The sequence below is a fragment of the Protomyctophum parallelum genome (genome assembly GCF_964188405.1).
Source record: "Protomyctophum parallelum genome assembly, chromosome: 16".
Lineage (NCBI taxonomy): Eukaryota > Metazoa > Chordata > Actinopteri > Myctophiformes > Myctophidae > Protomyctophum > Protomyctophum parallelum.
Genome location: NC_139711.1, coordinates 2,140,681 through 2,212,769, shown reverse-complemented (window position 1 = coordinate 2,212,769; position 72,089 = coordinate 2,140,681). Strand labels below are relative to the sequence as shown.

General features: G+C 43.0%; 2 protein-coding genes across 2 annotated transcripts; both read left to right on the top strand.

Moving 5' to 3' along the window:
- Positions 1-21,995: 21,995 nt before the first annotated feature.
- LOC310873964 (butyrophilin subfamily 1 member A1-like) lies at positions 21,996-41,396 on the top strand (the record flags this gene model as incomplete). Its single annotated transcript, XM_083786583.1, has 3 exons — positions 21,996-22,140; positions 40,548-40,886; positions 40,990-41,396. The coding sequence occupies exons 1-3, from the start codon at positions 22,011-22,013 to the stop codon at positions 41,394-41,396; spliced, it is 876 nt and encodes a 291-aa protein (XP_083642709.1). The 5' UTR covers positions 21,996-22,010.
- Positions 41,397-56,981: 15,585 nt separating this feature from the next.
- LOC310872993 (tripartite motif-containing protein 16-like) lies at positions 56,982-62,451 on the top strand. The gene is made up of 3 exons (XM_083785221.1): positions 56,982-57,128; positions 58,862-58,911; positions 61,798-62,451. The coding sequence occupies exons 1-3, from the start codon at positions 57,073-57,075 to the stop codon at positions 62,382-62,384; spliced, it is 693 nt and encodes a 230-aa protein (XP_083641347.1). The 5' UTR covers positions 56,982-57,072; the 3' UTR covers positions 62,385-62,451.
- The last annotated feature ends 9,638 nt before the right edge of the window (positions 62,452-72,089 follow it).

Genomic DNA, 72,089 nt, shown 5'->3' with positions numbered 1-72,089 from the left:
AATGGCTCTAGAGAGACTGTGTACCAATTTGCGTGATGTTTGGACAAAATCTGTAGGTGTACTGTGCAAAAACTTGTTTTGCACAAAGCGGCCTCCTGGTGGCGCTATAACAGGCCGTTCTGGAAAGTTTGGGGCAGAGGTTCATCGTTGGCATCCAGGGAGTGTGTGTGCAAAATTTGGCATCGAGCGGGTTAACGGTGGCCGAGATTAGCTGCTCACGGACACACGGACGGACGGACGGACACACGGACGGACACACACACGGACGGACACACGGACGGACGGAGTGCAAAACATACTCTCCCCACATGCCTTCGGCCTGGTGGAGACAATGAATGGCCTTTGTGGTACCCTATAATTTAAAAAGGTTAATTTAATTAGCAAATATATGTTCTCTGTGGACATAATGCTGGAGATGATGGTGGTGAAAATCAGGTACAATAGTAGTAGTAATAATATTAATATCTGGGGGGGGGGAATCTGGGAGGGCGGGGGAATCTGGGAGGGGGAGCGAGCCCCGCAAAAGTGTCCTCCTTTCTGAGGTCTTGCAGGTGGCCACCCTACCCATAGCTCCATTCAATTCCCATTCAATTCAATGCAATTCATTGAGGGCTTATGGTAGGGGAAATAGCCAATAAGGAGCTTTTGAACAAAATAACACCTGGACCTCTTTGGTGGGGACGTAACGACTACAAAGAAAGGTAAGAAAGATAAAAAAGCCTTCTAGCATGGAATTCTCCTTTAATCAGACCAGTGTGTGTGCAGTGGAAACCTCGTATGAATCTGATCTCAGGTCAGAATGGGTTAATCAGACCAGTGTGTGTCCAGTGGAAACCTTGTATGAATCTGATCTCAGGTCAGAATGGGTTAAGACTCAGTGCATGCAGCTCAGCTCATCATGGGTCGACGCCCTGTTAGGGCAACCACACTATATATTTTAGATTGATTTGTATTTTATTTGTATTATCTTATTAACCTTATTCAGAATAATTTAATTAATAAACCCCCATTTGGTGTTTTAAGCATTACGTTATACTTTAGCTTTTGAAAAATAGCAGATCTACAAGCTCGTAGCGCGGCACAAAGATTGTGTCTCAAATCTTTGAATATATATATATATATATATATATATAGTCTTTCAGAGCGAAAGTTTTTAACTCAAATCTTTGCTTCTGTGGGGTCCCTGGAACAACATATTTTCAGATGGGGGTCGGCGGCCAATTACATATTATAATTGTTGGGGTCCTTGACATGAAAAAGCTTGAGAACCGCTGACACATAGAAACAGGATTGTCTGAAAACTGTCAGGATTTAGAAAACATCTGTAGAATCGTCCTCAGGTCTAAATGGGTTAATACTGTACAGTATGTAATTATAAAGAATAAGTGGTGTTAGCTGGCTTTCTTCCTGATGCGTGGCCGTCACATGCGATGGTCCAATTGTCGTCCATCTCCCATCTCTCCTGCATCAGCTCCTGCTGGGAGAGGTTTTTTCATTTAAAATTAAGCATTCCAAAACGTCCTCACATGTTACGTAGACACCACTAGATGTTTTCATAGCACTTTATAGTATATGTATAGTATACTATAGTATGTATAGTTTCATTATATAGATATTCCACTTTTACGTTCTTAGCTTACGCATGTTTCTTGAATACTACTTTTTATGTATAGTGATGTATTGCCATGGTTTTTGTTCTTGCCTAATGTAAGTCGTTCTGGATTCAGAGCGTCTGATAAATGCCTAAATTGTAACCTGACTGCCATGCGTTTCTCTCCACAGCCCATGAGGTGACGTACCTCCCACCACGAGGCAGAGGCATCCGCGTGGAACTGCTTCCAGACCACGGCTCTGTTCCTGAAGCCCTCAGCAGCATCCTGTGGAAGCACGGAGGCGACTTGGTAGCCGAGTGGTTTCTGGTTGATGGTCTGGATTACTACGGGACGTTCAGAGACCGCTCCACACTGGACCAAGACACCGGACGGTTGGTCATCGACAACATGACCGTAGAAGACATCGGGTGGTATTCTGTGGAGATCAACGGCAGACTTCACGGCAAGCCTTACCTGCTTACAGAGATGAGTAAGTATGACTCACAGACTCATTCTGTCTCCTCAACAGAGAGAGTCCCAGATCCAGACCTGACCATCGTGGCACCATGTGACTCATTCTGTGTCCTCAACAGAGAGAGTCCCAGGTCCAGACCTGACCAGCGTGGCACCATGTGACTCATTCTGTCTCCTCAACAGAGAGAGTCCCACATCCAGACCTGACCATCGTGGCACCATGTGACTCATTCTGTCTCCTCAACAGAGAGAGTCCCACATCCAGACCTGACCATCGTGGCACCATGTGACTCATTCTGTCTCCTCAACAGAGAGAGTCCCACATCCAGACCTGACCATCGTGGCACCATGTGACTCCAACTCCAGTAACTGCACGCTGCACTGCCTCGGAGACGTCACAGAGTCGGGCGTGGTCACCTATCGATGGAGGTTCCACGGTGAGAAATGGACTCGACCCAAACCCAACCAGACCAGGATCTATAACGATGAGGAATGGAGCGGACCCGACTCCCGGACGGTGACGATCAGCAACGACGAGGAAGGGAGAAAAGCTAAAAGAATATCCTGTGCGATAAAGAACCGGTTCAGTGTGGAGCAGAGCGACGCTGTAGACAACCCGCTTTACAGAGGTACGTATAGTTTAGTGTGTGTGTGTGTGTGTGTGTGTGTGTGTGTGTGTGTGTGTGTGTGTGTGTGTGTGTGTGTGTGTGTGTGTGTGTGTGTGTGTGTGTGTGTGTGTGTGTGTGTGTGTGTGTGCAGATGTTTGGACTTAAAATGAACCCTGGATAATAAGACAAAGCATTCCATACGTTCCATAGGGCTAGACATATGACATCATCAGACAGGAGTTCCCCCTATTGAGTGAAAGATTATCAATTTATGAAATGAAAAAAATATTTTAGGTGTTTTAAATGTTAGATTTTAGTTATAGAGGGCAATTATAATGTAGTAACACACTTTGGGCGGGAACCCCTTTTGGTGTTAGCATTATGTTATGCTTTAGCTATTGAAAAATAGCAGATCTACAAGCTCGTAGCGCGCCACCGAGTGGCGCGCTACGAGCTTGTAGGTCTGACTGACGACTGACATAGAAACACAGCTTTTTCAGAAAACTGTCAGGATGTAGAAGACATTTGTAGAATCTGATCTCAGGTCAGAATGGGGTTAAAGCTGTAGGACATACTGGTCATTAATATAGTGGTTGTTGTCCATCCATCTTCAACCGCTTATCCATATTCGGGTCACGGGGGCAACATCTCCACCAGACATTCCTCTCCAGAGCAACATTAGTGACTTCCTCCTGGGGGATCCCGAGACGTTCCGAGGCCAGTGAGTCCATGTGTTTCCTCCATCTGGTCCTTGGGCCAGAGCTCTGCAACATAATAATAATAAATTAATCTGTGTCATTTTACCGCTTCCGAAAACATTTCTAAAGAGGAAAACTAAACAGGAAACGTAGTCTTTCTTAGTCACAGACTGTAACTTAACGGCAATTTACAATTTACAATTTAGGCATTTAGCAGACGCTCTTAATCCCAGGTGGAGCGAAATGCCTTCACGACTGACGACCTATGTCGCGACGTATATTTTTCCGTCGCAACGTATATTCGAGTACGTCCTGGCGTAAATATCAATTCGTCCCGGCAGAACGGACTCGTCGCGGCTATATCTACCCGTTTGCGACCTAGTAGTTTGACTATTCTTTTACGTCGCGACAGAACGGGACACGTCACGGCTATATCTACCCTTCTCGACGTAAAAGGTAATTCGTTGTGGCGTGTGTGGACTCGTCGCAACAGAACGGAACTCGTCGCGGCTATATCTACCCTTCTCGACGTAAAAGGTAATTCGTTGTGGCGTGTGTGGACTCGTCGCAACAGAACGGAACCCGTTGTGGCGTGAGCTGGCCTCGTCGCGACAGAACGTGACTCGTCGCGGCTATATCTACCCGTTTGCGACGTAATGGTTGACTTTGTTATATGCCCGGTGCGCGGTGCCCTGCGCGGTGCCCTGCGCTGCCCTACGCCCACCGCGTGCACCTTGCCGGTCCGCCCTGCGCCCTGTGGCCTGGCACGTGTGCACGTGTGCCAGGCCACCGCGTGCACCATGCCGGTCCGTGGAGCCCTTCGCCGTCCCCAGGCGACCCTGCGTTCCAGAGCTGTCACATGCCCACCGAAAATAGCAGATCTACCAGCTCCTCTCCTACATACGGGATGGCCCGACCCGCGTCTGTGGACCCCTGGGGGGGTGTGTGTGTGAGCGTCTGAGCTCCTATCTGTGTGCCTCCCCCCCCCCCCCCCCCACCCCATGTGGACCCTTGCAGGGGGGGGGTCGGGGGGTCCCCCTATGCACTTTGTGTAGATGCTGCGTATCGCCTCATACTGAAAAAATTACTATTTTACGCACAGCGCAAGGCAATATGTGATTACGATCGTCCTTCTGGGGGGGGCTGGCCTACACAATAGATAACCTACCCTGGCCAACACAATAGATAACCTACAAGGACATATGAATTTAATTTATATACACGGCTATATTAATTTAGCCGATCATCAAAGCTCACCGCGCTCGTATAGCGCATTGACTGTCTGTCTGTCTGTCTGTCTGTCTGTCTGTCTGTCTGTCTGTCTGTCTGTCTGTCTGTCTGTCTGTCTGTCTGTCTGTGTCTCAATGACTTGCCTTAGGCGGATAATATAGACTACAAGTACTTTATTAAAGTAAAGTAATAGAGTGAGTTCTCATTGCGTTCTCTGCGTCGTAGCGCATGCAGATAGGCAGATAGGGGGGGGGGGGCAGTTCTATAGGCAAGGGCAGAAGGTTCCTATAACGACAGTGGGTGCGTGCCCACCTTAGAGTAGCCTATATATTTTAAGGCACCCGCCCCGCAACTTATTATTATTGGCTTATTATTTTGCCACCAGCGGAGTTGACGGTTGACGCCGTTGTCTAGTATAGACTATAGGCCTGTGCCAGGATGATTTTAAATAAATATGTCTCTGTCTCTGCGTCTCTAGAGCTATAACATATATACTGTAGCACACATCATGTGTGACACATGTGCACACACACACACACACACACACACACACACACACACACACACACACACACACACACACACACACACACACACACACACACACACACACACACACACACACACACACACCGAGTACTAAGTATAAGTAGCATATAGGGTACGGCTCTAAAAACATTAAATACTGCGGGAGCATTACACTAAACAAAGTTGGATTTGTACATTGCAGAAACGTAACATAACGTAAGTGTTCTTATTATTGTCCGTCTGGGTTTTATAATGCAGTGTGAGTCCGCTCCGCGATAGCCGATCTGCAAGCTCACAACGCGTTGCGCTGATTGACAGTGCACGTGCAGCAGCTACTGTATAAAATTATATTTAAGTAGGCTACTTTTTTGTGTGACGTCTGTGTGTTATTGACTTCTTGTTCCTTAATGTGCAGGTTTATCAGAGCGATATAGTGCAGCTGTGAGTGAGTAGGCCTATAGCTGCTGCTGCTGCGTCCGTGCACCAATAGAGCGACCGCGGCAGCGGCACGTATGAAATATTAAATAAAAATATGTTGGGCTTCCGGGCGTCCGTTTCTGGACTGTACCAACGGGCTTAGGGCCGGACGGTCCCTTAACTCCACGGGCCCCTATATTTTAGGCCCGTGCAGGGCTCTAGTGTGTGTGTGTGTGTGTGTGTGTGTGTGTGTGTGTGTGTGTGTGTGTGTGTGTGTGTGTGTGTGTGTGTGTGTCGCATGCGTGCGTAAAGTTAGTAGGCTATCAGAAGCAGCAACCATGCAGAGCTATACCAATCAGATTAAATAGGCTATATGCCTTAAACGTTTGACAAGCAATATTAAAAATACAAATCCACAAGCTCGAAAACCACCTGACGGGCCGCCCAAACGGGTCCGGGGACCCCCGGGCGGTACGGGTCACCGTGGACCCTTGGGGATCAAGGGGGGCCACGGGTGTCCACGTTTGCGGAGACGCTGCCTTCATATTAGCCTACTTAAATAACAAGCAGCTGATCTACAATTGACAATTTGACATGTCATTGCGTCGTATTCTGTCTTTCTTTCACGCACGCACGCACGCAGACATGTCACAGACCACCACATAACCATATTTGTATGGCCATATCGTTTATAGGCCTTATAGCTGAATAGCGCCGGCCGTCGGGGGTTCATTTGGTTCCAACCGTCCCATTATGGTCAACACTTATGATATGCTATTGCATTCTTCCAACTAAAGATTTAAATATTAATCTGAAAAAATTACATGGCACGGACTGGCTCAGAAAATCTCCCTGCATCATTATATCAAAACCAGGCCTATACTGAATGTAGGCAATTGAATTCCATGACTTTTGTTTCAATCAACTGAACTAGACCAATAAAATAGTAGGCTAGTATTTATGTTTTTCGTTAATAATAATGCATGCTAATTATTATTGAACGGTAAGTACGCTGGTATGTATACGCTATGGTATACACTATAAGCTTGTAGATCTGTTTATTTTAAGCATGCCGCCGCATTCTGTCAGAATCTCGTGTGTGTTATTATTGAACCATTTCATTTCATGTCTGTCTGTCTGTCTGTCTGTCTGTCTGTCTGTCTGTCTGTCTGTCTGTCTGTCTGTCTGTCTGTCTGTCTGTCTGTCTGTCTGTCTGTCTGTCTGTCGGCATCTGATCTACAAGCTCACGCATCGCAGCGGACAGCGGTTGATTATCGCTGGGCCGCAGCGGGTCTATATCGCCTAATGTATCATACAGCGAATGAAAGCAAACGTGTGTGTGTGTGTGTGTGTGTGTGTGTGTGTGTGTGTGTGTGTGTGTGTGTGTGTGTGTGTGTGTGTGTGTGTGTGTGTGTGTGTGTGTGTGTGTGTGTGTGTGTGTGTGTGTGTGTGTGTGTGTGTGTGTGTGTGTGTGTGTGTGTGTGTCGCGTGTGCGTGTGCGTGCGAACTTCATGACAGTGGTGCAGCATTACATTGTATTTTGATTTGAAATAAATAATGATGAATAGATGTCTATACTGTTGCTTGTGTGTGTGTTATGCTATAGGGTTAGCTGGAACACACGCCCTGTATGATCTGTGGTGCGCATCTACAAGCTCCAAGTGTTGCGTCCACATGCAGCGCGTTGTGAGCTTGCAGATCGTCGGTGCCCCACTATAGAGAGATGGTAGGGTAGTGCCCAAGCCTATTCCTATATGATCTGTGGCTATATTAAAGGCCTTTTATGTGATCTCACATAATGTGCGAGTCAGAGCTAACGTTACTCAATGATCATTTGCGTCTGATTGATATCACAGCACAGCGTGTGCTGAGAGAGAGAGAGAGAGAGAGGGGGGGGTGGGGGGGGGGGGGGGGGGTATGCTCCGTTCATTGGCTCTATATGCCGTGCGAGACAGGATGATTTTAAATAAATATGTCTCTGTCTCTGCGTCTCTAGAGCTATAACATATATACTGTAGCACACATCATGTGTGACACATGTGCACACACACACACACACACACACACACACACACACACACACACACACACATACACACACGAGATTCTGACTAAAATAAACAGATCTACAAGCTTATAGTGTACCTTAGCGTACATACCAGCGTACTTACCGTTCAATAATAATTAGCATGTATTATTATTAACGAAAAACATAAATACTAGCCTACTATTTTATTGGTCTATAGTTGTTTGAAACAAAATGGTTGCTGCTTCTGATTAGTTACTAACTTTATTAGACCAATTTAAAATAGTATTAGATGTTTTTCGTTAATAATAACTTATGCTAATATTACTGAACCATTTTAGATGTTTATATTTCACCAACAGGCATGATAATGCATTTATACTGCATGGCAGAATAGGCCAGTGGCCACCGGCCGCGCAGTACGGCACAATCACAGCTCAGTCCATTTTAATATCATAGCGCAATTCCATGTTTATATACATCTGCTGGTGGGGGGTGCTGCTATATGTTGATTGCCCATTTGTATAACACATTATATAATATAGGTGCTTGTATGGTGCGTGTATATAATAGGCCTACATTTAAATGACCACATTTAACACACACACACACACACACACACACACACACACACACACACACACACACACACACACACACACTAGAGCCCTGCACGGGCCTAAAATATAGGGGCCCGTGGAGTTAAGGGACCGTCCGGCCCTAAGCCCGTTGGTACAGTCCAGAAACGGACGCCCGGAAGCCCAACATATTTTTATTTAATATTTCATACGTGCCGCTGCCGCGGTCGCTCTATTGGTGCACGGACGCAGCAGCAGCAGCTATAGGCCTACTCACTCACAGCTGCACTATATCGCTCTGATAAACCTGCACATTAAGGAACAAGAAGTCAATAACACACAGACGTCACACAAAAAAGTAGCCTACTTAAATATAATTTTATACAGTAGCTGCTGCACGTGCACTGTCAATCAGCGCAACGCGTTGTGAGCTTGCAGATCGGCTATCGCGGAGCGGACTCACACTGCATTATAAAACCCAGACGGACAATAATAAGAACACTTACGTTATGTTACGTTTCTGCAATGTACAAATCCAACTTTGTTTAGTGTAATGCTCCCGCAGTATTTAATGTTTTTAGAGCCGTACCCTATATGCTACTTATACTTAGTACTCGTGTGTGTGTGTGTGTGTGTGTGTGTGTGTGTGTGTGTGTGTGTGTGTGTGTGTGTGTGTGTGTGTGTGTGTGTGTGTGTGTGTGTGTGTGTGTGCACATGTGTCACACATGATGTGTGCTACAGTATATATGTTATAGCTCTAGAGACGCAGAGACAGAGACATATTTATTTAAAATCATCCTGGCACAGGCCTATAGTCTATACTAGACAACGGCGTCAACCGTCAACTCCGCTGGTGGCAAAATAATAAGCCAATAATAATAAGTTGCGGGGCGGGTGCCTTAAAATATATAGGCTACTCTAAGGTGGGCACGCACCCACTGTCGTTATAGGAACCTTCTGCCCTTGCCTATAGAACTGCCCCCCCCCCTATCTGCCTATCTGCATGCGCTACGACGCAGAGAACGCAATGAGAACTCACTCTATTACTTTACTTTAATAAAGTACTTGTAGTCTATATTATCCGCCTAAGGCAAGTCATTGAGACACAGACAGACAGACAGACAGACAGACAGACAGACAGACAGACAGACAGACAGACAGACAGTCAATGCGCTATACGAGCGCGGTGAGCTTTGATGATCGGCTAAATTAATATAGCCGTGTATATAAATTAAATTCATATGTCCTTGTAGGTTATCTATTGTGTTGGCCAGGGTAGGTTATCTATTGTGTAGGCCAGCCCCCCCCCCCCCCCCCCCCCCCCAGAAGGACGATCGTAATCACATATTGCCTTGCGCTGTGCGTAAAATAGTAATTTTTTCAGTATGAGGCGATACGCAGCATCTACACAAAGTGCATAGGGGGACCCCCCGACCCCCCCCCCTGCAAGGGTCCACATGGGGTGGGGGGGGGGGGGGGGGAGGCACACAGATAGGAGCTCAGACGCTCACAACACACACCCCCCCAGGGGTCCACAGACGCGGGTCGGGCCATCCCGTATGTAGGAGAGGAGCTGGTAGATCTGCTATTTTCGGTGGGCATGTGACAGCTCTGGAACGCAGGGTCGCCTGGGGACGGCGAAGGGCTCCACGGACCGGCATGGTGCACGCGGTGGCCTGGCACACGTGCACACGTGCCAGGCCACAGGGCGCAGGGCGGACCGGCAAGGTGCACGCGGTGGGCGTAGGGCAGCGCAGGGCACCGCGCAGGGCACCGCACACCGGGCATATAACAAAGTCAACCATTACGTCGCAAACGGGTAGATATAGCCGCGACGAGTTCCGTTCTGTTGCGACGAGTCCACACACGCCACAACGAATTACCTTTTACGTCGAGAAGGGTAGATATAGCCGTGACGTGTCCCGTTCTGTCGCGACGTAAAAGAATAGTCAAACTACTAGGTCGCAAACGGGTAGATATAGCCGCGACGAGTCCGTTCTGCCGGGACGAATTGATATTTACGCCAGGACGTACTCGAATATACGTTGCGACGGAAAAATATACGTCGCGACATAGGTCGTCAGTCGTGAAGGCATTTCGCTGTCTCTCCTTAATCCAGAGTCCATGTCGAAGTGTCCTTGGGCAAAGACACTGAACCCCAAATTGCTCCCGATGTGCTAGTTGGTACCTTTCCATGGCTTCCGCCGCCATCGGTGTATGAATGTGTGTGTGAATGGGTGAATGTAATGCATGTAATGCACAATCTATGTAAAGCGCCTTGGATAAAGGCGCTAAATAAATGCACCTTTTACCATTTAGAGTGACTTACATTAAGCAAGAACAAAACAGCATCATACATCACATAAAATCACATAAAAAGCATTTATCATGAAACATGCGTAAGCTAAGAACGTAACAGTGGAATATCTATATAATGAAACTACACATATAAACTATACATATAAACTACTATGCTATACTGTCTACATAACATGCATAACGGCGTGTGTCTATGGTCGAGAGAGAGAGAGAGAGATAGACAGAGAGAAATAGACAGGTGGGCTGATGATGTATACAGTATAAGAAGCACAGTGACAATCTGTCAATCAAACCTTGATGTGCTAAAGACCCCAAGATAGGGTTTGACCTCCGACCCTCCACATTGATAGGGTTTGACCCCTGACCTCCAGATTGATAGGGTTTGACCTCCGACCTCCAGATTGATAGGGTTTGACCTCTGACCTCCAGATTGATAGGGTTTGACCCCTGACCTCCAGCTGAACATATTTTGTTCCAGGAATCTCCAAATTGTACAGAAGTAGAATTGTTGCGCGCGCTCCAGTCCAGGGGAAACAAATATATATCCTTTAATAAATGCACCACGTCTGTGTGTTTGCACGTGTGTACGCACGTCTACGTCTCTGTGTGTGCACGTGTGTACGCACATCTGTAATCCACGTAACTCGAGAACTCTTCGCCCCACTGACTTCTAGTGGTGACACAGGGAGTGCAGTGTCCGGCCTTGAGTCGGTTCGGACACACGGTTGTCCAGAACCGCCACAAAAGGCCTCTAGTCTAATGGACCTGATGGACCTAATGAGCCTCACCGTACCGTTCTCTGCCTCAGCCAATTGGCAACCCCACACCTGCCATTTGATTACTTCCACTTTTCACAGTCAGTTTGCACTCTCCAGACAGATACAATGCCTCAGGCTTTACCCACGTCTCATTGGACAGCGTTACAATGCCTCAGGCTTTACCCACGTCTCATTGGACAGCGTTACAATGCCTCAGGCTTTACCCACGTCTCATTGGATGCCGTTACAATGCCTCAGGCTTTACCCACGTCTCATTGGACAGCGTTACAATGTCTCAGGCTTTACCCAAGTCTCATTGGACACCGTTACAATGCCTCAGGCTTTACCCACGTCTCATTGGACAGCGTTACAATGTCTCAGGCTTTACCCACGTCTCATTGGACGCCGTTACAATGTCTCAGGCTTTACCCACGTCTCATTGGATACCGTTACAATGCCTCAGGCTTTCATCACGGGAGGATCCATTAGCCGTTTGCTGACCTCCTGGTGACGACCCGGGGTAATTTTCACCTTTAAAACAAAGACTTTGGCTAGGAGAGAGCAGGTGGCAGTGAAATAGTTTTAACTGATATAATGCACAGCGTACACCTGCTGCTACTTCATGTCTGATCTCAGGTTCATGAATATATAGATTTATACCTCATTAATGTACGAACATGTAGATGTATACCTCATTGATGTATGAATATGGAGATTTATACCTCAATGTATATGAATATGGAGATGTATACCCACCTCATTGACGTATGAATATGTAGATTTATACATCCGTGTATGAATATGGAGATTTATACCTCAATGTATATGAATATGAAGATTTCTACCTCATCTCAGGTTAATGTATGAATATGTAGATTTCTACCTCATCTCAGGTTAATGTATGAATATGTAGATTTATACCTCATCTCAGGTTAATGTATGAATATGTAGATTTATACCTCATCTCAGGTTAATGTATGAATATGTAGATTTATACCTCATCTCAGGTTAATGTATGAATATGTAGATTTATACCTCGTCTCAGGTTTATTTGTGAATTTTAAGATTTTTTTGGTCTTTGTTTTTCTTCATCTCCTTCAAATGTGTTTCAAAATAGCAGATCAACAAACTCACAACCGTCTCAACCAATCTAGTAGCATGCAGCCTGCCTGGTTACTGCTCCTAGTTATCACTAGTTATCACTAGTTAACACTAGTTAACTAGACCCTCTGTGTTTGAACCAGTCATCACCACAGGGAGCTTTACAGATTACATTAGGTTAGGTTAGAGTAGATCAGATCTCCACACATTTACGTTTCATGAATGACTTTCCTTCAAGACTGATGATGGTGTTTTTTGTTTTGTTTTACTGATATTTGATTCTTGTATTCGATTTTTTTCATGTTCTCTTTTTGATGACATGTGTAACAGATGTTCCGGTTACAGGCTGGCCCAATGGTGGATTTTATTGTATGGCGTATTTTATTTCATGGTGTATTTTATTGTTGTATGGTGTATTTTATTTTAAAGTCACTGTACCAACTTTGTGGTGTTCTGAAAACATGTTACTGTAAATGGCTCAGTGCCCAAATGATAAAACATGTTACTGTAAATGGCTCAGTGCCTAAATGATAAAACATGTTACTGTAAAAGGCTCTGTGGATAAATTGCTAAGTGCCTAAATGATAAACTGTAATTGTTTTAATTTAATAAACTTATTGTTGAAAAGTCTGTTGTGGTTCTGTTGTCGTGTATTAATTATTCATAGTGTTTTAGCCTGACAGTTTGGCCACAGCTCATTGGTCAGGGTTTGACATTAGGATGTAAAACTATGAAATGACGAAACAAGCTGTGAGACTTAAAGGTTCCCGAGAAATTCCATCACATAAACAAGGGAGAAAGAGCCTTCTCTGTCTGAACACCCTTCATAAACAAGTGAGAAAGAGCCTTCTCTGTCTGAACACCCTTCATAAACAAGGGAGAAAGAGCCTTCTCTGTCCGAACACCCTTCATAAACAAGGGAGAAGGAGCCTTCTCTGTCCGAACACCCTTCATAAACAAGGGAGAAGGAGCCTTCTCTGTCTGAACACCCTTCATAAACAAGGGAGAAAGAGCCTTCTCTGTCTGAACACCCTTCATAAACAAGGGAGAAAGAGCCTTCTCTGTCCGAACACCCTTCATAAACAAGGGAGAAAGAGCCTTCTCTGTCCGACCACCCTTCATAAACAAGGGAGAAAGAGCCTTCTCTGTCTGAACACCCTTCATAAACAAGGGAGAAGGAGCCTTCTCTGTCTGAACACCCTTCATAAACAAGGGAGAAAGAGCCTTCTCTGTCTGAACACCCTTCATAAACAAGGGAGAAAGAGCCTTCTCTGTCCGAACACCCTTCATAAACAAGGGAGAAAGAGCCTTCTCTGTCTGAACACCCTTCATAAACAAGGGAGAAGGAGCCTTCTCTGTCTGAACACCCTTCATAAACAAGGGAGAAAGAGCCTTCTCTGTCTGAACACCCTTCATAAACAAGGGAGAAAGAGCCTTCTCTGTCCGAACACCCTTCATAAACAAGGGAGAAAGAGCCTTCTCTGTCCCAAAACCATCCGACAAGCAGATACCGTTGCATCCTTTAAATCTCTTCTCAAAACCTACTTGTTCAGAGAAGCATCCCCCCCCCCAGCCCCGTTGAATGTTTGTTCACTGAACTCTGTCGGTATTTTTTATCTATTACATTGTTGTTATTTTTATATTGGATCCTTAAATATGCTTTCTACTGTTGGCCAGCTGGCTGTAAGTTGTTGATTTGCTATGCCGCATCTATTTAAGCACTTTGTGACTTTGTCCAGAAAAGTGCTATATAAATAAAGTTATTATTATTAAATATCGCAGCCCAGATTTGGCTCAAACAACAAGGGGTTGAGTTCGTTCTCCCATGCCACGGAAATTCACATTCCTTTACGACTGTTGGTGGGGCGCTACCAACAGTTGTTAAAGAAATGTGAATCCCTAGACTCCTTCAAAGCCGCTCTCAAAGAGCCCTTACAGGTGGCTGCAGTTCGAAACTGGCCCGGTAAAAAAGTCAATTTAGCTGGGGACCCCCTGGAACTGCCTCAAGGACCCCTGGGGGTCCCCGGACCCCACTTTGTGAACCATGTTTATAGAAGGCTGATTCTGTGTTTCAGACACTATTTGGGTTCATTTACAGGCTAAACACGGTGTTTCTCTGCATGGTAAACACAGACATTATATTTGAACACATAATAGAAGAAACCTTGACATGAACACACAGAGATAATATGTATTTATAGACCAAGTGTAACCATATATGGAACGGAGAAATAGCAGTAATTTAATCAGATTGATGGAATACTTTATTAACACTTTGTAGAGAAAAGAAAAGCACAGTAAAGTCCAGTTCAATACAAGGTCTGTAGTCTGTTAAGAGGATTTATAAATAAGGCACTATGGCTTGTTTACATTGTGGTACATCATTATACTATTCAATTCAACAGAACATTTTAATGCCATACAAATGTACAGTGCTAGTATTTGGATGCACTTCTCGTTGTGTCCAGCAGATGGAGTCAGTGAGTTGGGAACATAGTTATAATATTGTCCCGTGGTTCAGGAGGCTTCATTAGACCAAACATCTGAACTACAACAATATCAATTAAACGTTATTTTCGTTGACTACTACAAGACTAAATACTAAAAGACTATAAAGGTTTTTGACAATTTAGTCGTCTCAGACTAGACTAAGGTCACATTCATAGTACAGAGAGCTTTGCTGCGATTAAAACGAATTCTGCTGCGCATTTTCAGAAAGTGCACTTCGTTTGGCAGGTGTGAAGGCTCATTCGAATCGTAATGCGTATCAAAGAACCGCATTATACTCCGAGCAAAAACGGGGGTTTCGCTTCGCTTCCATGCATGTGTATGAATGCATGCATGTGAATGCAATCCGCAGTAAATAAAGGAAATGAAGCAAACAATGTGGCGGGTGAGGAGCTGAACACAGTTGGAGACGGAGAAGGCATATTTTACGCAGCGCAAAGATGTCCCGTTACCGTGGATATAGACGTGGTCGAATGAGGAGACTGAAGCCCTGATCGAAATGAGGACGAGTACATTAATCAATTGCTTAAGAAAACACATTTAAACACTGCAGTGCAGTGTAATAGTATTATAGCCTACAGAATACTCTGTGCGTGCCGTAAACATGGAGTGCTGTCACTGTGTGGGGACTAGTGGGGAGTAGGAACTTTCATCTCAATAAACGTGTAAACATTTTGCGCTGCTGTCTGTTATATCAGTGCGCTCAGCGCGGTGCCTCCATGCCCAAAAGAACAGTGTGTGGCTGCGTGCGTATAGTGAGTGAGAGAGAGAGAATTGGCGGTGGCTCAGGGGTAGAGTGCCTGGATGGTAACCGTAAGGTTGCCAGTTCGAACCCGGGCTCCCCAGAGTTACTGTCGAAGTGTCCTTGAGCAAGACACTGAACCCCTAATTGCTCCCGATGTGCTAGTTGGTGCCTTGCATGGTTTCTGCTGCCATCGGTGTATGAATGTGTGTGTGAATGGGTGAATGTAATGCACAATCTCTGTAAAGCGCCTTGGATAAAGGCGCTATATAAATGCACCATTTACCATTTACCATGTGCTAGAAGCTATTATAGAATGTCTCATTAAAGGACTGAGGGAAAGACCATGGGCTAGAAGCTATTATAGAATGTCTCATTAAAGGACTGAGGGAAAGGCCATGGGCTAGAAGCTATTATAGAATGTCTCATTAAAGGACTGAGGGAAAGACCATGGGCTAGAAGCTATTATAGAATGTCTCATTAAAGGACAGAGGGAAAGGCCATGGGCTAGAAGCTATTATAGAATGTCTCATTAAAGGACTGAGGGAAAGACCATGGGCTAGAAGCTATTATAGAATGTCTCATTAAAGGACTGAGGGAAAGACCATGGGCTAGAAGCTATTATAGAATGTCTCATTAAAGGACTGAGGGAAAGGCCATGGGCTAGAAGCTATTATAGAATGTCTCATTAAAGGACTGAGGGAAAGGCCATGGGCTAGAAGCTATTATAGAATGTCTCATTAAAGGACTGAGGGAAAGACCATGGGCTAGAAGCTATTATAGAATGTCTCATTAAAGGCCATGGGCTAGAAGCTATTATAGAATGTCTCATTAAAGGACTGAGGGAAAGACCATGGGCTAGAAGCTATTATAGAATGTCTCATTAAAGGACTGAGGGAAAGGCCATGGGCTAGAAGCTATTATAGAATGTCTCATTAAAGGACTGAGGGAAAGGCCATGGGCTAGAAGCTATTATAGAATGTCTCATTAAAGGACTGAGGGAAAGGCCATGGGCTAGAAGCTATTATAGAATGTCTCATTAAAGGACTGAGGGAAAGGCCATGGGCTAGAAGCTATTATAGAATGTCTCATTAAAGGACAGAGCGAAAGGCCATGGGCTAGAAGCTATTATAGAATGTCTCATTAAAGGACTGAGGGAAAGGCCATGGGCTAGAAGCTATTATAGAATGTCTCATTAAAGGACTGAGGGAAAGACCATGGGCTAGAAGCTATTATATAATGTCTCATTAAAGGACAGAGGGAAAGGCCATGGGCTAGAAGCTATTATAGAATGTCTCATTAAAGGACTGAGGGAAAGGCCATGGGCTAGAAGCTATTATAGAATGTCTCATTAAAGGACTGAGGGAAAGACCATGGGCTAGAAGCTATTATAGAATGTCTCATTAAAGGACTGAGGGAAAGGCCATGGGCTAGAAGCTATTATAGAATGTCTCATTAAAGGACAGAGGGAAAGACCATGGGCTAGAAGCTATTATAGAATGTCTCATTAAAGGACTGAGGGAAAGACCATGGGCTAGAAGCTATTATAGAATGTCTCATTTCATTTTCTTGATTCAGACCTTTTGGAGACATGGTTTTGTAGTGTATGCATATATAAAAACTTTCACGTCTAAAGTATAGGTTGTCTACATTGCCCCCCCCCCCCCCCCTTTGTGGAGTCTTGACATGTTCTATTCCAATATGCCTCAGGGAGGAGACATCGTGATGTGCTTCTGTAAAGTTGTTTTTGGCAGCAAATTTAGATTTTAGTTTTAGTCATAGTCTTTTGAATAGTTTTAATTTAGTTTTAGTCACCTGGAATGTGTTAGTGTTAAGTCTAGTTTTAGTCGACTAAATCTACGGTTGATTTAGTCGACTAAAATGTATTTTGGCGGGACTTGATGCCGTCGTAATGACATATTTCACACTTTTACACTTGGTTTCATGCTGAAAATAGCCGATCTACAAGCTCACAACGTGTCGCAGCGCGACGCGTTGTGAGCTTGTAGATCAGCTATTTTCAGCATGACAGGCTGCTATCTGTCCCTATAGAGGTCCTGACAGGCTGCTATCTGTCCCTATAGAGGTCCTGACAGGCTGCTATTTGTCTCTATAGAGGTCCTGACAGGCTGCTATCTGTCCCTATAGAGGTCCTGACAGGCTGCTATCTGTCCCCATAGAGGTCCTGACAGGCTGCTATCTGTCCCCATAGAGGTCCTGACAGGCTGCTATCTAGAGGTCCTGACAGGCTGCTATCTAGAGGTCCTGACAGGCTGCTATCCAGAGGTCCTGACAGGCTGCTATCCAGAGGTCCAGACAGGCTGCTATCCAGAGGTCCTGACAGGCTGCTATCTGTCCCATGTCGCAGCGAGCTGTGAGGTTTATGTCAAAGAGCTCATCGTTGACCAGGCCTTCTGAAAACACAAAAGACATCGGTAATATTGGCGACGCCATCTTGAAAAGCGTGTGTGATCACGTGAGAGAATCGTGTCTGTTGTTAAAATGTTTCACAATAATTACATATGCTTTAAAAAAAACATATTCTAAACTAGCCGACGAATAAAATAGGGTTAAAGTGGTTAAACTTATTTTGATGCTGTATTATTATGGTGGTCCGCGGGCTGATAAGTGTTCATTTGGGGGTCCCTGGCACATCTTTTATAATGGGGGTCCCTGACACATCTTTTATAATGGGGGTCCCTGACACATCTTTTATAATGGGGGTCCGCGGGCTGATAGGTGTTCATTTGGGGGTCCACGGGGCTGATACGTGTACATGTGGGGGTCCACAGGGCTGATAGGTGTACATGTGGGGGTCCACAGGGCTGATACGTGTACATGTGGGGGTCCACAGGGCTGATAAGTGTACATGTGGGGGTCCACAGGGCTGATAAGTGTACATGTGGGGGTCCACAGGGCTGATAGGTGTACATGTGGGGGTCCACAGGGCTGATAAGTGTACATGTGGGGGTCCACAGGGCTGATACGTGTACATGTGGGGGTCCACAGGGCTGATAAGTGTACATGTGGGGGTCCACAGGGCTGATAGGTGTACATGTGGGGGTCCACAGGGCTGATAGGTGTACATGTGGGGGTCCACAGGGCTGATAGGTGTACATGTGGGGGTCCACGGGGCTGATACGTGTACATGTGGGGGTCCACAGGGCTGATACGTGTACATGTGGGGGTCCACAGGGCTGATACGTGTACATGTGGGGGTCCACAGGGCTGATAAGTGTACATGTGGGCGTCCACAGGGCTGATACGTTTACATGTGGGGGTCCACAGGGCTGATAAGTGTACATGTGGGGGTCCACAGGGCTGATACGTTTACATGTGGGGGTCCACAGGGCTGATAAGTGTACATGTGGGGGTCCACGGGGCTGATACGTGTACATGTGGGGGTCCCTGGCATGACAACGGAATGGCGCACGGCGGAACGCATGCGCGCTAGAACGCGTCCCAAGATTCAAGAGACCTAAATCTGAACTCTAACCTCGGGTGTGTGTGTGTGTGTGTGTGTGTGTGTGTGTGTGTGTGTGTGTGTGTGTGTGTACGGCGGCAGTGCTCGATACTTAAACCTGCTCGACCGTCGCCGCCCTTTCTACTAGGGCAGAAACTCACTTAAGGTCACATTCTCACCAAATACTTCAACAAGTACGTTTATAAACAGTAAACACTGGTGGTTCTTCTCAGTGCTGGAAGTACTCTACAAGTAAAAGTCCAGAATTAAAAATGTACTAGTAAAAATACAAAAGTATTCACTGGTCATATAAACTTTATGACTTATACAGTCATTTTGTCAGTGTGGTTGTGCTGTATGTGGTTGCAGCTGTTTATATATTGTGTGTGTGTGTGTGTGTGTGTGTGTGTGTGTGTGTGTGTGTGTGTGTGTGTGTGTGTGTGTGTGTGTGTGTGTGTGTGCGTGTGCGTGTGCGTGTGCGTGTGCGTGTGTGTGTGTGTGTGTGTGTGACTTGCACTATGTATCTTTTCCCTTTTAGCTTCCTTTATGATGAATTCCTGTTCTGTTCTTTAACTTATAGAAGTGTCTATTTGTACGTCTCTAAATGTCATGATGAATTGAACATGGTGGACCCTGTTGACAGTGTGACTGTCAATCTATATGGAACTAGAAAAAGTGCCCTTCCGGGCACAGGTCTCCACCAGGTTATCCACAGATCCGTGCAGTTAGAGGTAAAAACACTTTTGGGCCAGTTATAGCGCCACCTTGAGGCTGAGTTGAAATTGTTCATGTGGCATTTTGTCCTCGGCCTAGTGGGAATGTGGGTGCACAATTTCACGGAAATCACGCGATGTGTTCATGATTTGCAGCATTTTGTTTGAAACTGAGCACTCCTGTGAACTTTGGAAGCCAATCTTAACCAATCAGGATGGAGTCTGATAAATCTGAAAGACCCGTTTCGTTGAATGGCTCTAGAGAGACTGTGTACCAATTTGCGTGATGTTTGGACAAAATCTGTAGGTGTACTGTGCAAAAACTTGTTTTGCACAAAGCGGCCTCCTGGTGGCGCTATAACAGGCCGTTCTGGAAAGTTTGGGGCAGAGGTTCATCGTTGGCATCCAGGGAGTGTGTGTGCAAAATTTGGCATCGAAAAACTTGTTTTGCACAAAGCGGCCTCCTGGTGGCGCTATAACAGGCCGTTCTGGAAAGTTTGGGGCAGAGGTTCATGGTTGGCATCCAGGGAGTGTGTGTGCAAAATTTGGCATCGACCGGGTTAACGGTGGCTGAGATTAGCTGTTCACGGACACACGGACGGACGGACGGAGTGCAAAACATACTCTCCCCATGCCTTCGGCTGGTGGAGACAATAACAAGCTTTGGTGATTACTTAGCCCGTATGTGTGTTCAGTTCACGTGCACGTGCACATGGTTGGTTGAGTGTATGCGTGCAGCCAGGGCGTCACACTCATTCAAACTTCCTCACTCTCACAGATCCGTGATTTCATACCCCAACCTTTGTCTGACTGTTTTCTTTTGTAGTACATTGTGTGTCTTATGTTAATGGAGGGAAGAAGTTAATCATATAAATAACATCAGATCATGGTACATTTCTCATGTGAAGTAGCTGTAAAGGCCCCCAAAATGTCCCCCAAGGGCCCCCAAACTTTCGGCGCACGCAGCCTACTAAATGCGTAGGCCTATGGGCGGAGAATGTGGGATTCTTGCATATTTAATTTGCTGTGGTTTGCCTTCACACTGTCATTCGCAGAAACGCAGCAGGCCTTTATCCCATTCATAAACTATAGCCTACACAGTGAAATCGTGGTGATGCTTTTACACTCATAACGTGCATGTGTCGTTCCGTTTGGGACTGGACCCCCCTCTCTCTCTCTCTACGCACGCAGCCGCCCACGCACTGTTCTTTTGGGCATGGACTCATGGAGGCACAGCGCTGAGCGCACTGATAGCCTATAACTCCCCAGTCCCCACACAGTGACAGCACTGCAGTACACTGCTACACTGCAGTGTTTTTATGTGTTTCCTTAAGCAATTGATTAATGTACTCTTCCTCATTTCGATCAGGGCTTCTGTCTCCTCATTCAACCACGTCTATCCCGGTAACTAAACGGGACATCTTTGCGCTGCGTAAAATATGCCTTCTCCGTCTCCAACTGTGTTCAGCTCCTCACCCGCCACATTGTTTGCTTAATTTCCTTTATTTACTGCGGATTGCATTCACACCTGCACCGAATCGTAATCAAGTGCGATTGGAAGCGAAGCGAAACCCCCGTTTTTGCTCGGAGTATAATGCGGTTCTTTGATACGCATTACGATTCGAATGAGCCTAATTCACACCTGCCAAACGAAGTGCACTTTCTGACAATGCGCAGCAGCAGGATTCGTTTTAATTGCAGCAAAGCTTAGCTTTCTGGTGTGAATGTCACCTTCCACGTATAGTGTCTACAACGCCATGTCATAACCATGTTTATTGAAATGATACATTTACACCGATTGCTCCATCGCCTCTCTTATGCTGTGTGTAATGTGTTGGCATGCTCTGAATGAAGAAATAACACTAATGCCACATGTCATATTAACCATGTTTATTAGAATAATATATATTTTATATATAATTTTTTTTAGAATAATAACACATGTTGCTCCAGTAGGCTCTTTCCACTGATGATCATGTCCAGTGCATGTAAGCAATATCGGCAAGTTAGCTTTTATTAATATTAATAATAATAATGTGTTTGACACATGCTGCATGGACGCGTCACCATGGCAAACTAATGTCGCCGTCGCCGGAGGCTGTTTGCTTAACGATGTTGTTTAACTTGTTTTGACAGCTACGGCGTGGGTGTCAGACTGCAGCCGCAGCACTTCCTCGTAGTGGACTTGGTAGTGGAGCGTCCTTAAGTCCATTATTATTCCTTCCTTGGTTCTCTGGGGCGTCGGGAGTGTAACGATGGCGTCTGTCTCTCTCTCGGTCACACTAGAGACGGGTTGTTGCTGTTGGACTATGAGGATGTATTTCTACATGTTGGTGATGATGCTGGGGAGCAGACCCAGCGGTTACTACACATCACCTGTGAGAGGTATTAAACGATATACTGTATACAACTGTATATTTACACTCGACTCACTGCGTTGTTGTTGTTGTAGTCCTGACCTGGGCGTGTGCTACTATCGCTAACGGTAGCCTAAGATTTAGATTGTTTTTTTGTTTTTGTTTTATCGTAGATGAAGTTGATGGATTTTGAGATGTTTTGCTTGTAGCCTACAATGTATAAATATTAGTCCGTAGTTTTCAATAAAGAAATCCAGTCTGTGGCTGATTTCTGTCGGAACTTCCTAGTGAGGGAGCTATAAGGGAGCGCATCCGGGTACACTTGTTTACAAGAAGAGGGTCCACCGTGTTCAATTCATCAAAACATTTAGAGACGTACAAATAGACACTTCTATGTAGTTAAAGAACAGAACAGGAATTCATCATAAAGGAGGTAAAAATGGAAAAGAAACATATATACAGTGAGTGAGGAGAAAAGGGGGGATTCAGATTTTACGGGGGCCAGTTTTGAATTGCAGCCGTCCGTAAGTGACATTATAAACCACGAATTTATTGAAAACTACGGACTAACACATTGCACAAGCACCCCGTATGCCTCGCTGACATTATAAACCACTTATTTATTGAAAACTACGGACTAACACATTGCACAAGCACCCCGTATGCCTCGCTGACATTATAAACCACTTATTTATTGAAAACTACGGACTAACACATTGCACAAGCACCCCGTATGCCTCGCTGACATTATAAACCACTTATGTATTGAAACTATACGGACTAACACATTGCACAAGCACCCCGTATGCCTCGCTGACATTATAAACCACTTATTTATTGAAAACTACGGACTAACACATTGCACAAGCACCCCGTATGCCTCGCTGACATTATAAACCACTTATGTATTGAAAACTACGGACTAACACAGTGCACAAGCACCCCGTAGGCCACAGTCGGACCATCGGTGTAAACTCAAAGCATCTTTATATTTAGCGTTCGTAGATGTTGGGAGTTGTAGCAGGGCTCAGCTGCAGTCAGTGTGCACGGCCGGGGGAAGTGGGCTATAGCCCTGGCCCAGTGCATACAGTCGAGTCGCTTTTTGTTTATTTTCGGGAAACTGTAAAGCCTCGCACGCAGTGGGAAAAGCTGCTGTTAAGATACGGTAAAAAATACTGAATGTGTACTCGTTTTCAGTTCTTTTTTATGAATGTGTATTGATTTGATTTGATTTATTGATTAACAGCTTGCAGAATAATTACAGTAGCCTACATTTCAAGTAGCCTACAACTCAATACAAAGACTGTTAACTGTGAGTGGACGACAGCATAAAGCATTACACTTGTTTACAACAGGGCCAGTGAGTGCCCCCCCCCCCCCCCAGCGGGGGAAAAAAGAGTTTTTTTCTTTTTCGTTTGGTACTTTATTTACAGTTTGCTAATGAAGAGTATACTCTGAATATATTCGTTCAAATGAGGTTTGGCCGTATATCAAACATACATGCTCAGTTTTTCTGGGTGCCTGCCATGCAATGGCAGAAACACAGGTTGAAATCCGCAACACATACTTAACTAGAAACAAAATTTCAAGAAATTTTACTGGGTGCCTGAAGCTCGCCAAGTCTGTGCAGCATTTGAGCCACGGACCACCATTTGATGACATTTAGCCTCTCAGAAGGGTCCATTTGGTTACATGTGAGCCAGGTCTCCCCATTGACTTTCAATGGGGTATTTTGTCTTAGTTTATTGCGCATTACGTTGCCACCAACATTCTAATGCTAACATGCTAACATGCTAACATGCTAATGCTAACATGCTAATGTTAACATGCTAATGCTATCATGCTAACATGCTAACATGCTAATGCTAACATGCTAATGCTAACATGCTAACATGCTAATGCTATCATGCTAACATGCTAATGCTAACATGCTAATGCTATCATGCTAACATGCTAATGCTAACATGCTAACATGCTAATGCTAACATGATATCATGCTAACGCTAACATGCTAATGCTATCATGCTAACATGCTAAGGCTAACATGCTAATGATATCATGCCAACATGCTAATGCTAACATGCTAACATGCTAATGCTATCATGCTAACATGCTAATGCTAACATGCTAATGATATCATGCTAACATGCTAATGCTAACATGCTATCATGCTAACATGCTAATGCTAACATGCTAATGCTAACATGCTAATGCTATCATGCTAACATGCTAATGCTAACATGCTAATGTTAACATGCTAACATGCTAATGCTAACATGCTAACATGCTAATGCTATCATGCTAACATGCTAATGCTAACATGCTAATGCTATCATGCTAACATGCTAATGCTAACATGCTAATGATATCATGCTAACATGCTAATGCTAACATGCTATCATGCTAACATGCTAATGCTAACATGCTAATGCTAACATGCTAATGCTATCATGCTAACATGCTAATGCTAACATGCTAATGTTAACATGCTAACATGCTAATGCTAACATGCTAACATGCTAATGCTATCATGCTAACATGCTAATGCTATCAAGCTAACATGCTAATGCTAATATGCTAACATGCTAATGATATCATGCTAACATGCTAATGCTAACATGCTAATGCTATCATGCTAACATGCTAATGCTAACATGCTAATGATATCATGCTAACATGCTAATGCTAACATGCTATCATGCTAACATGCTAATGCTAACATGCTAATGCTAACATGCTAATGCTATCATGCTAACATGCTAATGCTAACATGCTAATGTTAACATGCTAACATGTTAATGCTAACATGCTAACATGCTAATGCTATCATGCTAACATGCTAATGCTATCAAGCTAACATGCTAATGCTATCAAGCTAACATGCTAATGCTAATATGCTAACATGCTAATGATATAATGCTAACATGCTAATGCTAACATGCTAATGCTAACATGCTAACATGCTAATGTTAACATGCTAATGATATAATGCTAACATGCTAATGCTAACATGCTGCTAACATGCTAACATGCTAATGCTAACATGCTAATGCTAACATGCTAATGCTAACATGCTAATGTTATCATGCTAACATGCTAATGCTAACATGCTAATGCTAACATGCTAATGCTAACATGCTAATGCTAACATGCTAATGCTATCATGCTAACATGCTAATGCTAACATGCTAATGATATCATGCTAACATGCTAATGCTAACATGCTATCATGCTAACATGCTAACATGCTAATGCTATCATGCTAACATGCTAATGCTATCATGCTAACATGCTGCTAACATGCTAATGCTAACATGCTAACATGCTGCTAACATGCTAATGCTAACATGCTAATGATATCATGCTAACATGCTAATGCTATCATGCTAATGCTATCATGCTAACATGCTAATGTTAACATGCTAATGCTAACATGCTAATGCTAACATGCTAACATGCTAATGATAACATGCTAATGATAACATGCTAATGCTATAATGCTAACATGCTAACATGCTAATGCTATCATGCTAACATGCTAATGCTAACATGCTAATGCTATCATGCTAACATGCTAATGCTAACATGCTAATATGCTAACATGCTAATGCTAACATGCTAATGATATAATGCTAACATGCTAATGCTAACATGCTAACATGCTGCTAACATGCTAACATGCTAATGCTAACATGCTAATGCTAACATGCTAATGCTAACATGCTAATGCTAACATGCTAAGATGTCTGAGCTGTAAGGGTCCATTTGGTTTCGTTCAGGGGGGCGGCCCGGTTCTGGCGAGCCGCCCTGCTTCTGAAACGGTCGAGAAATGACAGTTACGTGTTTCCCCGATTTTCTCCATTGACTTTCAATGTGTGTGCGTGCACATGTGTGCATGTGCGCGCGAGTGGTGGTCAACTTGGTCTAAGTGCATGGAGCAAGTTTCAAGACTGTAGCATGTTGCAAACACAAGTTATAGCTGTGTAAAGGCCAGCCAATAGGAATACAGAGGGGCGGGGCTTAAGCAATTAAGCCATTACAGCTTGTTCCTCTTGATGGTCTACGTCCATGTACCAAAGTTTGAGGCTGTAGCATGTTGTAAGCAATATTTGGAGCTGTGTAAAGGCCAGCCAATAGGAAGACAGGGTTTGTGTGTGTGCGTGCGCGTGCGTGTGTGTGTGTGCGCTCAGGGGGGCAACCCGGTTCTGGTGAGCCACCCCGCGTCTGAAACGGTTGAGAAATGACAGAGTTACGCGTTTCCCCAATTGTCTCCATTGACTTTCAATGTGTGTGTGTGTGTGCGTGCACATGTGTGCATGTGCGTGCGTGTGCGTTCGTGTGTGAGAGGTGGTCAACTTCACCTTGAATCATTAACAATGTATCATTTTCAGCTGGGATACGCTATGCAAATGCACCCACTATTGAAAGTAAAAAACACACTGACTCAATGAGAGAATTTGTTCAGACATACGGTCCGAACAAATTGCTCTAGCGCAAAAAGTAAAAGTCGAATGTGATTTTTGTTTTCGCCGTGAGTGACCCGAGACATTGAGGTACGCCGTGTGCGATCGTGGTATTGGTACGATAAAACACGTGGTCATAAGAGCGAGTTAAGAAATTGTGTTTGTGATGAAAAAATTGCTGACTCATTCAAGCAGTTAACATGAAGTTCTATGACACATTATGATGGTACACCTGTCGCTTTCAGGGCTGTAGTTCACGTACCGTATGAATCTGGGCTGTGGTTGTGACATTGGGTGAAAGAGGACGAGTGTGGCTACAAAATTACCAAAACCCATGCGTGTAAAGTTAATATTTTGGCCGTGAGGACGATTTGTTCGGAGAATTTCGCTACAGTTTTCACATTGGCTTCTCCCTCTGACCCGCTCTCTCTCTGGCCGTGCGACACAGAGTCGAGAGTTTTGCTCAGACCACACACACTTTGAACTGAGATAGCGGGCAAACCGTGCAACGCATTCGAATTCCGTCTGAACCACAACAAAGTCGATGGCCTCGTGTGCTGTTTGAGGTTTAAATCGTGTTTCTACGTAACAGTATGCCAGAGCAATGTGGCTCCAAAGTAACGTGTCGTTTTCTGTTTTTACCCGCGTTTCCCCATTGACTTTGCATGGGGCATTTTTCGCGTCGTTTATTGCGAATTACGTCGGCACGGTAACCCGAAACGGAAAGAAAAGCACAAGCACACCATTCCCGGCCGAGCCGCACGTTTCGATGTATATATTGTGGGGCTTTGGTAAACCGTGCGGCCGGCCGTAGACGTCAAAGTTTCGTGTCTTGATGATTACGATTAAGTATGTGTTGCGGATTTCAACCTGTGTTTCTGCCATTGCATGGCAGGCACCCAGAATAGACGTCAAAGTTTCGTGTCTTGATGATTACGATTAAGTATGTGTTGCGGATTTCAACCTGTGTTTCTGCCATTGCATGGCAGGCACCCAGAATAATTATCGTAATATATGTTCCGAAACTTTGACCTCTATGGCCGGCCGCACGGTTTACCAAAGCCCCACAATATATACATCGAAACGTGCGGCTCGGCCGGGAATGGTGTGCTTGTGCTTTTCTTTCCGTTTCGGGTTACCGTGCCGACGTAATTCGCAATAAACGACGCGAAAAATGCCCCATGCAAAGTCAATGGGGAAACGCGGGTAAAAACAGAAAACGACACGTTACTTTGGAGCCACATTGCTCTGGCATAATGTTACGTAGAAACACGAGTTAAACCTCAAACAGCACACGAGGCCATCGACTTTGTTGTGGTTCAGACGGAATTCGAATACGTTGCACGGTTTGCCCGCTATCGCAGTCCAAAGTGTGTGTGGTCTGAGCAAAAATCTCGACTCTCAGTGTCGCACGGCCAGAGAGAGAGTGGGTCAGAGGGAGAAGCCAATCTGAAGACTGTAGCGAAATTCTCCGAACAAATCGTCCTCACGGCCAAAATATTAACTTTACACGCATGGGTTTCGGTCATTTTGTAGCCACACTCGTCCTCTTTCACCCAATGTCACAACCACAGCCCAAATTCATACGGTACATGAACTACAGCCCTGAAAGCGACAGGTGTACCATCATAATGTGTCATACAACTCCATGTGAAATGCATGAATGAGTCAGCAGTTTTTTCATCACAAACACAATTTCTTAACTCGCTCTCATAACCACGTTTTTTATCGTACCAATACCACGATCGCACACGGCGTACCTCAATGTCTCGGGTCACTCACGGCGAAAACAAAAATCGCATTTGACGTTTACTTTTTGCGATAGAGCAATTTGTTCGGACATACGTTCTCTCACTGAATCAGTGTGGTTTTAACTTTCAATAGTGTTTGCATTCGCATAGACTAGCCCTAGCCCAGGTGAAATTGATACTTTGTTAATGATTCAAGGTCAAGTTGACCACCTCTCAAACACGCGCACACACAAACGCACATGCACGCATGTGCACGCACACACACACATTGAAAGTCAATGGAGAAAATCGGGGAAACACGTAACTCTGTCATTTCTCGACCGTTTCAGAAGCAGGGCGGCTCGCCGGAACCGGGCCGCCCCCCCCCCAAACGAAACCAAATGGACCCTAACAGCTCAGACATCTTAGCATTAGCATGTTAGCATGATAGCATTAGCATGTTAGCATTAGCATGTTAGCATTAGCATGTTAGCATGATAGCATTAGCATGTTAGCATTAGCATGTTAGCATGTTAGCATTAGCATGTTAGCATTAGCATGTTAGCATGTTAACATTAGCATGTTAACATTAGCATGTTAGCATGATAGTATTAGCATGTTAGCATTAGCATGTTAGCATGTTAGCATTAGCATGTTAGCATGTTAGCATTAACATGTTAGCATGTTAGCATTAGCATGTTAGCATGATAGCATTAGCATGTTAGCATTAGCATGTTAGCATGATATCATTAGCATGTTAGCATTAGCATGTTAGCATGATATCATTAGCATGTTAGCATTAGCATGTTAACATGATATCATTAGCATGTTAGCATTAGCATGTTAGCATGATAGCATTAGCATGTTAGCATTAGCATGTTAGCATTAGCATGTTAGCATTAGCATGTTAGCATTAGCATGTTAGCATGTTAGCATTAGCATGTTAACATATTAGCATTAGCATGTTAGCATTAGCATGTTAGCATTAACATTAGCATGTTAGCATTAGCATGTTAGCATGATATCATTAGCATGTTAGCATTAGCATGTTAGCATGATAGCATTAGCATGTTAGCATTAGCATGTTAGCATTAACATGTTAGCATTAGCATGTTAGCATGATAGCATTAGCATGTTAGCATTAGCATGTTAGCATTATAGCATTAGCATGTTAGCATGTTAGCATTAGCATGTTAGCATGATATCATTAGCATGTTAGCATTAGCATGTTAACATGATATCATTAGCATGTTAGCATTAGCATGTTAGCATGATAGCATTAGCATGTTAGCATTAGCATGTTAGCATTAGCATGTTAGCATTAGCATGTTAGCATTAGCATGTTAGCATGTTAGCATTAGCATGTTAGCATTAGCATGTTAGCATGTTAGCATTAGCATGTTAACATATTAGCATTAGCATGTTAGCATTAGCATGTTAGCATTAACATTAGCATGTTAGCATTAGCATGTTAGCATGATATCATTAGCATGTTAGCATTAGCATGTTAGCATGATAGCATTAGCATGTTAGCATTAGCATGTTAGCATTAACATGTTAGCATTAGCATGTTAGCATGATAGCATTAGCATGTTAGCATTAGCATGTTAGCATGTTAGCATTAGCATATTAACATATTAGCATTAGCATGTTAGCATTAGCATGTTAGCATTAACATTAGCATGTTAGCATTAGCATGTTAGCATGATATCATTAGCATGTTAGCATTAGCATGTTAGCATGATAGCATTAGCATGTTAGCATTAGCATGTTAGCATTAACATGTTAGCATTAGCATGTTAGCATGATAGCATTAGCATGTTAGCATTAGCATGTTAGCATTATAGCATTAGCATGTTAGCATGTTAGCATTAGCATGTTAACATATTAGCATTAGCATGTTAGCATTAGCATGTTAGCATGATATCATTAGCATGTTAGCATTAGCATGTTAGCATTAACATGTTAGCATTAGCATGTTAGCATGATAGCATTAGCATGTTAGCATTAGCATGTTAGCATTATAGCATTAGCATGTTAGCATGTTAGCATTAGCATGTTAGCATGATATCATTAGCATGTTAGCATTAGCATGTTAACATGATATCATTAGCATGTTAGCATTAGCATGTTAGCATGATAGCATTAGCATGTTAGCATTAGCATGTTAGCATTAGCATGTTAGCATTAGCATGTTAGCATTAGCATGTTAGCATGTTAGCATTAGCATGTTAGCATTAGCATGTTAGCATGTTAGCATTAGCATGTTAACATATTAGCATTAGCATGTTAGCATTAGCATGTTAGCATTAACATTAGCATGTTAGCATTAGCATGTTAGCATGATATCATTAGCATGTTAGCATTAGCATGTTAGCATGATAGCATTAGCATGTTAGCATTAGCATGTTAGCATTAACATGTTAGCATTAGCATGTTAGCATGATAGCATTAGCATGTTAGCATTAGCATGTTAGCATTATAGCATTAGCATGTTAGCATGTTAGCATTAGCATGTTAACATATTAGCATTAGCATGTTAGCATTAGCATGTTAGCATGATATCATTAGCATGTTAGCATTAGCATGTTAGCATGATATCATTAGCATGTTAGCATTAGCATGTTAGCATGATAGCATTAGCATGTTAGCATTAGCATGTTATAGCATTAGCATGTTAGCATATTAGCATGATAGCATTAGCATGTTAGCATTAGCATGTTATAGCATTAGCATGTTAGCATTAGCATGTTAGCATATTAGCATGTTAGCATATTAGCATGTTAGCATGATAGCATTAGCATGTTAGCATTAGCATGTTAGCATTAGCATGATATCATGCTAGCATTAGCATGCTAGCATGTTAGCATTATCATGTTAGTATGTTAACATTAACATGTTAGCATTAGCATGTTAGCATTAAAATGTTAGCATGCTAGCATGTTAGTATTAGCATGTTAGCATTAGAATGTTGGTGGCAACATAATGCGCAATAAACGTAGACAAAATACCCCATTGAAAGTAAATGGGGAGACCTGGCTCACAGTGTGCTTTTAACTTTCAATAGTGGTTGCATTCGCATAGACTAGCCCTAGCCCAGGTGAAATTGATACTTTGTTAATGATTCAAGGTCAAGTTGACCACCTCTCACACACGTGCACACAAGAACGCACATGCATGCACATGCACAAATGTGCACGCACCCACACACATTGAAAGTCAATGGAGAAAATCGGGGAAACACGTAACTCTGTCATTTCTCGACCGTTTCAGAAGCAAGGCGGCTCGCCGGAACCGGGCCGCCCCCCTGAACGAAACCAAATGGACCCTTACAGCTCAGACATCTTAGCATTAGCATGTTAGCATATTAGCATTAGCATGTTAGCATGTTAACATGTTAGCATTAGCATGTTAGCATGTTAGCATGTTAGCATTAGCATGTTAGCATGATAGCATTAGCATGTTAGCATTAGCATGTTAGCATGATATCATTAGCATGTTAGCATTAGCATGTTAGCATGATAGCATTAGCATGTTAGCATTAGCATGTTAGCATTAGCATGTTAGCATTAGCATGTTAGCATGTTAGCATTAGCATGTTAGCATTAGCATGTTAGCATGTTAGCATTAGCATGTTAACATATTAGCATTAGCATGTTAGCATTAGCATGTTAGCATTAACATTAGCATGTTAGCATTAGCATGTTAGCATGATATCATTAGCATGTTAGCATTAGCATGTTAGCATGATAGCATTAGCATGTTAGCATTAGCATGTTAGCATTAACATGTTAGCATTAGCATGTTAGCATGATAGCATTAGCATGTTAGCATTAGCATGTTAGCATTATAGCATTAGCATGTTAGCATGTTAGCATTAGCATGTTAACATATTAGCATTAGCATGTTAGCATTAGCATGTTAGCATGATATCATTAGCATGTTAGCATTAGCATGTTAGCATGATATCATTAGCATGTTAGCATTAGCATGTTAGCATGATAGCATTAGCATGTTAGCATTAGCATGTTATAGCATTAGCATGTTAGCATATTAGCATGATAGCATTAGCATGTTAGCATTAGCATGTTATAGCATTAGCATGTTAGCATTAGCATGTTAGCATATTAGCATGTTAGCATATTAGCATGTTAGCATGATAGCATTAGCATGTTAGCATTAGCATGTTAGCATTAGCATGATATCATGCTAGCATTAGCATGCTAGCATGTTAGCATTATCATGTTAGTATGTTAACATTAACATGTTAGCATTAGCATGTTAGCATTAAAATGTTAGCATGCTAGCATGTTAGTATTAGCATGTTAGCATTAGAATGTTGGTGGCAACATAATGCGCAATAAACGTAGACAAAATACCCCATTGAAAGTAAATGGGGAGACCTGGCTCACAGTGTGCTTTTAACTTTCAATAGTGGTTGCATTCGCATAGACTAGCCCTAGCCCAGGTGAAATTGATACTTTGTTAATGATTCAAGGTCAAGTTGACCACCTCTCACACACGTGCACACAAGAACGCACATGCATGCACATGCACAAATGTGCACGCACCCACACACATTGAAAGTCAATGGAGAAAATCGGGGAAACACGTAACTCTGTCATTTCTCGACCGTTTCAGAAGCAAGGCGGCTCGCCGGAACCGGGCCGCCCCCCTGAACGAAACCAAATGGACCCTTACAGCTCAGACATCTTAGCATTAGCATGTTAGCATATTAGCATTAGCATGTTAGCATGTTAACATGTTAGCATTAGCATGTTAGCATGTTAGCATGTTAGCATTAGCATGTTAGCATGATAGCATTAGCATGTTAGCATTAGCATGTTAGCATGATATCATTAGCATGTTAGCATTAGCATGTTAGCATGATAGCATTAGCATGTTAGCGTTAGCATGATATCATGTTAGCATTAGCATGTTAGCATGTTAGCATTAGCATGTTAGCATGATAGCATTAGCATGTTAGCATTAGCATGTTAGCATGATAGCATTAGCATGTTAGCATGATAGCATTAGCATGTTAGCATTAGCATGTTAACATTAGCATGTTAGCATGATAGCATTAGCATGTTAGCGTTAGCATGATATCATGTTACCATTAGCATGTTAGCATGTTAGCATTAGCATGTTAGCATGATAGCATTAGCATGTTAGCATTAGCATGTTAGCATGATAGCATTAGCATGTTAGCATGATAGCATTAGCATGTTAGCATTAGCATGTTAACATTAGCATGTTAGCATGATAGCATTAGCATGTTAGCGTTAGCATGATATCATGTTAGCATTAGCATGTTAGCATGTTAGCATTAGCATGTTAGCATGATAGCATTAGCATGTTAGCATTAGCATGTTAGCATTAGCATGTTAGCATTAGCATGTTAGCATGATAGCATTAGCATGATAGCATTAGCATGTTAGCATTAGCATGTTAGCATGTTAGCATTAGAATGTTGGTGGCAACTTAATGCGCAATAAATAAATTGAAAGTCAATGGGGAGACCTGGCTCACATGTAACCATATGGACCCTTCTGAGAGGCTAAATGTCATCAAATGGTGGTCCGTTGCTCAAATGCTGCACAGTCTTGGCGAGCTTCAGGCACCCAGTAAAATTTCTTGAAATTTTGTTTCTAGTTTAATTAATACATTTGCAACTATATGAATAAAGGTTGTACACATCAGTGAAATTAACCACTGGGAAAATCCCTACTTGAGAGAGTGCAAGCCGTATTACAGGGCCCACCATTTTCAATTCATCAAAACATTTAGAGACGTACGAATATATACACGACTATAAAGTCAAAACAGGAAATCATCATAGAGGAGGTAAAAATGTCAAAATGCTGAAAAGGTCAGATTATTGACAAACTGCTAGACTACACCTTTCCTATTGGCCGATCCCCTTCGCCCTGTCCCTCAGTTCCTAAAACACAAAGTTAAATACACTAGGCCATTTTGTGGTGGTTCCACTTAAAAATAGGCCATTCATTATTTCCCCCCATGAGATTTTCAAAAAATATTTACCGTATATAAATTATTTTAAGCGTAGAATCAAGTCATCCTGGATCGGTGAATCGTGACTATACATTTTATGTTATTTTATGCTATACTACATTTAATACACACTCTTTGTCTATCCGTTTTAAATTACTCTCCCCCACATCACTTGTTTAGCCCCCAAAAGTGACACTAATTGAGCACCAATTGAAAAGCTATGCCAGGGACCCCCATAAGAGAAGATTAAAGCTATGCCAGGGACCCCCATAAGAGAAGATTAAAGCTATGCCAGGGACCCCCATAAGAGAAGATTAAAGCTATGCCAGGGACCCCCATAAGAGAAGATTAAAGCTATGCCAGGGACCCCCATAAGAGAAGATTAAAGCTATGCCAGGGACCCCCATAAGAGAAGATTAAAGCTATGCCAGGGACCCCCATGAGAGAAGATTAAAGCTATGCCAGGGACCCCCATAAGATAAGATTAAAGCTATGCCAGGGACCCCCATAAGATAAGATTAAAGCTATGCCAGGGACCCCCATAAGAGAAGATTAAAGCTATGCCAGGGACCCCCATAAGATAAGATTAAAGCTATGCCAGGGACCCCCATAAGATAAGATTAAAGCTATGCCAGGGACCCCCATAAGAGAAGACTTTTAGGGCTCTATAGCAGTGGTCCTCAAACCGTTTAATTTCAACGACCCTCCGTTTGACATGCATTAGTCTACGGACCCCCATTTAAAGGAGAATGCCATACTAAAAGGCTTTCTTACCTTTCTTTGTAGTCGTTACGTCCCCATCAAAGACGTCCAGGTGTTATTTGTAGTCGTTACGTCCCGATCAAAGAGGTCCAGGTGTTATTTTGTGCAAAAGCTCCTTATTGGCTATTTCCCCTACCATAAGCCCTAAATGAAATTGAATTGAATGGGATGTATGGGGTGTTGTGCTAATTTGCTTATTTCCATCGCTCAAAATTTAAAAAAAAATGTATATATCCTCTCTTCATAATGTAAATAATATCCCAAGCGGCACACTTTACTACTTATTTCGATGGAAATAAGCAAATTAGCACAACACCTCATACATCCCATTCAATTCAATGCAATTCATTTAGGTCTTATGGTAGGGGAAATAGCCAATAAGGAGCTTTTGCACAAAATAACACCTGGACCTCTTTGATGGGGACGTAACAAACAAAGAAAGGTAAGAAAGCCTTTTAAGTATGGCATTCTCCTTTAAACACATTTCTATCTCTGGGACCCCCAATTTATATTAGGGTCCATTTGTACACTCTCAGAGTTACAGACCCATAAGGGTCCATTTGGTTCCATTTGTACACTCTCTGAGTTACAGACCCATAAGGGTCCATTTGAATCACTTTGTACACTCTCAGAGTTACAGACCCATAAGGGCCCATTTGTACACTCAGAGTTACAGACCCATGAGTGTCCATTTGGTTCCAAACTATCATTTAGCTGGGGACCCCCTGGAACTGCCTCAAGGACCCCTGGGGGTCCCCGGACCCCACTTTGGGAACCACTGCTCTAGCTCACGTGACAGCATTGTGTTTTTAGGACTCCACCAGGTCAAAGGTCAACGGGTCCTCTCAACCTGTGTTGTGTTTTTAGGACTCCACCAGGTCAAAGGTCAACGGGTCCTCTCAACCTGTGTTGTATTTTTAGGACTCCACCAGGTCAACGGGTCCTCTCAACCTGTGCTGTGTTTTTAGGACTCCAGCAGGTCAACGGGTCCTCTCAACCTGTGTTGTGTTTTTAGGACAACACCAGGGGCCTATTTCACGAAACTTGGATTAGAGATTAAGCCGGGCTTTAACACATATCCTGGCTTAATATATCCTGGATCAGTGCTTAACCGGTTTCATGAAAGCTGGTTGATCTTGCCAGATTAATTTAACCAGTTAACCTGGATATGTTGAGGCTTGATTCGGTTTCATGAAAGTGATGCTACATTAGTTACCATGGAAACTAATGCTTTGGACTTAGCCTGCTCCGGACCAGGCTAACAGCCAGGTTTAACCTAATCCTGATGTCTTTACTGTTCATTAAGCAGTCAAACTGATCACAAACCAATGATGTTTTCCAGATTTATTCAATTATTATGGGTATATGTTGCCTTATTTGTATCGGTCTGCATTAAAGGACTAATTTAAGCACTATATAAAATCAAATAACCAAAATATATAGGCTGCACAACATCATGACAGCTTGTGAGCTTGTAGATCAGCTGCTTTTGGTGAATGTACCCCATTAATAGGTTTGCTGTCGTGCAAGTGCACGGTTAAGAATAATTATTATATTATATTATATTATATTATTTTTTTTATTTTTTTGTAAAAGTGAAAACCACTAAATATTACCATTACTCATTGTTTTACAACATATTACCATTGTAACGTTTCACCTACATACTTACACCTAGAAACCCCATTCAAACCTATTTAGGTTCATCCTACGGTGGACATGTGTGCCTGAAAAGGAATCTTTGAAATGTTTCATAGTTTTAGAAATATAGTGCTTTCAAATTTGAGACATTTATAGGCAGATAGTGGCACTTCAAAAAATCACTTTCACCTAGAAACTCCATTCACACTTTGTAAAATGCAGCTTTCTGTGGAGACACATGCTGGAACTTTTTACTTTGAAATGTTTTGTAGTTTCTGAGTTATTTAACTTAAACGCCCAATAGCACAAACTTTGGCATGCTACATGAACCCATGACCCTCACCAGTCTGGCCCCTGTCTGGACAACAACCCCCTTCCCCAAAGGTAGCTCCCTCAGAGGAGGGAGTTATAGTGAGGTTCCGTCTCCATGTTAAATTTAGTTGTCATTTACAACTCATGTAAAAGTTTCACTTTCAGTACTAATTTGAAGGTGAGGGTCTATAGAACCATTTTGGTTCGAGTGGCAATCACCAAAATAAAATAATTGGCCTATAGGGGGCGTAGTCAGGTGCCAACCCCCATCAGCCAAACCAAAATATGTAAACTGTTACTGTAGCTTTTGATTAAATTATCCAATCTGAACATATGAGATATGTATGGGTTCACAATCAGGAGTAGCATTTGGTACTTAAACCTTATTACACGTATATTTGTTTCCACACAGTATTGGTGTATATCCACAAAAATAGCAGGAAAAACGAGCTAAAAACTAGTAGTGGGGTCCCTAGACAGACCGTCATTTACAACTCAACAAAAGTTTAACTTTCACTTCTAATTTGTAGATAATGACCTATAGAACAATTTTAGTTTGAGTGGCAAGTCTACAAATTAAAAAAAATATTTATTTTTGTCAAATTTCCAAAATGGCCAAAATCGGAATTATGTTTATTTGAGAAAATTTCTTATATTTCTGTTTTTTCTTTGTTTTTCTTGCTATATCAAGTTAATCCTGTGTGAGGAATCAACTGGATTTCAAATATTAATGTTTTGAATAATCTGATATAGAAACAAAATAAAGATGGCTGCCAATGTACATTGAATTACTACATTACGCCTAACTTCTATCCTGTTGAACCTAGAATGGTGATGTTGGTGCCTATACCATATGTTATCATGAATGACTAATTGTATAAAAACAAAATACATATAATAGGACAATATATAATATTTCACACAAATGAGACAATGCAGTACATAATTATGTGGGGAACTAAAGTTAGATATTGGAATATAATACACCACTCCTGTGTTATGTATATATATATATATATATATATATATATATATATATATATATATATGCACTGATTGATCTCTTGTGGTATTGATATTTTGAAGGTAAGCAAAAAAGTTAAAGTGTTTTTTATGAATATGGATAGTCATTGAGCCACTATACGGTCTTCTCCCAGCGCAACTGCCTTGTCCTTTATCTCTTGGGTGAGTTAATTCTACCTTCTGGAACGAATGGTCTGCTGCGTTTCTTCACCAGAAAAGAGACATTTATTACGATTAACAGGTGCACCAGTCCGGCATGATCTTCTTGCCAATGCCACAGCACCTCCAGAATGCCTTTTTTTTGCACTGTCAAGTGCTGTTGCCCTATACAGATGCGGACAAGTTGTATGCCAGAATGCACGATTTAGCTTCATGGATTCTGCATCTGGAAGTTCAACGTCTGGGTGGGGAGAAGCGTCAATTGCTCTGAACTGACTTGCAAGGCCTATGATGTCTGTGTAGGCTCCTTCTCTGCGACTGGCAACTGGATTTGCAAGAGGGCAAACAAGTCTTTCCTCAGTTTGCTTTTGGCACAAAATGCACAACTGCCATTTCATTGTCCCAGCCATAACAAACACATACTTTATCCAGGTTTAGTTTTCTGTTAGGGTCATATCATGAAAAAATATAGAAAATATTATATTACTATATTATTATATAACCTTTTAACAGTTTGCCTCAACATATATAATAGATACAAGAAAACAGTCAGCAGTGCATATAGCTACATTCACATTTACCATTGTAATAATAATGAAAATAATGAAAACACAATTTCTTCCTCAGCATAATTGCTATACTGTAGGTAGCCTTTAGTTTTAGTCTGTGCTATAGCTACAGGCTACTTTGGTTAATGCTAGCTCATGCTATTGGGATGTAGTACTTTGGCCACTTGATTATCCCACATGACTGTCCATATTCATAAAAAACACTTTAGGATCCTTCATGACATGTTTAACTTTTTTGCTTACCTTCAAAATATCAATACCACAAGAGAGCAATCAGTGCAGCTCATGCTCTTCTGCAGTATGCTTAGTCTTATAACTAACAAGCTACCAAGTCTGAACAATTAAGACACACCTGTTCCCCACATAATTATGTACTGCATTGTCTCATTTGTGTGAAATAGTATATATTGTCCTATTATATGTATTTTGTTTTTATACAATTAGTCATTCATGATAACATAGGTATAGGCACCAACATCACCATTCTAGGTTCAACAGGATAGAAGTTAGGCGTAATGTAATAATTCAATGGCAGCCATCTTTATTTTTTTTCTATATCAGATTATTCAAAACATTAATATTTGAAATCCAGTTGATTCCTCACACAGGATTAACTTTAACTTGATATAGCAAGAAAAACAAAGAAGAAACAGCAATATAAGAAAATTAAGACATTTTTCAAATAAACATAATTCCGATTTTGGCCATTTTGGAAATTTGGCAAAAATATATATTTTTTTAATTTGTAGACTTGCCACTCGAACTAAAATTGTTCTATAGGTCATTTAGAAGTGAAAGTTAAACCTTTGTTGAGTTGTAAATGACGGTCTGTCTAGGGACCCCACTACTAGTTTTTAGCTCGTTTTTCCTGCTATTTTTGTGGATATACACCAATATTGGGTGGAAACAAATATTATATGTCTAATAAGGTTTAAGTACCAAATGCTACTCCTGATTGTGAACCCATACATATCTCATATGTTCAGATTGGATAATTTAATCAAAAGTTACAACAGTACATATTTTGGTAGGGCTGATGGGGGTTGGCACCTGACTACGCCCCCTAGAGGCCAATTATTTTATTTTGGTGATTGCCACTCGAACCAAAATGGTTCTATAGACCCTCACCTTCAAATTAGTACTGAAAGTGAAACTTTTACATGAGTTGTAAATGACAACTAAATTTAACATGGAGACGGAACCTCACTATTATGGCCAAATATCACAATGCGACAATATCATTATGCTTACAATATTAAGAATTCTGTTTTAAGTTAATAGTAGTGGTAAAATGTAAACTATATTTTTGGGGTAGTTAATCATTCAGTCTATCCACTATTGAGAGTATGTTCTCTCTTTAATTTCAGCAGCAGTATTTATTTTAGAAGCTTAAGTCCTTGTATCAGTCTTGAATAGATTAGTAAAGATAATGAGATATACAGAAGGGGGCTGTAATGCAACTATTAAGGATGCAAACTGCCTTAATACCCCATGAAGAAGAAGGATCAGTAAATCTGTGTTCTACAGAATGGGTCTAGAGACAAAAAGCCAGACTGTCTATTAAGCCAGGCTTGCTGATCCCGGCTCGCCAAATCAGCCAATTCTGAGCCTCGCTTGGCTTTAGTGGAACGGAATAAACCAGGCTGTAAAGATCAGGATTTAAAAAGACTGGCTTTGGCCTAAATCCTGGATTAGTTCATCCAAGTTTCGTGAAACAGGCCCCTGGTCAACGGGTCCTCTCAACCTGTGTTGTGTTTTTAGGACAACACCAGGTCAACGGGTCCTCTCAACCTGTGCAGGCCAGACTGGGAGGCGAGGTGATCCTTCCGTGTCTCGTTGACCCTCCGCTCAACATGGAGAGACGGTCAGTGATTTGGACCAGAGCTGACCTGAACCCACCAAACGTTTACGTTTTCCAAGATGGACGTCCCATTACCACCGTCGTGAACCTCTTGTACAAACGGAGGACGTTCCTGTTTCACGAGGAGCTGCAACACGGTAACATCTCCCTGAGGCTGACCGGGGTGAGGCTCTTGGACATCGGGACCTACCGCTGTCTCGTTCCACACGTGGGCAGCAGTACCATCCAGCTCCTTGTTGGTAAGATTTAATGTTCATAACCATAACCAGTGTTTTTTAAGTGGTTATTCTGGGCTTTGAAATATCAAAAACACTAAAGAACACCAACGTGTATTAATTAAAGCTGGAGGGCCAAGAGATGACCGAGTGAAATACCTTCCACCACGAGGCGGAGGCATCCGCGTGGAACTGTTCCCAGACTACCGCTCTGTTCCTGAAGGCGTCACCAGCATCCTGTGGAGGCACGGAGGCGACTTGGTAGCGGAGTGGTATCTGGTTCATGGTCTGGATTACTACGGGGCGTTTAGACACCGCTCCACACTGGACCCAGACACCGGACGGCTGGTCATCGACAACATGACCGCAGAAGACATCGGGTGGTATTCTGTGGAGCTCAACGAAAGACTTCACAACAAGACTTACCTGCTTAAGGAGATGAGTAAGTATGACTCGTCGTTATGGATCTGTTATTGTCTGTCCTTTATGATTTGTTCTACTCCCCTGGCGCACCGCAGCGATACGGGTCCCTGACAGGAAATATGTTCAGATAGGCCATGAGCCAAAATCCCCAAATTGCGCGTTATGCATCCAAAGGGTGGGCAATTTTATTTTCGATTTTCTGACTAGCTGTACATCTCTACTTTATAGTTTGGCATGATAACCATTGCAAACTCGTAGCTTAGTGGTGGTTATCATGCGTTGAATATGTGGATCCCTATATTGTCACCATCAAAATGTCCTAACAAATATATGGATAACTTTTGAACCTTAACTTATGTCAAGACTAATGAAACCACTTTTCTGCATAATTAAAACATGGGAAATTGTTTGGAATGGTTATTGTACTTGTTCAAAACTTCTATATATGCTTAAATGGCATTTTAATGCAATATTTCCATCCCAAATATGATGATTTTGAAAAAAGCTAGTAAATATACCCATTTTAAAAGTGTATGCTGAGACCCAACATGTTTCTAATGGCAATAGAAAGCTGCCCATCGTTCTAAGCTTCGATTTGAGTGGTAACATGTGGTTGTACCTCCTGACATACTGTCAGAAATGTGATAAGTGATGACATGAGCCAGCGTCCCAAAATTGAGCTATGGTATCAAATGGGCGCGGCAAGGCTTGGTGTTTCTTTCTTTTCTCGTGGGTGGGTGGAGGGCACCCAGGCAGCCCAGCACCCCCCCCCCCCCCCCCCACGCACACACACAGTGCCTCCCCCCCCCCCACACACGCACACACACGCACACACAAGCTGAGAGCCCCTGATTTTGACCTGATAAATCAATGCACAAATAAAGGCACCTGCTGCATTTCATTTCATCCATCCCTCCCTCCATCTCTCAATCCATCCCTCCCTCCCTCCATCTCTCAATCCATCCCTCCCTCCATCTCTCAATCCATCCCTCCCTCCCTCCATCTCTCAATCCATCCATCCCTCCCTCCATCTCTCAATCCATCCCTCCCTCCATCTCTCAATCCATCCCTCCCTCCCTCCATCTCTCAATCCATCCCTCCCTCCCTCCATCTCTCAATCCATCCATCCCTCCCTACATCTCTCAATCCATCCCTCCCTCCCTCCATCTCTCAATCCATCCATCCCTCCCTCCATCTCTCAATCCATCCCTCCCTCCCTCCATCTCTCAATCCATCCCTCCCTCCATCTCTCAATCCATCCCTCCCTCCCTCCATCTCTCAATCCATCCCTCCCTCCCTCCATCTCTCAATCCATCCATCCCTCCCTCCATCTCTCAATCCATCCATCCCTCCCTCCATCTCTCAATCCATCCATCCCTCCCTACATCTCTCAATCCATCCCTCCCTCCCTCCATCTCTCAATCCATCCATCCCTCCCTCCATCTCTCAATCCATCCCTCCCTCCCTCCATCTCTCAATCCATCCCTCCCTCCATCTCTCAATCCATCCCTCCCTCCCTACATCTCTCAATCCATCCCTCCCTCCCTCCATCTCTCAATCCATCCCTCCCTCCTCCATCTCTCAATCCATCCATCCCTCCCTCCATCTCTCAATCCATCCCTCCCTCCCTCCATCTGTCAATCCATCCCTCCCTCCCTCCATCTCTCAATAAATGGTGCATTTATATAGCGCCTTTATCCAAAGCGCTTTACATAGATTGTGCATTACATTCACCCATTCATACACCGATTGCGGCGGAAGCCATGCAAGGTACCAACCAGCACATCGGGAGCAATTTGGGGTTCAGTGTCTTGCCCAAGGACACTTCGACATGTAGACAGGAGGAGCCGGGATTCGAACCGCCGACCCATGGATCATTGGACGACCTGCTCTACCTCCTGAGCCACAGTCTCCCAATCCATCCCTCCCTCCCTCCATCTGTCAATCCATCCCTCCCTCCATCTCTCAATCCATCCATCCCTCCCTCCATCTCTCAATCCATCCCTCCCTCCCTCCATCTCTCAATCCATCCATCCATCCCTCCCTCCCTCCATCTATCAATCCATCCATCCCTCCCTCCCTCCATCTCTCAATCCATCCATCCCTCCCTACATCTCTCAATCCATCCCTCCCTCCCTCCATCTCTCAATCCATCCCTCCCTCCCTCCATCTCTCAATCCATCCATCCCTCCCTCCCTCCATCTCTCAATCCATCCATCCCTCCCTAACCCCCCACACACGCACACACAAGCTGAGAGCCCCTGATTTTGACCTGATAAATCAATGCACAAATAAAGGCACCTGCTGCATTTCATTAATTAGTCACATGCTGCTGACCAGTGGAGAGATGGAGGGAGGGAGGGATGGATTGAGAGATGGAGGGAGGGAGGGAGGGAGGGAGGGAGGGATGGATTGAGAGATGGAGGGAGGGATGGATGGATTGAGAGATGGAGGGATGGATGGATTGAGAGATGGAGGGAGGGAGGGATGGATTGAGAGATGGAGGGAGGGAGGGATGGATGGAGTGAGAGATGGAGGGAGGGAGGGATGGATTGAGAGATGGAGGGAGGGATGGATTAAATGAAATGCAGCAGGTGCCTTTATTTGTGCATTGATTTATCAGGTCAAAATCAGGGGCTCTCAGCTTGTGTGTGCGTTTGTGTGCGTGTGTGGGGGGGGGGAGGGGGAGGCACTGTGTGTGTGTGCGTGGGGGGGGGGGTGCTGGGCTGCCTGGGTGCCCTCCACCCACCCACGAGAAAAGAAAGAAACACCAAGCCTTGCCGCGCCCATTTGATACCATAGCTCAATTTTGGGACGCTGGCTCATGTCATCACTTATCACATTTCTGACAGTATGTCAGGAGGTACAACCACATGTTACCACTCAAATCGAAGCTTAGAACGATGGGCAGCTTTCTATTGCCATTAGAAACATGTTGGGTCTCAGCATACACTTTTAAAATGGGTATATTTACTAGCTTTTTTCAAAATCATCATATTTGGGATGGAAATATTGCATTAAAATGCCATTTAAGCATATATAGAAGTTTTGAACAAGTACAATAACCATTCCAAACAATTTCCCATGTTTTAATTATGCAGAAAAGTGGTTTCATTAGTCTTGACACAAGTTAAGGTTCAAAAGTTATCCATATATTTGTTAGGACATTTTGATGGTGACAATATAGGGATCCACATATTCAACGCATGATAACCACCACTAAGCTACGAGTTTGCAATGGTTATCATGCCAAACTATAAAGTAGAGATGTACAGCTAGTCAGAAAATCGAAAATAAAATTGCCCACCCTTTGGATGCATAACGCGCAATTTGGGAATTTTGGCTCATGGCCTAAGATGGGGGTCCGCAGACAAATACATTCATTTTGGGGGGTTATGGCATGAAAATGAGAACCACTGGTTTATACAACATTGAGAAACAAGACCAACTAAGCAACTACACTTTAGAAACAAGACCAAATAAACACTACACTTTAGAAACAAGACCAAATAAACAACTACACTTTATAAACAAGACCAAATAAACAACTACACTTTAGAAACAAGACCAAATAAACAACTACACTTTAGAAACAAGCCCAAATAAACAACTACACTTTAGAAACGAGACCAAATAAACAACTACACTTTAGAAACAAGACCAAATAAACACTACACTTTAGAAACAAGACCAAATAAACAACTACACTTTAGAAACAAGACCAAATAAACACTACACTTTAGAAACAAGACCAAATAAACAACTACTCTTTAGAAACAAGACCAAATAAACAACTACACTTTAGAAACAAGACCAAATAAACAACTACACTTTAGAAACAAGACCAAATAAACAACTACACTTTAGAAACAAGCCCAACTAAGCAACTACACTTTAGAAACAAGACCAAATAAACAACTACACTTTAGAAACAAGACCAAATAAACAACTACACTTTAGAAACAAGACCAAATAAACAACTACACTTTAGAAACAAGACCAAATAAACAACTACACTTTATAAACAAGACCAAATAAACAACTACACTTTAGAAACAAGACCGAATAAACACTACACTTTATAAACAAGACCAAATAAACAACTACACTTTAGAAACAAGACCAAATAAACAACTACACTTTAGAAACAAGCCCAACTAAGCAACTATACTTTAGAAACAAGACCAAATAAACAACTACACTTTAGAAACAAGACCAAATAAACAACTACACTTTATAAACAAGACCAAATAAACAACTACACTTTAGAAACAAGACCAAATAAACGACTACACTTTATAAACAAGACCAAATAAACAACTACACTTTATAAACAAGCCCAAATAAACGACTACACTTTAGAAATAATTAAGACCTAATAAACAACTACACTTTAGAAACGTGACCAAATAAACAACTACACTTTAGAAACAAGACCAAATAAACAACTACACTTTAGAAACTAGACAAAGTGCCAATCGGCACAGGTCTCCACCAGGGCAGGTCAGGTTGTGGCCTCATGGTGGCGCTATAACAGGCTGTTGAGGAAGATTTGGGCCGGAGGTTCGTGTTGGAGGGATGCAGGTACAATGTTTTTCCATGTGTGCATACATAAGTTGTATACAGATCGATGCAGTTATAGCTAAAAACAGGAATTGGCCTGTTATAGCGCCACCGTGAGGCTGATTTTGAGGAATAAATTGTGGCATGTCGTCCTCGGCCTAGGGAAAATGTGCGTGTATAATTTAAGGGAAATTGCACACTGTGTTTGTGATTTGTGGGCTTTTTTCTAAATGGACGAATCGTGTGAGCTTTGGAAGCCAAGCTTAGCCAATCAGGATGGAAGATGGGAAATGGTGCCGCTCCGTGTTGATCACATGACTATGGAGATAGTGTATACCGATTTGCGTGAAATTTGGATAAAATCTGAAGGAGTAATAATAGAAAATGTGTTTTACATATGTCGGCCTCCTGGTGGCGCTATAAAGAGCAGATGTGAAAAATTCCAGGCAAAGGTTTTTCCTTGGCCTCTAGGGAGTTGGCATACAAAGTTATCCACAGATCCGTGCAGTTAGAGGTAAAAACACTTTTCGGCCAGTTATAGCGCCACCTTGAGTCTGAGTTGTAATAGTTCATGTGGCATTTTGTCCTCGGCCTAGTGGGAATGTGGGTGCACAATTTCACGGAAATCACGCGATGTGTTCATGATTTGCAGCATTTTGTTTGAAACTGAGCACTCGTGTGAACTTTGGAAGCCAATCTTAACCAATCAGGATGGAGTCTGAGAAATCTGAAAGACAGGTTTCGTTGAATGGCTCTAGAGAGACTGTGTACCAATTTGCGTGATGTTTGGACAAAATCTGTAGGTGTACTGTGCAAAAACTTGTTTTGCACAAAGCGGCCTCCTGGTGGCGCTATAACAGGCCGTTCTGGAAAGTTTGGGGCAGAGGTTCATCGTTGGCATCCAGGGAGTGTGTGTGCAAAATTTGGCATCGACCGGATTAACGGTGGCTGAGATTAGCTGCTCACGGACACACGGACGGACGGACGGACGGACGGACGGACGGACGGACACACACACGGACGGACGGACGGACGGACGGACGGACGGACGTACGGACACACACACGGACGGACGGACACACGGACGGACGGAGTGCAAAACATACTCTCACCCCATGCCTTCGGCCTGGTGGAGACAACAAGACCAAATAAACCACTACACTTTAGAAACAAGACCAAATAAATAACTACACTTTAGAAACAAGACCAAATAAACAACTACACTTTAGAAACAAGACCAAATAAACAACTACACTTTAGAAACAAGCCCAAATAAACAACTACACTTTAGAAACAAGACCAAATAAACAACTACACTTTAGAAACAAGACCAAATAAACAACTACACTTTAGAAACAAGACCAAATAAACAACTACACTTTAGAAACAAGACCAAATAAACAACTACACTTTAGAAACAAGACCAAATAAACAACTACACTTTAGAAACAAGACCAAATATACAACTACACTTTAGAAACAAGACCAAATAAACAACTACACTTTAGAAACAAGACCAAATAAATAACTACACTTTAGAAACAAGACCAAATAAACAACTACACTTTAGAAACAAGACCAAATAAACAACTACACTTTAGAAACAAGACCAAATAAACAACTACACTTTAGAAACAAGCCCAAATAAGCAACTACACTTTATAAACAAGACCAAATAAACAACTACACTTTAGAAACAACAAGCCCAAATAAGCAACTAGGGGCCTACACTTTAGAAACAAGCCCCCAAAAACACTACCCGCAACCAATGTTCCCTCTAATTGTTTTCGGTCTGAGCAAACACTCAAACCTCCTGAGCAGACATCAGCAACTACTGAGCAAACATTACGTCACCTTGACACCAACTATCCAAACGTTAGATAATGCGAAGTGAGCGCCCCTCACTTCACACAGGTATGATTTTTTCCTTTTTTCCAAATGGATTTTGGTATAGGCCTACGAGTGAATTAATGAATAGTTACATAAGGTTACGCAAGTTACAACATTTTTATTTCATATCAAGGCTAGGAATATTCAGTTAGTCTACATATCAGTGGTTCTCAACCTTTTCAGGCTGTGGTCCCCCAAAGTAATTTGAACTGGGGACCCCCCCCCCCCCCACCCAGACAAGCAACAGAATGGTTCCACAGATAAATATTGTGAAAATAGCCGATCTACAAACTCGTTGTGAACTTGTAGATCGGCTATTTTCACTATTGTTGCCTCTTTCTTTATTATTTAATAATCTGGCCGATGTTTGACCAGTTTTTATAGCATGGTTTGCTGATTACCTTTGATGCAGTAATGGTATTTTTCTTTTAGAGCCTTTGGCTTTGAGGTATTCTAGAAGTCTTAAAAGTCCTTCAATTGTCACTTCACTGTCATCTGAGGTCCCCCCCCCCCCAAATCATGTGGGGACCCACAGGTTGAGAACGACTGGTATATTAATACTCGATACTGCTTTACATGGGGGGCATGAGGAAACGTAAACTTTATTGACACACACACACACACACACACACACACACACACACACACACACACACACACACACACACACACACTAAGACGAGTTTGTTGGTGTGTCTTTGAACTCCTAGTTTCTCAGATTGTCGAACGTCAGCAGCCCCTTATGGCCCCTACTACGCCAGCTATGGGCTATTATTATATGTAGCTCTACATAGCAGAGCGGATTGATTGATTGATTGAAGAAAGCTGTATTAACAGATTGGAGAATTACAGAGAGAGGTTCCATATGGGACTAGACCGCTAGAGATGAATGTTAGCTTCCACATGTTGTTTCATTCACAAGTACACCGGACTGCAGGCTTGTTGTGCTGTAGTGATAACCACGTTAGCTAAACAGCTAACGCGAAGCTAACGTTAGTCCCCCTCTCGTTGTTGTTGTTGTTGTTGCGCACAGCCGTGCTTTTATCCACACTTCCATCCGTTGGCCTTTTTAGATCTAAATGTCCCATCAACGCACAGGTCCTCAGGCGCAACGCGATCTTATCTGGTTCTTGGGGTTTCATTAACACTGACTGCAGTGCTGCCTGCTCCGGCTGTCTCTAAGGGCCGATTCATACTCCTATTTTAGAGCTGAATAAAAGTCGGTTCGGCTCGGTAGAGCCTACAATTTGACGTCATTTGAGGTTCGGTGGGGCGGGTACCGTCCTAAAGTCAGCTCTTCGGTGCTACTGAAAATTTCTGACGAGCCAAAATCATTTCGGCACTACAGCGCCGAAACAGCGGTAAAATTGGAGTATGAATCGGCCCTAAGGTCGACGGCGCAGTCATACACAGGAGGAGTATAACTGCGCAATAAAAAAAAATATATAACTTTTTTTATTCATTTTACACCAGCGTCGGTGTCTGAGTGCGACAGATTTCAGTTGTGCGCGAGAGCATTTGGCCATGTGCGCGTGCGCACGGGCGCACCTTAGGGGGAACATTGCCCGCAACTACAAATATTTACATGCCCAAAGTCACTTATAACAAGCAGACATGGCAACACTGTTGTTGAAATGTTGAAGAAAGGGGCGTCGATTCCCTCCAGCCTGATGGAGGGGAAAGGAACTGGTCTCTATACTGCCTCCCTCTGGCCAGCCGGGGCGCCTGATGGAGGGGAAAGGAATAACTTCTTGGAATAACGTGTTCGCGTTCCTTCCACGCGCTACGTTTCCAACTGAGGAAACTCCCTCTCCTGTCGGGTGAAAAGAAGGGGCTTGGACTCCATGCATAGAAGGAAGCATGAGGTCAGTTCAGGGTCAGCAGGAGGCATGTTAACATCTCGTCTTCAGTCAGTTGCCTCAGCGTGTGCGTATGTGCATGTGTGCGTGCCGGCACATGCGTGTGCGTGTTTTCATAAATAGATGTGTGGTGCATTCATTCTTCATGTCTTCATTCTGTGTCCTCAACAGAGAGAGTCCCACATCCAGACCTGACCATCGTGGCACCATGTGACTCCAACTCCAGCAACTGCACGCTGCACTGCATCGGAGACGTCACAGAGTCGGGCGTGGTCACCTATCGATGGAGGTTCCACGGTGAGAAATGGACTCGACCCAAACCCAACGAGACCAGGATCTACAACGATGAGGAATGGATCGGGCCCGACTCCCGGACGGTGACGATCAGCGACGACGAGGAAGGGAGAAGAGTTCGAAGAATATCCTGTGCGATAAAGAACCGGTTCAGTGTGGAGCAGAGCGACGCTGTAGACAACCCGCTTTACAAAGGTGTGTGTGTGTTTGTTTCAGATTTTTGGACTTAAAGCCTTGGCGTGGCACCGAGTGCCGTGCTACGAGCTTGTAGGTCTGCTATTTTTGAAATATCGTGAAAATGTGCCGCAAAGCTTTGAATATACTCTTTCAGAGCGAACGTTTTTAACTCAAATATTTGCTTCTGGGTGGGGGTCCCTGGAACAACACATTTTGAGATGGGGTCGGTGGCCAATTACAGATAATTCTGTGCAGCCAGGGCCTCCTTGAACCACTGACATAGAATTAAGCAATAAACCACGAGAGGTCTCAGGTTACCGGGTATTTTACAATGGCTGGGGGCCAGTGTAAAATACCCGGTAAGCCGGGGCCTCGAGTGGCTTATTGCTTTTCTAAAACGGTTACAAACATATAGCAATATTAACCTAATAAACTTCACTTCCTTGTTTTGCTCGGCAAGTAGCTTATGTGACGGTAGAATAGCGCCGTATGAGCCGGGCGGTGCTTACACGACCGCACGGCATCAAGCGCTCCCCTTTCCCCAGTACAGCTACAGAGATGTGGAATTACAATTTACAATTTACAATTTAGGCATTTAGCAGACGCTCTTAATCCAGAGCGACTTACATTTAAGCAAGAACAAAAGCATGGGAATACATCACATAAAAGTATTTATCATGAAACATGCGTAAGCTAAGAAAGTAACAGTGGAATATCTATATAATGAAACTATACATACCCTATACATATAAACTATACATATTTACTACTATGCTATACATATGTACTATGGCGTGCTATGACTAAATACAATACAATTATAGTGCTGTCTACATAACATGCTATAAGTCTGTATCAAATGCTATCTAAGCCAACATAAATGCTATCTAAGGGGTTAGGGTAAGTGCTATGGGCCATGATGGAGTCTGAAAAGGTGGGTTTTCAGGCTACGGCGGAAGATTGGGAGTGATGCTGCAGTTCTGACTGCAATGGGAAGTGCATTCCACAGTTTTGGAGCCAGAAGGGAGAAGAGTTTGGGACGTGTGGAGCGTTGTCCCGGCGTTTTTAGTGAGGGTACTTCCAGCTTCCCTGCGTTGGCTGATCTGAGTGCGCGGGAGGGTTTGTAGGGTTCAATCATACTTGTAAGATATGGGGGAGCCATACCTTTGGTTGCTTTGAATGCCAGCATCAGAGTTTTGTATTCTGTGCGGGCAGCGACCGGGAGCCAGTGGAGGGAGCGGAGCAGGGGGGAGACATGTGAGAATTTTGGCTGGTTGAAGACCAAGCGAGCTGCTGCATTTTGGATCAGCTGGAGAGGCTTAAGTGAACATGCTGGTAGGCCAGTAAGGAGGGAGTTACAATAGTCGAGTTTTGACAAGACTGTTGTCTGGATTAGGAGCTGGGCTGATTCCTGGGTGAGGAACGGTCTAATTCGTCGTATGTTATAGAGTGTGAACCTACAGGATCGAGTGACAGCTGTGATGTGAGCTTTGAACGAGAGCTGACTGTCCAGGACAACACCAAGATTCCTGGCTGTTGGGACAGCTGCGAATGATATAAAGTGATTGAAGCAGTGGGTTATCGGTGGAATTTACACCGGTCACGTGACGGTAACCAGGCAATCAGAATCAAGTATTGGGACTACCCGTTTTAGAAACATGAGGGTTTTCCAGAAATCTGTCAGGATTTAGAAGACATTTGTAGAATCGTCCTCGGGTCTAAATGGGTTAAACAGCCATTACTCCAGTTTGCAGCATAAGGTCCCAAACCTGGTGGCTGGCCGTACGGACTTCCACTTCCATGGAACTGTAATTCCTACTTCCGGTTTGTCGGATTGACTTGAAACTCCTCCCACAACTCTATGAGGGGGGGTGGAGCTATGGCGCAACCAGGAAGTGGATCTGTTCACGTCCTGTTTTGCTAGGAAGCATTCGCAGGGGAATTAAAAAATGTTCAGAGATTTTCTTTTCTATTTATGTTTTATATTTCTGTCTTTCAGCTAAAGGACCACCAGGCAGAGGATTAAGACGTGGGCTTATTGTTACTCTCTCCATGTACGCAGTAGCACTGGCAGCTTTATACGGGAACAAGAAACCTCGTGAGTCTTTAATTTATTCTTAACTAGATTTATTTACAATCTATATTGATATAAATCCATCCATCTCTGTGTCATTATGTCTGTGTCTCACATCTCACTGACCAATCACTGTCTCACATCTCACTGACCAATCACTGTCTCACATCTCACTGACCAATCACTGTCTCACATCTCAGCTTTGACAGAAGACGTAGAGATGCTGGAAAGACGAGACAGAGCTGCCAAACTGAGAGGTAAGGTGTGTGTGTGTTTGTGCTTGTGTGCGTGCACATGCGTGCGTGTGTGTGTGTGTGTGTGTGTGTGTGTGTGTGTGTGTGTGTAAGTAACATGGAAATGCTTTGTTCGCTCCAGGTCTGTTGGAGAGAACACCAGGATATCGTCACATCACTGACTATGAAGAGCAGCTTCAACGCAACATGAACAGCACATATCTGAGGGTACAACTGGGAACACAGCGTGAGGACGTGTTTGAAAACGTCTTCATCCCGCTCTACAATGTAGACATCGAAAGAACAGACATCCACAGCCATCATGAGGCCAGACAGATGGAGATGAAGAAGGCAGGAGAGGGAACAGAAATCCAACTGGGTCAGATGTTCAAAGACCTTTCTGGACGAATCATAAGAACAGTGCTGACCGTTGGCTGTGCAGGGATTGGCAAAACGTTCCTCGTACACAAATTTGTGTCTGACTGGGCCAAGAGATGTTTCCCCCAAGACCCACACCTCGTGTTCCCGCTCAAGTTCCGCCAGTTAAATATGCTCAAGGGAAAGATGTTTACTTTGGCACAGCTAATTCACTGCTGCATCGCGGAAACCAGATTTATTGAGGAAGACGTTCTTAATCATATCTTCACTGAACTGCAGACGGCAAGAGACTACAATGACCTCCCCTTCAAAGTCATGTTTGTTCTGGATGGTTATGATGAAAATGATTTCCAGTTTGATTTCAAAACAGAAATTGGCCTCATGAATGTCAACGACTCTTACCCAGTGAAAGATCTCCTTGTAAACCTCATCAAGGGAGAGCTCCTCCCCTCTGCTCGCATCTGGATAACCTCGCGACCTGTAGCAGCCAATCAGATCCCTAAGGAGTTTGTAAACAGGATGACAGAAGTACGAGGGTTCATCAGAGATGACCAGAAGAAGGATTTCTTCCAGAAGACGTTCAGTGATGAGACCCAGGCCAGCTCAATCCTCTCACAGATCAAAGAATCAAAGATCCTCCTCACCATGTGTGAAATCCCAGTCTTCTGTTGGATCCTTGCTACCGTTGTGAAGAACATGGTGAAGAACATGGGGGCGACATTCAGGCTGCCCAAAACCCTGGTTGAGCTGTTCTGTCACTTCCTGATGAGTGAGATACTGCGGGAGAATCCTGAACAAGGCGAGGCAGACAAGAATAAGCTCATAAAGGATGCAGGGAAAGTTCTTCTGAAGCTGGGCAAGCTGGCGTTTCACCAACTGGTCAAAGGCCACATAATTTTCTATGAGGCGGACCTGAAGGCGTGTGGTCTTGATGTGAACGTGGACTTGAAGAACCTGGGCTTTTGCACAAAGTTCTTCAAAGAAGACGATGTGTTCTTCCTCCAAACGGTCTACTGCTTTGTTCATCTGAGCTTCCAGGAGTTTCTTGCTGCAGTCTACCTGTTCCACTGTTTCACTCAGAAGAACACGAAGGTCCTGAAGACATTCCTGGGAGACAGCCGTTTCAACAGTGACAGTTCCCTGTCTGACTTCCTGGAGGCTGCTATGAAGAAAACCATGCAGAGTAAGAGTGGTCACCTGGACCTCTTTGTCCGCTTCCTTCATGGTCTCTCACTGCAGTCCAACCAGAGTCTGTTAGGAGGTCTGCTGGGTCAGACAGAGAACAGTCCAGAGGAGATCCAGAAAGTCATCAACAACCTGAAGAAGATGAATGATCGCCGTGCCTCTCCTGACAGATGTATCAACATCTTCCACTGTCTGATGGAGATGAACGACCTGTCAGTCAGTCGGGGGATCCAACAGTTCCTGGAGTCAGAGAACAGCTCAGGGAAGGAACTCTCTGTGCCTCAGTGTTCAGCTCTGGCCTCCATGCTGATGATGTCAGAGGACGTTCTGGAGGAGTTGGGCCTGCAGAAATACAACACATCACTGGAGGGGCGACGGAGACTGGTCCCAGCTGTGAGGAACTGCAAAACAGCCAGGTTAGTAGTGTGAATGTTAACATGTTAGATCACTATATACTTCATTCATAGAGAGAGAGAGAGAGAGAGAGAGTGAGTGAGAGAGAGAGACCCTCACTTCATATACAGTATATATATATATTAGTATTGCAATCCAATTCAAGTGTGATTTGTGTTTAGTATATTTAGTGATATCAGGGTGATTTTGCCATGGCATGCGGTCGTACAGACTGTTCATCTGTTGACAGAACATTTCTTCACTTCACTGCCATAGAGTGGAACAACAGCAGCGAGTTGGGATCATTTTAATTGTTTAATGTTTGTTTTACAATCAAATGACAACAGTGGAAAGTTACTCACTGCCACTATTTGCTTAGCTAGGAAAGTATCCAAACACACACACACACACACACACACACACACACACACACACACACACACACACACACACACACACACACACACACACACATTTCAGACAGCACCACAGGGAACCTCCTTGACAGTGAACATGGTCTGTTTTGATCATCTCTGATTTTACATTTAATCTGTAATTACAGACTTGTTGGCTGTGACCTCGGAGAGGAACACGTTGAAGTTGTGGCTTCAGCTCTCAGCTCCAATCCGTCCCATTTGAGAGAACTGGACTTGAGTGGAAACGGCTTGACGGATTCTGGACTGGATCTCATCTGTGCTGCACTGAAGAGCCCAAACTGTTGTCTGGAGACTCTAAGGTCAGATTGATTTAACATTTTTATTTGTATTTGGTTAAGTAAAGTTCTGTTATAGTAAGTGATTATAATGTAGTTATGATGGTGGTAGTATTTGAAGAGTGTGGATGAGGTTAATATCATGGTAACTCACACTACAAGCGCTACGAGCTTGTAGCTCTGCTATTTTTGAAAAATCGTGAAAATGCAACACAGATCTTTAAATATATATTCTTTCAGAATACTTTTTTATTATTTCGACCTCAGGCCTAAATGGGTTAAACATTATGTTATAATTTAGCTATTGAAAAATAGCAGATCTACAAGCTCATAGCGCGCCACCGAGTGGCGCGCTATGAGCTTGTAGGTCTGCTATTTTAGAAAAATCGTGGCGCAAATCATTGAATATCAGAGCGAACATTTTTAACTAAAATATTTGCTTCTGGGGGTCCCTGGAACTACATATTTTCAGATGATGGTCCGTGGCCCAATAGAGAGAATTCTGGGGTCCTTGACATGAAAAAGGTTGAGCACCACTGACATAGAAACATGTTTAGAAGCCTTTTTTTAATCAACCTCAGTCCAAAATGGGCCAATAGCGTTTCTGTGCTTGCTCAGTATGAAGAAAGTGTCCAGAGATATGAGGGACTGAGACAGACTATCCTTCAGTAGACAGGCTTTTATTTACGTTCGCATCGGCAGAGTAGAGAGAGAAAGACGGAGTGTGTGTGTGCGCGCGCGCGCGCCAATCACAATGATTGACACATAGGAGGAACAATGATAAACTGTAGCCTCGCATGGCCAGCGTTGGGAAGTACCAACTACAAGTGAAAGCAACAGAGGGGTATTATTAGACAAAGTTCAACTGAATTTTAAAAAGCTGCAGTAAAACATGTATATATAAAAACCCAGAATATTTTATTATCAGAATTGGATCACCGTCCCTTAGACTCTAAATACTATTAGCTCACCCTCCCTTAGACTCTAAATACTATTAGAATCTACTTCCTTCGCCGTCTAAGATCCTTCGGTGCTAGTAGACGGATTCTTCTTTTGTTTTTCACTTCTGTTATTATGAGTGTTCTTCAGTACTGTAGTACCACCTGGTATGGATGTTTGTCTGCAGCCCTAAAGTCACAACTGCTGCAACAACTGAACATTTGTTCAAAGATTGTTGGACAACAACTTCAGAAACTTTATACATCCACGTATGATAACAGCATCCTAAGGTTAGCAAGGAATATCACCTCTAATACTAAGCATGGGATGTATGGAGAATATAGGTTGCTACCTTCAGGAAGGAGATATGGTGTACCAGCATACAATAAGGTCAGACTAAAGAGGTCCTTTGTCCACCAGTCGACCTTGAGGCTTAATCAGGAGATGTAGTTGCCACAGGATAATCTAAGCGGTGGATATTGCTCATGTCTTTATGTGTGTAAATTGTATTGTTCTTTGTGTTTTGTATATGTGTTCTGCATACTTGGCTGCTGTGTCGCAAGACAAATTTCAGTGTGAACTGACAATAAAGTATTATATCATATCATATCCCTTAGACTCTAAATACTATTAGCTCACCCTCCCTTAGACTCTAAATACTATTAGCTCACCCTCCCTTAGACTCTAAATACTATTAGCTCACCCTCCCTTAGACTCTAAATACTATTAGCTCACCCTCCCTCTGACTTAGAACATGCCATTGTGATTCACATTGAATGTGAATCATATTGAATGTGAATCACATTAAATGTGATCCACATTCAATATGATTCACATTGAATGTGATTCACATTCAATGTGATCCACATTCAATATGATTCACATTCAATATGATTCATATATATTATATATATTCTGTCTCTCTCTGTCTGTCTCTCTCTGTGTCTCTCTCTCTCTCTCTCTCATCTGGTTGTATTCTTCATTTAGACTGGAGAACTGCTGGTTGTCAGAGCGATGCTGTGAAGTTCTGGCCTCAGCTCTAACTTCTAATCCCTCCCTCCATCTGAGAGAATTGGACGTGAGTCTCAACATGGTGAATGAGTCAGGAATGAAGATGCTGCGCTCTGCTGGGCTGGAGAATCTCAAGTGAGTAGACCCTGTTGTGGGGCCCGGTTTACAGCAGAACCCTTTACTATGTGTGGGTAATGTTTGTGGGGCATCACCACTATTTTACTATTTTCAGACATGTGATGATTGATGCATTGTTGTTCTACTTCCTACAGAGTGAAACACTGTAGTGCAGGGGTCGGCAACCCAAGATGTTGAATGAGCCATTTTCGACCAAAAACATTAATTCAAAATCTATCTGGAGCCGCACATTTTTTTAAGCCTTAAAATGCTTATATAATGAAGACAACAGGGCTGCAAGTGGATATTAGCCTATCTATTAAAATAAAGTGCGCTATGGTTTAACTTTCATTACATTATTATGCCATGTTTTGTTGCGGCCCGTCACCGTTTATATACCTGCACAACAGCGCAGTTTGTTCGATATCAATCGCATCACACGACTCATCACAGGCAACCGAGAATGCTGGGGCTGAATTGATATCATTGATTTGTTGACTGGTGATGTTGTTTGCCATTTTTATGGCTCTGTCTTTGACTGTCTTTGCGGAGAGAGGCATGTCTTTAATTTTCTGTATTATCTCAGTTTTGTTTTTGAAGTCTGAGAATAGGTGCTCTGATATTTTAATGAATGACTCCTTCATATGGGCGCGTTCGGAAATAGCGCACTGAGCCCACTGTGCAATGCAAACTAATAGGCGAGTGTGCTCCGGTGTGGTATTTCCGAACGCGCCCTATAGTCACCGTCTGTGAACGGCTTGCCACGTTTTATTATCTCCCGGGTTGCAACGAAACTAGCAGTAGTGGTGGAGTACTGGAGTTTGAAGCTGCGAACCACTTTTTAAAAGTTAGTTTGCTCTCTTCTGCAGTTCTGCAACAGCCCTCTTTCTCTCATTCCCAGCCGGGTGGTCAGCTGCAAACTTAACATGCTTTCCCTGGAAATGTCTTTCAATGTTACTTTTTTTGTTGCTTGATAGTTTGTCACTGCAGATTAAGCATATACAGGCAATCCATCTGCATTGGCTGTGAAGGCATAAGCGTCTGTCCACGAATTGTTAAAACCTCGGTTTTCGTCGGCTATTTTCCTTTTTCTCCCTGTAGAAGCCATAGCGTAGCAGCAGCCTCACACACACCCACCGGTTTGTTTACACCTGTCTGGCGCAGCATGCGAGTGTCGCATGTTATGACACAAATTTTAGTTGACATTATGTGCTGAAACTTAATATTTATTCTACACATTTTTACAAATTTGGGAAACTTAAGAATGTTTCTGTCACGTTTTGCCTCCTACAGAAACCATAAATGAAAAATAAAAATGTGAAAAAATAAACTTTATACATTTTCATCGATTTTTTTGTAATGCTACAGAGAGCCACCAGGGGAGTGCTCAAGAGCCGCATGCGGCTCTAGAGCCGCCGGTTGCCGACCCCTGCTGTAGTGTCAGCTAGTGGAGACGTTGTGTTAGACAGTCAGACATTGATGCATTGTTGTTCTACTTCCTACAGAGTGAAACACTGTAGTGTCAGCTAGTGGAGACGTTGTGTTAGACAGTCAGACATTGATGCATTGTTGTTCTACTTCCTACAGAGTGAAACACTGTAGTGTCAGCTAGTGGAGACGTTGTGTTAGACAGTCAGACATTGATGCATTGTTGTTCTACTTCCTACAGAGTGAAACACTGTAGTGTCAGCTAGTGGAGACGTTGTGTTAGACAGTCAGACATTGATGCATTGTTGTTCTACTTCCTACAGAGTGAAACATGGTGGAGAAGATCGGTTCAATCCTCATCTCATTCAAGGACGTGAGTATCTCTCACTATTGACATCTTATACAGAGTTTTTTAACACCTACTGTATAGTTTGGTAGACTTCAGGGCTGCAGTTGTAACATTGTTGGCTGGGTTTGCTTTCACATTGTAGTTTGTCAAGCACGCAGTCTGGCGCGCACACAGTGCATCTTCAGGCGTGTGCGTGTTGGTCAAACAAGGATTTCATACTCCTTAGTGACACGTTGCAGACAACTACAGCCTTGGCTGAGAGATAAAGCCAGTCAATAGAAAAAAAATTCTATTTTTTTTAAATCGTGAAAATGTGCCTCAAATCTTTGAATATAAATTATTACAGAGTGAACATTTTATCTCAAATCTTTGCTTCTGGGAGGGGGTGGTGGGGGGGGGGGGGGGGTGTCACTGGAACAACATATTTTCAGATGGGGGGGTGGAGCCATGAAGTAGCATGTGACATGTCAAATAGCCATAGCCACTTGCCCAAAATGTGCTGACCTCATCACATTTGTCATGACGTCTATGGCCGTTTTTAGCCCAATGAGTGTTTTTTGTGTAAAACGAATGCCTGGAATGTATTCAGAATCATGAAAAGCCCTTAGTTTTACATGTCACACGCTACTTAAAGCATGAGGAAAGTTTGACATGTTGGACCGTAGGATGTTAATGAAAAAGAAAGCCCAATAGTGACAGCCGCTCAGCAAGTGGATTCATGAATGTATGAATATAGACAATAGTTCAGGCCAATGAAAAAGACTATATACCAAATATCCCACTTTAACCCATTCTGGTGTTTCAAGCATTATGTTATACTTTAGCTATTGAAAAATATCAGATCTACAAGCTCATAGCTTGTAGACCAAATATGTTGGTCCCTGGAACAACATATTTTCAGATGGGGGTCGGTGGTGAAATACATATATTATTGGGGGTCCTTGACATGGAAAAGGTTGAGAAACACTGACATAAAAACATGAGGTTTCTTCAGGAAACTGTCAGGATGTAGAAGGCATTTGTAGAATCCTCCTCTGGTCTAAATGGGTTTATTCAATTTAATTCACTTGCACAATGTTTGTGTGTGTGTGTGCGTGCGAGTGTGCGCGAGAGACACTGGGTGCAAACGTGTGTGTGTGTGTGTGTGTGTGTGTGTGTGTGTGTGTGCGTGCGCGCACATGTGGGTGTGTTTGGGTGAGAGACTGGGTGCGCACACACGTGTGTGTGTGTTAAGGCTGTACCCTAGCCCTTATTTTAGGACTCGAACTTCGGCAGGAATTTCCGAGTGAACATTCGGACCATTTGTTTCTAATTAATTAAAAGAATAACCGTCTCGATCCGAGCGCACAGCACGTCTCCCCCGCTCTTTATCAATCTCTCTCTCTCCCAACACACACACACACACACACACTGTGGGGTTTTTTTTACCACTACGCAAACTACGCAGCTGCGTAGAGCCCCGACGGCTAGAGGCCTGAGAGTTCTCCCTGAAAAATGTTTAATATTGCAGCCCCGCCAGCCCGTTCCGTCGCAGACTCGCAGTTGATTTTTCGCCTATTGCAGTCGGTTAGGGGGGACCCCCCAGGGGTGTTCCGACGGCCCATGGCGTCGCTTCCTCGGTGTCACTTCTTCATGATCCGCGACGCCCGGTCGCGGCCGTCCATCCCGTCGTGGGCTCCCCTGTTGGTCTTTGTCCCCCTATACTGCTGCTCAAACCCGGCCGTCAGAACGATTCAACGTGGAAATAATGTTGCAAAACAAAACAACAGCCTAGACCAGGGTTCCCCAATTAATTTTCCTCAAGGGCCATATTTTGACTACGTTACCAGGCTGGGGGCCGAGTCGGCACGCGCGAGGTCGAGGCCTTGCCCTGAAATTAATGTTCAGGGCAAGACCCCAATTTGAAAAGGACCCCCAGTTTGACATGCAGAGGCTACTGAGCCCAATTTAATGCCATTTATATCTGGGACCCCCCCCCCCCCCCAAAAAAAAACAAAAACAAAAACATTTTTTTTTCTTTTTCCGTGGGCCACAAGGGGGCACTCGGTGGGCCGCAGATGGCCCGCGGGCCGCCTATTGGGGAACCCTGGCCTAGACTGTAAGGAAAGGAATAGGACCTTGGCGCAAAACATCATATTTACCCTGCTCTTCAATAACAAAAGTGTGTTCTTACATGATCCTCCATTTTACGATTTAAACTCTAGCTGAGTAAATTAATTTAATATGAAACAAGCCCAAATTGATTAAATCAATTAATTACCAGCTGCATTATTATTATCTGTGGGTCTGCTGCTGACGTTATGCCACTTTTTAGCTGCGCTCCGCTGTTATGCTCAAATTAGTGTCCCTAAAGAATTCTGAGGCAACATGGCTGGAGACGAGGCAGCCAATCAGAACTGCTCGACTAGCCATGTGCACATGGGGAGTTTGGAGAGGGACAGCACAACAAGGAGATAGACATAACTTCTGACAGGAATGCACTAGAAACTTACTTTTTTTTTTACATGCTCATATCACATTCTCGCCGAGATATATTTTCGAGTTAATAAAAAAGGAAAAAATATAAAAAAAACGAATGGTTCATACCCATTAATTAAGATTCGAGTGCCAACCCTAACGAGCGAACATTCGAACCTTGAATGTTTGGGGACAGCCTTAGTGTGTGTGTGTGTGCGCGTCCGGCCGCGCCTGTGAGAGAGACTGGGTGCAAGCGTGTGTGTGTGTGCACGCACGTGTGTGTGTGTGTGTGTGTGCGTGTGCGCACGTGTGTGTGTGTGTGTGTGAGACTGGGTGCAAATGCGCGCGCACACAAGTGTGTGCGTGTGTGTGTGTGTGTGTGTGTGTATGTATGTGTGTGTGTGTGTGTCAGTGAATTATGTACTTAATGGTTACTGTGTGTTTTCTCATCAGATTCCCAGCGTCTCTCACTGGACACAAACACAGCACACTGTGCCCTCACTCTGTCTGAGGACAACAGGAAGGTCACAGCGCTGGAGGGACAGAGTCATCAGTATCCTAACCATACAGAGAGGTTCGATTACTATGAGCAGGTTCTGAGTGCAGAGAGTGTGAGCGAACGCTGCTACTCTGAGGTAGAGTGCAGTGGAGTGGTTCATATAGCAGGGACTGACAGAGCAATCAGCAGGAAAGGAGATGGTCTTGACTGTCTGATTGGACGGAATGGCATGTCATGGAGTCTGTGGTGTGGTCACAGTTACTCTGTCAGACACAATGGGGAGCAGACTCTCCTCCCTGTCGGTCCCTCTAGACGCTCCATCAGAGCAGCAGTGGATGCTGACCGTGAGGTCAGGGAGGACGGGGTCTACAGAGTAGCACTGTATGTGGACCGTCCCGCTGGGACTCTGTCCTTCTATGAGGTGTCCTCAGAGGACACTCTGACCCACCTGCACACCTTCCAGACCACGTCCACTGAACCCCTCTGCGTTGGGTTCAGGTTGTGTCCTGGCTCCTCAGTGTTTCTGTGTGAGCAGAGATAGAGTCTCCATGTGAGCGAGGGTCACATCAGGTCACCATGGTTACTCCACATGTCTGAGTGAGTCCAGGTTGTCATGGTTACCATGCACCGTCGCCAGTACGCCTGACATCATGGAATCCATATTTGGTCATGAGTGACTCCTCATGACATCATGGTGACATCACACTGATGATGTATATAAGAAGCACAGTGATGTGCAAACCTTGATGTGCTAAAGACCCCAAGATAGGGTTTGACCCCTGACCTCCAGATTGATAGGGTTTGACCTCTGACCTCCAGATTGATAGGGTTTGACCCCTGACCTCCAGCTGAACATATTTTGTTCCAGGAATCTCCAAATTGTACATCAGTAGAATTGTTGCGCGCGCTCCAGTCCAGGGGAAACAAATATATATCCTTTAATAAATGCACCACGTCTCTGTGTGTGCATGTGTGTACGCACGTCTACGTCTCTGTGTGTGCACGTGTGTACGCACATCTGTAATCCACGTAACTCGAGAACTCTTCGCCCCACTGACTTCTAGTGGTGACACAGGGAGTGCAGTGTCCGGCCTTGAGTCGGTTCGGACACACGGTTGTCCAGAACCGCCACAAAAGGCCTCTAGTCTAATGGACCTGATGGACCTAATGAGCCTCACCGGTACCGTTCTCTGCCTCAGCCAATTGGTGGCCACGGCAACCCCACACCTGCCATTTGATTACTTCCACTTTTCACAGTCAGTTTGCACTCTCCAGACAGATACAATGCCTCAGGCTTTACCCACGTCTCATTGGACAGCGTTACAATGTCTCAGGCTTTACCCACGTCTCATTGGACGCCGTTACAATGCCTCAGGCTTTACCCACGTCTCATTGGACACCGTTACAATGTCTCAGGCTTTACCCACGTCTCATTGGACACCGTTACAATGCCTCAGGCTTTAACCACGTCTCATTGGACAGCGTTACAATGTCTCAGGCTTTACCCACGTCTCATTGGACACCGTTACAATGCCTCAGGCTTTAACCACGTCTCATTGGACAGTGTTACAATGCCTCAGGCTTTACCCACGTCTCATTGGACAGCGTTACAATGCCTCAGGCTTTACCCACGTCTCATTGGACAGCGTTACAATGCCTCGGGTAACCAAAAGAAACAACCAAAAACATCACGGGAGGATCCATTAGCCGTTTGCTGACCTCCTGGTGACGTCCCGGGGTAATTTTCACCTTCAAAACAAAGACCGTGGCAAGGAGAGAGCAGGTGGCAGTGAAAGAGTTTTAACTGATATAATGCACAGCGTACACCTGCTGCTACTTTATGTCTGATCTCAGGTTCATAAATATGTAAATTTATACCTCATTAATGTACGAATATGTAGATGTATACCTCATTAATGTACGAATATGGAGATTTCTACCTCAATGTATATGAATATGAAGATGTCTACCTCATCTCAGGTTAATGTATGAATATGTAGATTCATACCTCATTAATGTATATGAATATGGAGATGTATACCTCATTGACGTATGAATATGTAGATTTATACCTCATCTCAGGTTAATGTATGAATATGTAGATTTATACCTCATCTCAGGTTAATGTATGAATATGTAGATTTATACCTCATCTCAGGTTAATGTATGAATATGTAGATGTATACCTCATTGACGTATGAATATGTAGATTTATATACAGGTTGTTGGAGACAAACAGAGACTCAAAACAAGCAAACCTGAAGTGAAAGACATTCTAAAGTGGAGTGAGGAGTCACTTGACTGTCTTAAGGGGTGTTTTGATTGCACTTTATGGGACATGTTTAATGACACATGTGCTGATCTTGATGAACTTAACTCTGTTGTAACGCAATACATACAGTTTTGTATAAATAGCGTTATACCATCCAAACGGATCAAAGTGTTTCCAAATGATAAACCATGGATGAATAAGGAAATGAAAGAAGCATTATATAGGAAAAAACGTGCTTTTGAACAAGGGGATCTAGTTCAAGTGAAATTAATTCAGAAAGAGATCAAACGGATAACTAGTGAATGTAAACATAACTACAAACTTAAAATTGAGAAGCAAATGAGGGATACCAATGTACGTCAAGCCTGGAAGGGGTTGTATACAATGGTAGGAATAAAGGAAAAGAAAGAGGTCATCAACACTAGTGATGATATGTCTTTTGCCAATGAGCTAAATACCTTTTATGGCAGATTTGATACTTCTGATTTTTCCACTGAACGCAATCTGTTAAGGGAACAATTCAGCAGTAGTGAGTCAATTACTATTACAGAGGAGGAGGTGCGTAGAACCCTCAATAGAATTAACCCACGCAAAGCACCGGGTCCCGATGGGATAAGGGGTTATGTGCTTAAGGAGTGTAGGGAGCAGCTCAGCCCTGTACTGAGACACATGTTCCAGGTATCGCTAGATACACACTATGTACCAAAAGCGTGGAAGACCTCGCTTATAGTTCCAGTGCCGAAAATGTCTAATCCCAAAGTCCTTAACGACTATCGGCCAGTTGCCTTGACAACATTGTTAATAAAGAGCTTGGAGCGCATTATCTTAAATAACCTACTTAATAATGTGCAACATGAAATGGACCCCTTGCAATTTGCATATAGAAAGGGGAGGGGCACTGATGATGCTCTTCTTCTTATGCTTAATAAAATCTACTACCATCTAGATAAACCTCAAAAGAAACGATATGCTCGGGTACTCTTTGTAGACTTCTCCTCTGCGTTTAACACAATGAGACCTCATATTTTGATGAGGAAACGCTTTGATATGGGTGTTAACACCAATATCATCAGGTGGGTGGAGTCATTCCTGACTGAGCGGGTACAACAGGTCAAGGTGAATAAAGCAATATCTCTCCCCATTACGACCAACACGGGGGCTCCGCAAGGGAGTGTGATTTCACCGGTATTGTTCACGCTGTACACAAGCGACTGTAGGAGTGAGTCAGACAACACCTGTATTGTTAAATTCGCAGACGACACAGCTATTGTTGGTCTGATTGAGGATGATGAGATAAGCTATAGAAGAACAGTGGACGAGTTTTCCGGTTGGTGCAGGAGTAACTTCCTCCAGCTTAATATCAAAAAAACTAAGGAGGTCATATTGGACCTTAGGACTGGTGCCCATGCACACCAGGAAATAATCATTGGTGGGGATGGGGTAGTGATTGTGGACGAATATAAGTACTTGGGTACAACGATTGATTCCAAGCTGACATGGAATTCCAACACTCATTCCATCTACAAGAAAGGTCAGCAGAGGCTGCATTTTATGCGCAGACTGAGACAGTATAACGTTGAAAAAAATATCATGGCACTTTTTCATCGATCCTTTGTGGAGAGTGCAGTGACATTTTGTTTTGTTTCATGGAATGGCTCATTATCATTGGTTAATAAGAACAAACTCCATAAAATCATCAGCGTGTCCAGTAAAATAGCTGGGGTACGATTTGAGAGTATGACCTCAATGTATGAGACCCGGGTACTCAGGAAGGGGAAAGCTATTACTAGGGACAACACACACCCGTTATACAGCCAATACCATCTTTTACCATCAGGGCGACGGTATATGGTACCTTCCCTGCAGGCTAGGGCCTCAAGATCGTTTGTTCCCATAAGTATAGGACTTATGAACAAACAGGCCCCATCTCAGTTCCGTGCATAAAGTGTGATGTGATGCCTCTTGGAACTATGACTGGTGGCCTTCTGTTGGCACTGTTTCTTTATTGTCTATGTACTGTGTGATCTGTTTGTCTGCATATGTTTTATGTATATCCTGATGACTGCTGTGCACAAAACAAATTTCCGAAAGGACAAATAAAGTATCTATCTATCTATCTATCTATACCTCGTCTCAGGTTTATTTGTGAATTTTAAGATTTTTTTGGTCTTTGTTTTTCTTCATCTCCTTCAAATGTGTTTCAAAATAGCAGATCAACAAACTCACAACCGTCTCAACCAATCTAGTAGCATGCAGCCTGCCTGGTTACTGCTCCTAGTTATCACTAGTTAATACTAGTTAATTAGACCCTCTGTGTTTGAACCAGTCATCACCACAGGGAGCTTTACAGATTAGATTAGGTTAGGTTAGAGTAGATCAGATCTCCACACATTTACGTTTCATGAATGACTTTCCTTCAAGACTGATGATGGTGTTTTTTGTTTTGTTTTACTGATATTTGATTCTTGTATTCGATTTCTTTCATGTTCTCTTTTTGATGACATGTGTAACAGATGTTCCGGGCTGGCCCAATGGTGGATTTTATTGTATGGCACTATGGCGTATTTTATTTCATGGTGTATTTTAATTCATGGTGTATTTTAATTCATGGTGTATTTTATTTTAAAGTCACCGTACCAACTTTGTGGTGTTCTGAAAACATGTTACTGTAAATGGCTTTGTGGATACATTGCTCAGTGCCTAAATGATAAAACATGTTACTGTAAATGGCTCAGTGCCCTAAATGATAAAACATGTTACTGTAAATGGCTCAGTGCCTAAATGATGAAACATGTTACTGTAAATGGCTCAGTGCCTAAATGATGAAACATGTTACTGTAAATGGCTCAGTGCCTAAATGATAAAACATGTTACTGTAAATGGCTCTGTGGATACATTGCTAAGTGCCTAAATGATAAACTAATTGTTTTAATTTAATAAACTTATTGTTGAAAAGTCTGTCGTGGTTCTGTTGTCGTGTATTCATTATTCATAGTGTTGTCACATGACAGTTTGGCCACAGCTCATTGGTCAGGGTTTGACATAAGTGAAACTATATATGAAATGACGAAACAAGCTGTGAGACTTAAAGGTTCCCGAGAAATACCATCACATAAACAAGGGAGAAGGAGCCTTTTCTGCCTGAACACCCTTCATAAACAAGGGAGAAAGAGCCTTCTCTGTCTGAACACCCTTCATAAACAAGGGAGAAGGAGCCTTCTCTGTCCGAACACCCTTCATAAACAAGGGAGAAAGAGCCTTCTCTGTCCGAACACCCTTCATAAACAAGGGAGAAGGAGCCTTCTCTGTCTGAACACCCTTCATAAACAAGGGAGAAAGAGCCTTCTCTGTCTGAACACCCTTCATAAACAAGGGAGAAGGAGCCTTCTCTGTCCGAACACCCTTCATAAACAAGGGAGAAAGAGCTTTCTCTGTCCGAACACCCTTCATAAACAAGGGAGAAGGAGCCTTCTCTGTCTGAACACCCTTCATAAACAAGGGAGAAAGAGCCTTCTCTGTCTGAACACCCTTCATAAACAAGGGAGAAGGAGCCTTCTCTGTCCGAACACCCTTCATAAACAAGGGAGAGAGAGCCTTATCTGTCTGAACACCCTTCATAAACAAGGGAGAAGGAGCCTTCTCTGTCTGAACACCCTTCATAAACAAGGGAGAAAGAGCCTTATCTGTCTGAACACCCTTCATAAACAAGGGAGAAGGAGCCTTCTCTGTCCCAAAACCATCCGACAAGCAGACACTGTTGCATCCTTTAAATCTCTTCTCAAAACCTACTTGTTCAGAGAAGCATCCCCCCCCCCCCCAGCCCCGTTGAATGTTTGTTCACTGAACTCTGTCGGTATTTTTTTATCTATTACATTGTTGTTATTTTTATATTGGATCCTTAAATATGCTTTCTACTGTTGGCCAGCTGGCTGTAAGTTGTTGATTTGCTATGCCGCATCTATTTAAGCACTTTGTGACTTTGTCCAGAAAAGTGCTATATAAATAAAGTTAATATTATTAAATATCGCAGCCCAGATTTGGCTCAAACAACAAGGGGTTGAGTTTGTTCTCCCATGCCACGGAAATTCACATTCCTTTACGACTGTTGGTGAGGCGCTACAAACAGTTGTTAAAGAAATGTGAATCCCTAGACTCCTTCAAAGCCGCTCTCAAAGAGCCCTTACAGGTGGCTGCAGTTCAAAACTGGCCCGGTAAAAAAGTCAATTTAGCTGGCGACCCCCTGGAACTGCCTCAAGGACCCCTGGGGGTCCCCGGACCCCACTTTGTGAACCACTGTTTTTAGAAAGCTGATTCTGTGTTTCAGACACTATTTGGGTTCATTTACATACAGGCTAAACACGGTGTTTCTCTGCATGGTAAACACAGACATTATATTTGAACACATAATAGAAGAAACCTTGACATGAACACAGAGAGAGAATATGTATTTATAGACCAAGTGTAACCATTAGAGCTGGGACTCGATTAAAAACAATAATCTAATTAATCAGAGGCTTTGTAGTTAATTAATCTTGATTAATCGCATATCAATATTTAACCCGAGAACAGTGAGAAACCTTTTTTTCAAATGTTTTTGGTATCCCAGTGAATAGTGACTACGGGATTCCACTCATTTTCAACATTTTACTGTCAGTAAAATCAGTAACATTATGAAGTACATCTCAGTGACATCACAAAAATGTACTTCATAATGTTACTGTTTTTTTCAGACCTCCAGTTCTATAGGCAACACAGAATGGGGGGACTTTTAATTATTTCCAGTGCACACAACTCCATAGAAAAATGCGTTTTATCCCAACAGTGATATATAGGCAGGTGATATATACCTATAGGCAGCAAGTGCCTATATAAAGTGTCTTCAGTGTGTATATGAATACTCAAATGTGCTTTACATGGCTGGGCATGAGAAAACAAATAAAAACAACTTTATGATGGGGGAAACAAAAAGGTGCGATTAATTTATCTGTAGTTCATCGCGATTAATTTTTCTGTAGTTAATTAATCTAAATTAATCGCAATTAGTCCCGGCCCTAGTAACCATATATGGAACGGAGAAATAGCAGTAATTTAATCAGATTGATGGAATACTTTATTAACACTTTGTAGAGAAAAGAAAAGCACAGTAAAGTCCAGTTCAATACAAGGTCTGTTAAGAGGATTTGGTACAATTTACAATTTAGGCATTTATCAGACGCTCTTAATCCAGAGTGACTTACAATAAGCAAGAACAAAAAGCATGGGAATACAAAAGCATTTATCATGAAACATGCGTAAGCTAAGAAAGTAACAGTGGAATATCTATATTATGAGACTATACATATAAACTATATATCTATACTACTATGCTATACATTATATGAGCCCAGCGGTGCCCTGCTCGGGAATCATTTGATTAGTTGATTTGACCCCCACCCCCCCGAACCAACCCTTTGATGCTGCTGAGTGCCAAGCAGGGATATCCTGGCGAATAAGGTTTTCTTTGTGCCAACGGCTTTCATTAGCCAGGCTAAAGCAGGGATAGCCTGGCTAATAAGGTTTTCTTTGTGCCAACGGCTTTCATTAGCCAGGCTAAAGCAGGGATAGCCTGGCTAATAAGGTTTTCTTTGTGCCAACGGCTTTCATTAGCCAGGCTAAAGCAGGGATAGCCTGGCTAATAAGGTTTTCTTTGTGCCAACGGCTTTCATTAGCCAGGCTAAAGCAGGGATAGCCTGGCTAATAAGGTTTTCTTTATGCCAACGGCTTTCATTAGCCAGGCTAAAGCAGGGAGGCATTGGATTTGGGTCCCATTTTTACAGTACAAGGAATACCAAACGACTCGCCCCCTTTATTTGATTGTATATTAGTACTCGATCTTTATACCCGTTTTTCCTCCCGGAATTTTCCCCAGTGAGGGGGATAACTTTGTAAAATGCTATTGGCTGTTTGTATTCTTTTTGGGAAAATATAAAAAGATACTCCTGTGGAAAGGCTATATTATTTGACTTATATTGAACCTATAAACAATTTAGTATTAATTATTTAGTAGAAATTCAAAGTCCAGCCGTCTGCTGTCCAGCCTCTCCCACCCCTCACTGGGGAAAATTCTGGGAGGAAAACAGAAACGGGGCGAGTAGCCTTGTTACCACTGGGACTGGGACCGTCTAGCAGTTAATTGTGTTTTTATTAAACACATCTCTTCCATGTGTAGCCCATGTTTTGTTATGGCATCATCATGCTCTTATGCCCGTGGATATGCAGAGTGAACTTAACAATGATAAATGAATGATAATACCTTTTAGTAGCATGCCAAAGTTTGTGCTATTGCATAGAGAATGCATTGGGCGTTTAAACATATTTCTTTGTCACACCATCACCAAACACGGGTATATTTTACCCAATATAAAATATTCCATGAAAAAATCTAAATATATTGCAGTACAGCAATATGTGGCAACTGGAGCTTTACTCTAATTTAATATTTTGTCATGCCTGTTTACTATAGGCCTGCTATAGTAAACATTTTAAACATTTTAAAACAATGTAATATAAACCATGAAAAGTTGAATCATACACTTTATCAATGCAGCCAATTCAGTTTCACTGTCATGAAATGAATGAATGAATAAAATACATAAATAAATTGTGCGTGTGTGTTTGTGTGTATTGTGTGTGTGTGTGTGTGTATGTTTGTGTGTGTGCGCGCGCGCGTGGGTGCATGCTTTTGTGCGTGCGGGGGGGGGGGGGGGGGGGGGGGGGTTCCTTGAGCTGTGGTGCACGGGATGCGCATGCTCATGTATTGAATTCCTCCGGTCGCTCACGCCACCTTGTGGTAAAACCAATAACCACACCCCCACCACGCTGCTAGAGTGTTTGTTGCTACAATAAGCCGTTTGTTTTCATGAATAACTCGTAAACATAACATTTCATTGACATGGACATCGATCAGGGGCCTATTTCACGAAACTTGGATTAAAGATTAAGCCGGGCTTTAACACATATCCTGGCTTAATATATCCTGGATCAGTGCTTAACCGGTTTCATGAAAGCTGGTTGATCTTGCCAGATTAACTTAACCAGTTAACCTGGATATGTTGAGGCTTGATTCGGTTTCATGAAAGTGATGCTACATAAGTTACCATGGAAACTAATGCTTTGGACTTAGCCTGCTCCGGACTAGGCTAAAAGCCAGGTTTAACCTAATCCTGATGTCTTTACTGTTCATTAAGCAGTCAAACTGATCACAAACCAATGATGTTTTCCAGATTTATTCAATTATTATGGGTTTATGTTGCCTTATTTGTATCGGTCTGCATTAAAGGACTAATTTAAGCACTATATAAAATCAAATAACCAAAATATATAGGCTACACAACATCATGACAGCTTGTGAGCTTGTAGATCAGCTGCTTTTGGTGAATGTTCCCCATGAATAGGTTTGCTGTCGTGCAAGTGCACGGTTAAGAAGAATTATTATATTATATTATATAATTTTTTATTATTTTTGTAAAAGTGAAAACCACTAAATATTACCATTACTCATTGTTTTACAACATATTACCATTGTAACGTTTCACCCACTACTAGTCCTACATACTTACACCTAGAAACCCCATTCAAACTTATTTAGGTTCATCCTACGGTGGACATGTGTGCCTGAAAAGGAATCTTTGAAATGTTTCATAGTTTTAGAAATATAGACATTTATAGGCAGATAGTGGCACTTAAAAAAATCACTTTCACCTAGAAACTCCATTCACACTTTGTAAAATTCAGCTTACTGTGGAGACACATGCTGGAACTTTTTACTTTGAAATGTTTTGTAGTTTCTGAGTTATTTAACTTAAACGCCCAATGCATTCTCAATGGCAATAGCACAAACTTTGGCATGCTACATGAACCATGACCCGGCCCTGTCTGGACCACAACCCCCTTCTCCAAAGGTAGCTCCCTCAGAGGAGGGAGTTATGGCCAAAT

Coding starts and splice junctions, on each gene's coding strand:
- LOC310872993 (XM_083785221.1), top strand. CDS start 57,073: ATGGTGAATGAGTCAGGAATGAAGATGCTGCGCTCTGCTGGGCTGGAG. Junction 57,129..58,861: donor GCTGGGCTGGAGAATCTCAA/GTGAGTAGACCC, acceptor TACTTCCTACAG/AGTGAAACATGGTGGAGAAG. Junction 58,912..61,797: donor TCCTCATCTCATTCAAGGAC/GTGAGTATCTCT, acceptor TTTTCTCATCAG/ATTCCCAGCGTCTCTCACTG.